This window comes from Oncorhynchus tshawytscha, linkage group LG29 (assembly GCF_018296145.1).
Source record: "Oncorhynchus tshawytscha isolate Ot180627B linkage group LG29, Otsh_v2.0, whole genome shotgun sequence".
Classification (NCBI taxonomy): domain Eukaryota; kingdom Metazoa; phylum Chordata; class Actinopteri; order Salmoniformes; family Salmonidae; genus Oncorhynchus; species Oncorhynchus tshawytscha.
In genome coordinates this window covers 25676085-25748173 of record NC_056457.1, presented here as the reverse complement: position 1 = coordinate 25748173, position 72089 = coordinate 25676085, and the positions used below count along the sequence as shown (strand labels likewise).

At 45.4% G+C, this 72089-nt stretch overlaps 1 protein-coding gene and 1 pseudogene across 1 annotated transcript in view; one reads left to right on the top strand and one right to left on the bottom strand.

Moving 5' to 3' along the window:
* LOC112227667 (SKI/DACH domain-containing protein 1) overlaps positions 1 to 802 on the top strand; it is a 6356-nt gene extending 5554 nt beyond the window's left edge. Inside the window, exon 1 of the mRNA XM_024392471.2 lies at positions 1 to 802. This exon is cut by the window's left edge and continues 5554 nt beyond it. The gene's annotated coding sequence lies outside the window, so the exon portion shown is untranslated.
* Positions 803 to 24667: 23865 nt separating this feature from the next.
* Positions 24668 to 66651, bottom strand: LOC112227476 (annotated as a pseudogene).
* Positions 66652 to 72089: the final 5438 nt, after the last annotated feature.

Here is a 72089-nt window from a genome sequence, read left to right as displayed (position 1 = left end):
AGAGACAAAAGCTTGGGTTAACTCAATGCTCAGATTTTGTATGGATTGATCTGTGTAAAATGCACCTCTACCACCCCAAACCATGCGTACTCCCCCTGTAGAGTAGGTATGTATAGAAGCAAACTTAAATAAATGTGCCTCTTAAACTAAACACAGCCATTTTATTCTCCATTTGAAAATGACGTGATCCCTCCAACCTAGAGGGAGTTGGGGGAAGGGGAAGATCTCCCTGGGAGGAGAGGGAGGGGGATTCATATGTTCTAGGAGGGAAACTTTCACCCTGTAATGCCCGTGTCAAAGTTTACTGGGCCAGAGGAGGGATATACAGCGCAGCGTTCAGCGAGGGCACACACACACACACGCACGCCACTCTGTAGGTACTTACCAATTCTCACGCCGATCACAGAGAGCATCACCCGGGCAAGGAGATGGTGGTAGAAGCGTTTACGGAGGGAACTACCACAGCAGAGCTCTGTCAGTGACGCTATCAATGTAAACAACTGCATGGTGTCGCAGCTCGAGGCATGGGGCCCACCCCTCTATCTCCTGCTTTGCCCCGCTTTCTCACTCATTCCCCTAGCTTTTTGATACAATGCTTGAGGTCAGGATTTTGACCTGAAATTTGAAGTCACTGGTTGTTTATATAAAATATATATATTTATTTTTGTGAATTACTGGGTTTTTGTATATCATTGTTGTGTAGGAGGATGCACTCGAAATGAAAAACTTGAATGGTGGATTTCTGAAGCACTTTCCCTTTCTTCTGAGTTATGAAGTGTTCATTAAATACGTCTGAGTGTGAGTGATGGCGCATTCTCTTTGTTGTGAGTTGAAGAAACACACACTTCATTCATCTTGATATTAGATACACTGTATGCCTATGTAAATTGAATCGTCACCAAGAGGATACCATGTTGACAGCGCGTTGGTTCTGTGGACAAATGCGTAATCAGCATGCATTTTGGGGTAGGATCTATTGGTGCAAGGTAACAGTTTTACTCTCCATGCATTGGGTTACTGAACTTTATTGACATGTAACCCACCCGTACTATGACCCACATATATATTACACTACCATGCATGATACATACTATAGGCCTACTTCTGAGTAATTACGTACGTATGTTAACATAGGCCCAGACAGTACAACCGTCTAGTTCTAAATACAAACCTGTAGTACACATGTGGGCCTCTGAGTTCCATCAAGTCCTTACCAAACCCTTCACCATTGACATCCACACAAATAAACGGCATGATCGACTCATAGTCCCTAGTACCCTTTCATATGCACTTCAGTCGACATCATCCGCCATGTTTGTTTCTCTGTTCCGGTTTTGAGTAATGGGATTTTATGGTATGGTAAACCCGGAGGTTGATGGGGGAGTCCTGTTGTCTAACCCTGGCCCGGCCCACAGTAGCATATGGGTGGAGGTTAGCAGGCCGCTCACTGAGACAGACGAGCATGTAAAGCTAAAGCATTCTAGAGGTAAATTCCAGTGCCGATTGCGAACCAATAGACTATAACTTCTATCGAATAACAGGAGCTAGGCAGAGAGGAATTTAACGAGTTAAAACACAAGCTGGATTAAGAGAAACCTCAGGCAATTTACTAAAGAGGTCGGCTACTCAATCTGGCGCCATCGCTGCGTGGACAGTTATCGCATCCGAGGCACTCAAATAGCCTACAGTATTCCCAGCTGCTGTCCTTGTTTAAAAAAACAGGTTATAGGAGTAACGCTGACAGACACAGCCTGAATCAGGTTCAGCACAACGCACCTAGCTATCAGACAATTAAATACAAGTGATCGATAAAAGTTGTCAGAATGCCTTTATATTATAGGCCTATAAAAAATATATATGAAAAAGATTGTTGCCTGTTGACAAGACTATTCAATATCACAGAACTCAAAATACTTTATGACTAAAGGAACAAATAATCATTTGAATGAATTAGGCTGATTAAATATATTTTAAATTGTGCAGGGAAATTGGAACACACACGCAGAAACACACACACACGCGCACACACAATAAATGATTAGCTTAAATACAATTAGTTTACATAAATACAATTTCATCTATATATCGTTTTCATTGGTCGCTTGAGGGAAACAATAGTTAATTATGCATCATCAAACAAAATGTCTGCACCTCGCTTTACCATATATATATTCTTTACACACTGTTAGTAAGTAACTCGACCTTCAAGTAAAATTCTGCATTGATATCAATGGGAGATTTCCGTGAGAGTTCGGGTTACGTGAGCATCTGTCACTTTGGAGCCCTCCACACTGGCTGTAATCAATAGGCAAATGCTGCCGGTGTTAACCCGTCCCATGCAGTCTGATATGGCCTGATCCTAAACAACACGAAGACCAGTAATCACATATCCTTTGGCCAAATTAATATATGTATTTTGTGTGCACTAAATTGTCCGAATTACCAATAGTCTTAATGGAATAATGATAGGTCTAGCCCTACTTTCAACCACTATTAGGCACTATGTAATGTATTAATTTCAATAGGCAAATGCAGCCAGACCAAAGTACTACTACTAGGCTATATGACCTCACAGAATGATGTGCCAAAGACCATGAACAGCAGAAATCCACACTGATTTGGCCACGATGTTGCACCAGCGCTTGAATCTAATGACCTGACTAAGTCATTCCATCCACGATTTTTAGTAGTTCAATAATTATATTAATGAAAGCAGAATTATTTTGAAATGAATAGATTTTGAAACCAGCCATATCATGTTCCTATAGCAAGACAGAAGTCATAAGAAACAGGCAGCACTCCTGCTTCAGTCACGACACATCCACCACCGTCACACATGATGCTGCTGTAGCCCGTACTTCAACTACTAACAGGCCTACACACTATAGGAGTGTGTAGGCCAGTGAAAATGCAATTATCCCCTTCACATCCATGGTTCTATAGGTGACCCATTACCCTGCATTTCAACCCTGCTACGATGTTTCCCTGGTTTGTGGGTATATGGTTTTGGAATTAGGTGGTAAAGCGGACTATGGAGAGTTGCCTGTGTGTGTGCGCCTGTGTGTGTGCGTGAGACCCATTTAAGCTACTCCATACGCCGAAGCTGTACCACACGATTTGTATGGTCCAGTCCCGTTGAAACGGAAGCTCATATAGGCTGAAACACTTCATGACGAACTATCAGCTCATCCGTAGAAACTCAAACTCTCAAAACAAAAGATTTCAGTTCAGTCCTTATGAGTCAAAGACCGTACAAATGAAACACCCATATGTTGTATTGTCTCACTGACAATGGTGGTTATTTACTTAACCGAAGAGCGTCTGTTTTACAACGCTGACTTCTGTAAACATGCTGGTTTGGCCTCCATTGGCAGAACAGCAGAGTTAGTAGTCATGATAACAAAGGTGTAATCATGCAACATAACAGCACATCTCCTCTTAGCTTCCATAATGTGACTGACTGCCTGAAGCAAAAAGGAGGAAGAAACAAGGGGATAGTCCCTTCTAATGTTTAGCCAACTCGTGATTCAAATCTAAAATTTAAGTCATTTTCCAATGTCTGTGTCATAAACTCATTTATACTTTCATTTCACTTTTTTGCAAAATGTGTGAATTTTTTCAGCAATTTTCTGTCATTAAGTCATTTGGTCGCGCGTAAATGAGCGCTGAAGACTACATCATCAGTATTCTAGAAGATAATGGTGGGTAAATGAGCGCTGAAGACTATATCATCAGTATTCTAGAAGATAATGGTGGGTAAATGAGCGCTGAAGACTATATCATCAGTATTCTAGAAGATAATGGTGGGTAAATGAGCGCTGAAGACTATATCATCAGTATTCTAGAAGATAATGGTGGGTAAATGAGCGCTGAAGACTATATCATCAGTATTCTAGAAGATAATGGTGGGTAAATGAGCGCTGAAGACTATATCATCAGTATTCTAGAAGATAATGGTGGGTAAATGTGTTTGTGGTTTATTATGCAGGACACAATGCGACCCAGACCGAAGCACGCTTCGTTCAGACATTTTGAGAATTCCTTTGATTCAAGTCCCATTATTCACACGAATTACCATAGTGTAACATTTTGTCTTTTGCCTCGCGTTTTAAAGTTCTTCGGTGGACTTTAGCTATGTTTGACATCAAGTAAAGGAGTTATTGAGTAGAGGAGATATCGAGTAGAGGAGATATTGAGTAGAGGAGATAGTGAGTAGAGGAGTTATTGAGTAGAGGAGATATTGAGTAGAGGAGATATTGAGTAGAGGAGATATCGAGTAGAGGAGATATCGAGTAGAGGATATATCGAGTAGAGGAGATATTAAATACATTGAGTATATCTATTCTTAGTGGTATACTATTTTTTTTATGTCATAGTGGCATGCTACCACACACAGTAGTAGTATTGTGTGATTCCACAGAGTTGTATCAGATTGTTCATCTGAGTCCAGAGAGATGCTCTGGCCTGCTTGCCTGCCTGCCTGCCTGCCCTGTACATGGTCCTGCTGTGGCAGCGAGGAAGGGTGCGCGAGAAGATAGATGGAGAGAAAGAGAGAGACAGAGAGCAGTGGAGTAAGTACTTAAGTAAACTACTTTAAAGTACTACTGAAGTCGTTTTTTGAAGGTATCTGTACTTTTACTTCACTACATTACATTCCTAAAGAAAAATATGTACTTTCTACTCCCACACATTTTTCCTGACACCAAAAACTACTCCTTACATTTAGAATGCTCAGGCAGGAAAGCATTGTGGTCCAATTCACGCACCTATCAATATAAGGCGTTGTCATCCCTACTGCCTCTGATCTGGCTGAATCACTAAACACAAATACTGTCTTTGTAAATTATGTCTGAGTGCTGGAGTGTGCCCCTCTCTGTCCATAAATGTGCTTAATATAATATATTTTTAATATATTTGTAGTTTTACTCAAGTATGACAATTGAGTACTTTTCCACCACTGTACTTAAGTAAATTTAAAACCAAATACTTTTTGACTCTTACTCAAGTAGTATTTTACTGGATGACTTTTACTTTTACTTGAGTCATTTTCTCTTAAGGTATCTTTACTTTTACTCAAGTGTAGCTTATTTCGTCCGGAGAAAGTTTGATAAATATCCATTAATGGGGTTAAGATGGGCCTTTAGAATATATTGACATATTGTTCTACAGTCAATCCCTTGTGAAGGCCGAAACGCATTTTATCAATAAAGAAGTAAGCTATTTTCCACATCTAACCATTGTACTGCAAGTGTTGCTGAATATTTTCCTAATTTTTCATTTTGTGCTCATGCACCTTTGTTGGAAAGTGAAGTAGCGACAGTATAGTATTTTCACATTAAATGTTAACACACACACACACACACACGTTAGTTTAATTATAACATATAAACGTGTGGAGGTAATATGCGTTTTCTTTTATAATCATAATATTTTCCAATATATATTCACAGTTATGTTGGTCAGCAATAACCTTACCTCGTAATTCAACAAAGGATTTTTAATTAGTTATTTCAGTCTAATACAAACAGGCCTAGAACAAAATCGGAGAGAATTACGTTATAAGGAGTAGTCCAAATTACATAACATGGTCCCAATTATATAACAACGCATGGATCCATGCATCCAACGACACAAAATACATTCAGCGTGAAGCTGAACGCCTTGCTTACATAGTGCAGCCAATGAGTTCATGAAGCCAACTCTACATATCGATAGGTTTTAAAGGCAAGGCGCCTGTGTACAACAGCGTTTGTGTCTGGTTAAAAATGACATGATCTAAAGACATTTGGAAATCGGGTGTAGCATCGACAGGTTGCACGGAGAGAGGTGAGAGGCTTTTCTGATCGCGATGGAGCAGGGCTACATATGGGGGTCGTGGGTCGAGGGGAAACAGTCTGGCAGAGGGCTTGCGCCTGGTCATGGAGCTCAGAGCGATTTAAAAGCTTCTTATGCGGTGAGGACAAGGAACATGTCGGAAAAATAGCGTAGACTGAGCTGCAGAGTCGCCCATTCCAGTTCTATTTTCTACATGTACAAGAACAGTGACATGCCCTTCCAAGCCCTACCCAAAAGTGCGGTATTCAATAGAAAAAGTATAACTAATAAGTACATTTAAAAAAAAAACACGGAAAATAAGAAATGAGAGGAAATATATACATGTACCATTGCCAAATGGACAATGTGCATGGATACTGGAGTATAGAGGTAGATATGTACATGTAGTCAGGGATACTGGAGTATAGAGGTAGATATGTACATGTTGCCAGGGATACTGGAGTATAGAGGTAGATATGTACATGTTGCCAGGGATACTGGAGGTATAGAGGTAGATATGTACATGTAGCCAGGGATACTGGAGTATAGAGGTAGACATGTACATGTTGCCAGGGATACTGGAGTATAGAGGTAGATATGTACATGTTGCCAGGGATACTGGAGTATAGAGGTAGATATGTACATGTTGCCAGGGATACTGGAGTATAGAGGTAGATATGTACTTGTTGCCAGGGATTAGGAGAAAGTGACATGGATAAACGTAAATAATAATAATAATATAAACAATAATAATTCCATTATTATAATAATAATAATAAACAGTATGGCAGCATCACAAGTGGTGGGTGTGTGTAGGTACGTGTGTGGGTGTGAACTGTGAATGTGTATGTGTGCAAGAGCGTTAGTGTATGCGTCATAGGCGGGTATAAGCCTACATGTAAACAAGCCTACATGTAAACAAGCCTACATGTAAACAAGCCTACATGTAAACAAGCCTACATGTAAACAGGGCTGAAAAGTGACTGTCGGCAGTAATATATAAATACTTATGGTAATATGCCAATGGTAATATATGCATGTAAACCGTAGTAATAGTGACCAGTAGCTGGATAAATAGATACTAATGGTAATTGTAATCAACAGTCAATGAACGGCAGTGGTAGTGGTAGTAATGCATGTCATTAATAATAATTTGAGCAGCATCGTAGGCGTGAGGGGAAGCAGAAGTTGTTAGCCATCTTATGGCCAGGGGATAAAAGCTGTTTAGGAGTCTGTTGGTCTGAGGCTTGATGCACAGGTACCGCCTGCCGGACTGGAGCATGAACAGCCCACTCCAGCTGGCTGGAGTCGTCATTGGAACATTTTCGGGCCATTCTCCGATTCAAGGCCTATAATTGAAGTGTAGACTACTTGATATAACTGTGGCTTTGTAAAATAATGATATGAAGAACATGTAAAATAAATGAAAATATGATTTCAAGTCGAGAAGCCACCGCTTTATTACAAATGCATGTTTATTTAGGACATGGAAATTTGAAGATGCAAATATGTTAGCCGGATCCAACTCCATGTCAAAAGCCAGCCTTATGATTCAGGCCAAAATCCGGATTGGAGTTCTACACGTAAATTTATGCAGTCTTATTCTTCATTGCACTAACCTCTTAAAGCTTCGGCTATACGCTATTTTAATCCCAGTGCTGAGAGATCCTATATCAGGATGTATGCCTATAGCCTAGGCTATTTTTAGATAAGCATACATACAAATGAGTTAGTTTATGAGGATCTGCTTAGAATCAAATTGTGCTTAACTATAGCTTCAGTAAATACATGCATTTACATTTGTTCATATTGCTTTTTATCACGATGTAACAGGTCATAATACATCATTCATACAGATACACGCGGAGTTGGAGAATAACAAAGAAAAACTGTAGGCCTAACTGTAATGACTTCTTTTACCAGCGAAAATATTGTAATCAGATTACAGATACTTTGAAAATGTAGATGATTGCTTACTGGACAACCTTTACATTCAGAAAGGACGTTAACGAAAAAAAAAAATCACACCTTTCTGTTGTACCAATGACATTCAATTCCTAATTGAAAAAAGGCGCAAATTTAAGTTTGTTCCACCTGAGTGAGTCTGACCACAAATCAGGGACCGCTATTTTGACACACCAAATGAGTTTGATCTATCATTTTTGTCTTCTTCCAACGCGTTTTAAGGAGAAAGTAATCAGATTACGATACCGAGTTTAGGCAATCCAAAAGTTACATTACTAATTACAATTTTGGACATGCAGGAAAATAACTGCTTACATTTAGAAAGTAATTGACCCATCCCTGGCTACGTTTAGACTATTTTTATATGGGTAATGAATAGAAGAACAAATGATAGGTCCATAAGCCTACTAATTTACAAACACTCATTTAAACTATAATCACTTACATCAGCAGACTTCGAGAAAAAGTGTCGCTTATGAATTTTAAAATAAAATAAAAGTGCTGCCTCGTGTCCTGACCGAACAATCCGTTTCTGAATCCATTAAGGCAGATTGACACCGGAGCCCCGAGTGACCTCCGGGGTTAAAGGACTCATTTCACAACGACCCCAAACAGGCACAAACTATACCACGCCAACTTAGTCCCAGTTCTTATTCTCATGATGTATTATTATTTATAACATAGGCAATTCGTTCTCCATGGTCCACATTTTACCATTGACAAGGCTAATATCTGACACATCTATAGTCCATTTCTAATCCTTTTGAACAAATGAGTAGACGTCCCTTATTTAAAAAGATCTTTCACAACAGCTGTTAGACGCAACTGACTTAAATATCCAACTATTGGAGCTGAAATTAGTAGAGCGATTTCTCCTCTCTTCAAGCGCAACGGCCGATGACTCCACCATGTCTAACGTGATTTAACTTAATAAAAAATAATAGGAAGTATATAACAGCGACTGCAATTGTAACCGTTTATCAGAAAAACGTTAACTTTATCCATGACAAACAGATATCGTAGGCCATAGGCTTCCGAATTGAGAGAAAAACATTCATGCACAGAGGGAGACATGGAATCACACTGGAATCCCTTATGCAGATGGTTTAATATGCCTATAGGATATTATATATAGACATATAGAGTTATTGAGGCGTTAATTGTATCAATATTTTAATTTCACATTTGCCTATGAAATATGTTTGATGTAAGCTAGGCTAAAACAATGACATATTATTCTATAAAGTGTTATGCAGGCCAACAGCAGCTACAGAAAATATTCCCACCAGAATCCAATAGGCTCATCATTGCCTCCTAATATCCCAGTGGTAGCCTAATGCATTGGTTTTACTGTGACTACCTACCGTTATTGCTTCTAACGACAAAACGTTAACATTTTAATTGTCAAGTAGCTTTATAGAAAAAAGTATGTCGCTCTATTCTGCATTCTAAAATGACAGCTCAAAAACGAGCATTCTCGTCATTGATAAACGCCATTGTTTGTCGAGAGGCTGTGGACGTGCCCGCGCCCGCGTACCCGCCTGCGGGTATTTAGAGACAATCACGTCCAGCGGTGACCTTTGGCCCCTCATACCATGAAATCAGGCTCCGCGACATGCGCTGAGTGAATGCCATGCACGAACACAACAACAAATTATAGCTACAAATAGTCTACTGCTCTACAATAGCCGAACAAATGATTAGCTCATATTTATTCATTCATTTTTTACCAACAAATAGGCTAGCCTATTTTCCATTAGGAAAAATGTCCAAGCAATGTCTAATTCATGGACACAACCTATACCCACAGTGCCTTCATTTTGAGATTAGTTAAATATTTATGCTTATTAGGACACATTTGTATCTTAATTATAATTCATCTTAATAAATAACTGATTAACTGAAACTTAAATGAAGTCAAGTCATCAACTTTGGAATTAGCATGCATATCAAGCCTGAAAATGAGTGCCATGGAAAAAAGAGTAGGCTGTTGAACACGAAATAAAGGGAGAAACGTGAAAATGTAATTTCGGTGAATAGCAGATTTGTGAGAACAGAGGGATGCTGTAATGCATAGAAGCCTACACAAGCACTTTTATTAGCCTAAATATGGACTAATGCAGCAGGCTGTTAAACACTACATGACCAAGAGTATGTGGACTTCTGCTCGTCAAACATCTCATTCCAAAATCATGGGCATTAATATGGAGTTGGTCCCCCCATTGCTGCTATAACAGCCTCTGCTCTTCTGGGAAGGCTTTCCACCAGTTGTTGGAACATTGTGAAGAAGGGCACTGATGTTGGGCAATGAGGCCTGGCTCGCAGTCGAAGTTCCAATTCAACCCAAAGATGTTCGATGGGGTTGAGGTCAGGGCTCTGTGCAGGCCAGTAAAGTTCTTCCACACCTATCTCGACAAACCATTTCTGTATGGACCTCGCTTTGTGCATGGACGCATTGTCATGCTGAAACAGAAAAGGGCCTTCCCCAAACTGTTGCCACAAAGTTGAAAGCACAGAATCGTCTAGAATGTCATCGTATGCTGTAGTGTTAAGATTTCCCTTCACTGGAACTAAGGAGCTTAGCCCGAACCATGAAAAACAGCCCCAGACAATTATTCTTCCTCCACCAAACTTTACAGCTGGCACTATGCATTGGGGCAGGTAGCATTGTCCTGGCATCCGCCAAACCCAGATTCATTGTGTCGGACTGCCAGATGGTGAAGTGTGATTAATCACTCCAGAGAACGCGTTTCCACTGCTCTGGAGTCCAATGGCGGCAAGCTTTACACCATTCCAGCCAACGCTTGGCATGGCGCATGGTGATCTTAGGCTTGTGTGCGGCTGCTCGGCCATGGAAACCCATTTCATGAAGCTCCCGAAGAACAGTTCTTGTGCTAACGTTGCTTCCAGAGGCAGTTTGGAACTCGGTAGTGAGTGTTCAGAGGACAGACAATTTTTACAAGCTATGTGCTTCAGCACTCGACAGTCCTGTTCTGTGAGCTTGTAATAGCTCCTAAAAGTTTCCACTTCACAATAACAGCACATACAGTTGACCAGGGCAGCTCTAGCAGGGCAGAAACGTGACAAACTGACTTGTTCGGAAGGTGGCATCCTATGAAGGTGCTACATTGAAAGTCACTGAGATCTTCAGTCAGGCCATTCCACTGACAATGTTTGTTTGTATCAAACAAGCTAGGCCTACACTTTTCATTGGAAATACACATTTTTTCCCCATTTAAAGTCATACAGTTTTTAAATTGCTGAATTTTGAAACACAATAGGAAACTTTGTCTGGCTCTCCTGCTTCCACTCAGGTTTCAGCCAACTTTTGGACCACTTCTTTAAATTGGGTATTCAGGGTCTGGAACAAAGGGGAAAAGCAGGGTATTCAGGCCACATTGTATTTAACCCTTAAGGGAACGCAGGAGCAACGGCCTTTCAACCCACCTCTTTTAGCTTCCCGAAATCAAACAGGATATATGAATGAATAATACAACGTGACGTGACCAACCCGGTGTTCCGGTTGTTCATGTCACGGTGGATCTCCGTTAATGGTTTGGTTGGATTGGGTTTTGTTTGGAGGGTAATCCGACCCGGACCTTAACCCCGGGGGAACCGCAGCGTCAACAGACGAAGTCGAACAGCTTATAGGCCCGATACATTGAATATGCGAAACTTCAAAATATGTAGTAAATTCAAATAGCTTTTGCTGGAATCCAATATGGCTAAGGAAATATTCCTGGTTTATAATGCATGCATGTTCAGCATGCTGAACGGATGTCAAGCTCTTTTGTGAACGCAGGCCTGCTTATATGATACTCACTTATATGGAAAACTATACAGCCTGTTCTTTGATGTGTTCGATAGTGAGAGTTGTCTGAAGCCAATCAAGCAATTATCAGATCAGAAAAAATACATGATGTCTATTCAGGAAATAGCTGGTGAAGAACGTGAACCTTTTGGATGTTGCATTGAACTTAAGTGACATATTTGTATTATCTAATAGTCTTAAACTGCGATTAGAAAGGAACAACACAGCATGTATAGGCAAAGCTATAGATGTAAGGACTGACCATCCACAATATCACAATTAATGTTTTTAGCCAATTATAGTTTGGTGGGCGCTTATTTTTGTCATTTTTTCACACATGTACAAGTCTGTATTAATAGCATTGCCCCTTTAGGTCAAAATGACCCCAATTCCCCTTAGGACCCCCTCAGAGTGGGGTCACAGCCAGGGTCGGCTATTATCAATGGTGATAATGAGCAATTAGGGGTAAGTGCCTTGCTCAAGGGCACATACGAATATCTTTCACATTGTCGGCTCGTGGATTCGAACCAGCGACCTTTCTTTCAGTTATTGGTTCAAACCTCTTACCACTAGGCTTCCTGCCACGCTTTAATTAGTTCACAAACATTGGATTAAAACAAGCTTATATTTGGAGCTCTGATGGGGTACGAGAGTTGAACTAAGCTCATACGGCATTGAAGACATTGAAGTTATATTCTTCAAGAATAAATGTGTACATACAATATAATGATTCATCAATGTGTACATACAATATAATTATTAATTTATAAGTCTAAAAAGGGATGTAGCAACTGCAGATTGGCCCTTTAGGTCAAAACGTAGGCCTCATTATTTCCCAATTCTATTGAAGCAATTGAATATTAGTAAGTAATATTTTGATGTAAAATATGAAATCGATCAGCAGTGAGGAATGTGATGTAAAATCAGGAAATAAAGGTCCATCCATAGAGATGATACGATGTTTTGCCTCTGAGAAATAATGACAATCTGATTAAGCAAGAAAACGCACCTTTGCTGACTATTTGAAATGTTGCAGTGTTTGTTGCCTTCACTTAGAAACCTCAACTGTCCCATAGGTACCTTTACTGGTATTTGGCCTAGGCTTATTCTATAGGCCTAAATAAATAGTTGACTGGTTCAGTAGGCAAGCCTATCCACAATACCGGCTTCTTCATTTCCCCAAGCTCTAAAATAGCATTAACAAACAAAAAATGATAGCAACATTTTTACAAGGCTTTAGCAAACTACTCTAGGATACATTTGGTTTCGTCTAGCATAGGCATATTCATACAACACGGCGTTACCTATTTATAAACAAGGCCTACAGTTTCCGTTTATTGCAATTCAATTATTGTTCTGTAGTGCATATATTTTACCTGCAGTCTAACCTGCTGGTTACCAACGTGATATATAGCATAGGCTACATACAGATCGGCTACGCAACTTGAAAGTGATGCCAGTTATTTTTTGTTTGTTAATTAAAACGTAATCCTCTCAAACCTAATTTGACATGAAAGTGCAAATCTCGAAAAATATTTTCAAATTGAACCAACAAACAAGAAAATGCAAACAGCCAGTCTGTGAAAAAACCAAGCCTAGATAATTGTTCATATGTATCCTGTATGAAAAACAAAATGGCTTTCTGAGTGGAAATTTTAAGGGAAAGTATTCAGTCTAAGTATGCTACAAGGCAGTGACGGTCTTTATAGTACCTTGTTGGAATACTATCGACCTACATCCTCAAGTTAATTATTCATTTGCACATCATTATATTGTTTGTTGGATCATATTATTTAAAACGTACTTTACTTCGAGTCCAGAGATTATTCGTGTTTCATAACGCTGGTATTCATACTGTTCCCTGCATGCTATATAGGGCGGGGTTCCCAAACTTTTTTTGGTTTTAATTTTTGGATAAAAATACTAAAAACTCCAGCAAATTAGCTCCAAGTGATTTGAATTGAAATCTGTTCCAAAGTATTCCCTCGCATAATAGAGAGATATATGTGACTGTATCCCACTGGGCACAGACGTCAATTCAGCATCAATTCCACGTTGGTTTAACATAATGTAATTGAAATGATGTAGAAACAACGTTGCTTTAACCAGTGTGTGCCCAGTGGGATACAAATGTAAGCCAGGTTTGAAGTGATTATATTTTAGTCAAACAGTATATCTGTTTAGGCTTCTTGCGGTCATTTTGCAGTCTACAAATTATTTGTAATTATGTTCGGCCCCTGACGATCCGCTCAAATCGGCCAGCGGCTGAATTTGGTTGATGATGCCTGCTATATGGGGTGTAACATTATGCAACTGGGTTCTAGAAAATACTCTGTCACGGGGTCAGTCATTTATATTTAAAAATTCGAAACAAAATGTTTAAGAAAATGATGGTTGACTGTAATAAGTATTGAAAATAATAAAACAGAATTGATCATTTTGAAAAATTGCTCAATGGACATGGGCTATTCATTCAGTTAATACTGAAAAAAGTTCATACAAATTCTAGTCAAACGTAGGAAATATGTTCCAATTCCAAATTTTTGTTAATATCCATTTGTCATGGATGTGATTCTTTGTATTCAGAAAAAAATATATAAAAACAAAGTCGTCATCATGCCCGGTTTGTCACCGAGGAAAGGGTGACAGTTGAATGACAATGCATCATTTTAACCTGACAATGACTGAGCAGATGTCACGCATTTAAACAGCCCTAAATTCTTGTTTTCAAAATATCAGCTGTTACGCGTTCTCCGTGCGACGTAAACAACGCTTACATACGCAGTAGTCTAACAAAATCTGTTTCTACCGCGGGAAGAACGAGACTGTTGTACTGTGCTCGGTGCGGTGGTGTTCTGTCACAGTAGCCTAGGCTACACAGAGAATATGCGTCTCGCTGCGTGTGTGCTGCGCTCTGCCGCAATAGATGGGTTATGTTTTGTGAGCCTTGGTGGGCTGATCATTAACTGATTATAGACCTAGAATTAAAAAAAAACAGCCAAGACAACGAATTACCTGTTAATAACTGTGAAATTATTTGGACTTTGTTCTGTCTGCAGTTAAGCTATTCGTTGGTTTTCTTAAGTGAACATTTATATAAATGGGGTGTTAATTATATATATAAAAAATAAAAAAATTTAACAGTGAGGAGAAAATTATGCTTCTTACTGGGGAGTAAGACACACACAGCTAAAATATATCCTGCCGCCCGTTGTAGGCGATGACACAATCTACAAGCGCCCCCTCCCGGCCACTGAAGGGTGTGACGCGCTCTCTTAAAGGGGATGTCAGGAATACCGGAAATAACATTTAAGGTGGGACGGGGGAGATACAGGCGCACCATCTGGGCGTTCTGCAAGGGATCCATAGAGCCCGCGAGAGAGTTGGTGTCAGGCAGGCTTTGGTGGTGTCATGTCTTTTGCTATTTAGTGTTTTATACCCAAACACATTCAATTACATTGATAATATTGCCGTGTTTGAGTAGGCAGTGCGAGTTAGCTGCTGGTGGATTTGAAACTATTCAAGCTTCAATCTTGGGTCTATAACTAACTGATAGGTGCCTGCCTGGATGGCAACAGATCAGATGTTGTTGCATGAAGCTAAATGATGAACAGCCGTGATGCCCTATGACCCTCAAACTCAACTCTGGACCACGAAGCCAGTTCCACTGCATTAAAAAAAAAAATCCTCTCGAAACAGGGATTGATTTAGACATGGGGCACCATGTGTGTAGAAATAAATAATTAGGTCGAAGAGAAAGGCAGAAGGCTCCGGACCTCGTAGCGTAAGAGTTGAATACCCCTGCATCGTCTGTGGTTTATACTCTGTGCCATAAACCTAATCTCAACCACCATTTCCTTTTTACCTTTGTTGATTTTTATTTTACATTTATTTAACTAGGCAAGTCAGTTAAGAACAAATTCTAATTTACAATGACGTCCTACCCCGGCCAAGCCCAAACCAGGACGACACTGGGCCACTTGTGCGCTGCTCTTTGAGACTCCCAATCTTGCCGGTTGTGATACAGCCTGGAATCAAACCAGGGTCTATAGTGACACCACTAGCACTGAGATGCAGTGCCTTAGACCACTGCGCTACTCGGGAGCCCTATAACCCAGGGCGTCTACTTGGCCAGCCTATACTCTCCACTAAAACGGTTACATAGCCTATATTACAAATAGCTTCCATAATAATCGAACAAAAAAGAACCGGGCCTATTCCAAACAAATTCTCAGTAAAATATCCAAGAAAGAACTGTGTAGTAAGAATAGAAGCAGAGGATGAATGGCAACTCTGAATATTTACTGAACAATAGCTAAAAGGAGCCATGGGCTTTGCATGGTAGGCCTCCACTTAGAAACAAAGTTATATCAATAACTTAAAAGGGTTCTTCATCTGTCCCAATAGGAGAACCCGTATTGATTCTATGTATAACCCTTTTTACATTGAACCAAAAGGGCTTCTAACTGGTACCAGAGGTTCTCATATGGGGACAGCCGATTAACCATTTTCGAACCTTTTTTTCCTAAGGCGGCATTATATATCGGCTACCTGAACAGCGTGCTGCTGGTGTTATTTCTGTGACAACTCAATCTCACCTCAGACGTTTTTACTCCGCTGCTCTGGGGTTGACTCTACCAGACCCGTGTTCCCGCCAGCTGAGCAATGCGCACTCCGAGACAGTTCCCTTGTATACTGACGCAATATTAAAACGTGTGTGATGCAGGATTTGAATGCGCGATGGGTTCAACTCAAGTCACAATCAATTCAGTTAGCTAAATGAAAGGAGACAGATCCAGTCTACCTCGATCAATGACTGCCTGTAGATTTGTATTTTCTGTTGGGGGCAATACATTTATAATAGCCAGTGAGATAAACACTAGACCTGGGCTATTTTATTTTAAGTAAATGAAAAACGTTTGACAAAACTAAGGAATCAATTATACTTTATTTCTAAATAAACAACTAAAAATGTTCAAAACGATAACCATTTTGTGAACATTAGCACATTGTTTCGTTTATTCATGTCCCTCATTGCTCTAAAACCAGAAAATTTATTTGATCCTATGAGATGCCACAATTTCTAGTTATAATTTATTAATCAAATAGTATCAAAAGGCCAACGCATAATTAAATTCAATAGGCACAATATTTGGTAAGATAATAGGCCTAAAACAACCGCATAAATTAGCTACTTCCATGGAATTCCATTTAACATGGAATTTAACACCCATTTCAGACGTAATGAACTGTAATATTTAACTTTACACAAAAATATTAGTCTAGTTAAATAAATAAATAAAAGGCCCATCTTTCATAAATGAACATGTTGTAAAAATCTGTAATCATTTACATGTTGAACATGACTCTAAACCAGACTATTCAACTCTTACCCTACGAGGTCCGGAGCCTGTTGGCTTTCTGTTCTACCAGATAATTAATTGCACCCACCTGGTGTCCCTGGTATAAATCAGTCCCTGATTAGAGAGGAATCACCCACCTGGTGTCCCAGGTTTAAATCAGTCCCCGATTAGAGAGGAATCACCCGCCTGGTGTCTCAGGTATAAATCAGTACCTGATTAGAGAGGAATCACCCACCTGGTGTCCCAGGTTTAAATCAGTCCCTGATTAGAGAGGAATCACCCACCTGGTGTCCCAGGTTTAAATCAGTCCCTGATTAGAGAGGAATCACCCACCTGGTGTCCCAGGTATAAATCAGTCCCTGATTAGAGAGGAATCACCCACCTGGTGTCCCAGGTTTAAATCAGTCCCCGGTTAGAGAGGAATCACCCACCTGGTGTCCCAGGTATAAATCAGTCCCTGATTAGAGGGGAATCACCCACCTGGTGTCCCAGGTATAAATCAGTCCCTCATTAGAGGGGAATCACCCACCTGGTGTCCCAGGTATAAATCAGTCCCTGATTAGAGAGGAACCACCCACCTGGTGTCCCAGATCTAAATCAGTCCCTGATTAGAGAGGAACCACCCACCTGGTGTCCCAGATCTAAATCAGTCCCTGATTAGAGAGGAACCACCCACCTGGTGTCCGAGGTATAAATCAGTCCCTCATTAGAGGGGAATCACCCACCTGGTGTCCCAGGTATAAATCAGTCCCTGATTAGAGAGGAATTACCCACCTGGTGTCCCAGGTATAAATCAGTCCCTGATTAGAGAGGAATCACCCACCTGGTGTCCCAGGTATAAATCAGTCCCTGATTAGAGAGGAATCACCCACCTGGTGTCCCAGGTATAAATCAGTCCCTGATTAGAGAGGAATCACCCACCTGGTGTCCCAGGTATAAATCAGTCCCTCATTAGAGAGGAACCACCCACCTGGTGTCCCAGGTATAAATCAGTCCCTGATTAGAGGGGAATCACCCACCTGGTGTCCCAGGTATAAATCAGTCCCTCATTAGAGGGGAACCACCCACCTGGTGTCCCAGGTATAAATCAGTCCCTGATTAGAGGGGAATCACCCACCTGGTGTCCCAGGTTTAAATCAGTCCCTCATTAGAGGGGAACCACCCACCTGGTGTCCCAGGTTTAAATCAGTCCCTCATTAGAGGGGAACCACCCACCTGGTGTCCCAGGTATAAATCAGTACCTGATTAGAGAGGAATCACCCACCTGGTGTCCCAGGTCTAAATCAGTACCTGATTAGAGAGGAATCACCCACCTGGTGTCCCAGGTTTAAATCAGTCCCTCATTAGAGGGGAACCACCCACCTGGTGTCCCAGGTATAAATCAGTACCTGATTAGAGAGGAATCACCCACCTGGTGTCCCAGGTCTAAATCAGTACCTGATTAGAGAGGAATCACCCACCTGGTGTCCCAGGTCTAAATCAGTACCTGATTAGAGAGGAATCACCCACCTGGTGTCCCAGGTTTAAATCAGTCCCTCATTAGAGGGGAATCACCCACCTGGTGTCCCAGGTATAAATCAGTCCCTCATTAGAGGGGAATCACCCACCTGGTGTCACAGGTATAAATCAATCCCTCATTAGAGAGGAATCACCCACCTGGTGTCCCAGGTTTAAATCAGTCCCTCATTAGAGGGGAATCACCCACCTGGTGTCCCAGGTATAAATCAGTCCCTCATTAGAGGGGAATCACCCACCTGGTGTCCCAGGTATAAATCAGTCCCTCATTAGAGGGGAATCACCCACCTGGTGTCCCAGGTATAAATCAGTCCCTCATTAGAGGGGAACCACCCACCTGGTGTCCCAGGTATAAATCAGTCCCTGAATAGAGGGGAATCACCCACCTGGTGCCCCAGGTATAAATCAGCCCCTGATTAGACAGGAACAATGAAAACACGCAGTGGAACTGGCTTCTAGGTCCATTGTTGAGTTTGATGGCCATATGTTTAGTCAAATACAATAGAGAAAACTTCATTAAAACGGCTTGCTGTCTGCAGTGACTATGCTTGTGTAATTGAATGATGTAATTAGTGAATCTATTTTAGTCTCCTTTATGTAGCCTGGTTTTAGTCGTGTGTGTGTGTGTGTGTGTCCTGTTTGTGCTGACTTAACGCTTCCTCTCCAAAGAAATAAATAAAAAAGACTCACTGGCACTACCTGGAAAAATAAAGGACTTATTAAATGTACAAAGCTCAAAAGACAGTAAGTGAAAATAATGACCATGTACAAAGTACTGAAAACAGACCTCGGTTTAGCAGACAGTGCTTTATTATAGTAAAGCGAATGACGATGGAATGGAGAGTATTAGAATTATCAGCATTATGTGTCAAACAATAAACATCACAAAACATGAGTTAACATTTCTCACAGGACCACCGGCAGACAGCAATACACACAATGCTTTAGCAATGTGTAGCAAGGACTCTGGGTCACCATTACATACCTCACAATTTTCACAGTTGAAACCCCATAAACCTCACCATCTGTCTGTCCTCATATCTGTAATCATTAACACCTAACCGTGTGACACAAACACACTTCATTCAGTCTTCCAGAATTCATACGTTAAAAAAATAAAACACTCAAACTGATACATTTACACCGTACAATATTTTCCAAGCTCATGTGTGGTCATTTTGAATGTAGGTGGATGCACGTGGAAAAGTTTATTTTCACAAAATGTTGGGTTTAGTACGGCCTTTACATAGAGGAGGTTGAAGGATCAGCCAACGATGGACAAAACCAGCCATCTACGTCCCAGTGGACTGGGGAGCAATGGAGAGGGTAGTCTATAGTAGGAGTCCAAGTCAGTGACATGGGAGCACCCTCTCTATGGATCGAGACACCATCTTCTCAGAGCAAAAACACATCTCTCGTGGGTGAAGGCAGGGAGAGCTGGCCAGTGGTTGAGGGCAGGGAGAGCTGGCCAGTGGTTGAGGGCAGGGAGAGCTGGCCAGTGGGTGAGGGCAGGGAGAGCTGGCCAGTGGTTGAGGGCAGGGAGAGCTGGCCAGTGGTTGAGGGCAGGGAGAGCTGGCCCGTGGGTGAGGGCAGGGAGAGCTGGCCAGTGGGTGAGGGCAGGGAGAGCTGGCCAGTGGGTGAGAGGTGGAGCAGGTAGACATTTCCTCTTCACCACTGATCCTGGGTCAGCTGTTTTAGGTTAATGTTAGGGCTTAGGGAACATGGAGCAGTGGTTAAGGTTAGGGCTTAGGGAACATGGAGCAGGCAGTGGTGATGCAGCAACGTTAACATAAAATGGTGGAAGGGGAGTCTTGACTGCATCTGTTCCCTAAACAGTGCACTAATTTTGACCAGAACCTGGCTTACCCTAATCCTAAACCTAACCCTAATCCTAAACCTTAATGCTAAACCTAACCCTAACCCTAAACCTTAATCCTAAACCTAACCCTAATCCTAAACCTAACCCTAATCCTAAACCTTAATGCTAAACCTAACCCTAACCCTTAATCCTAAACCTAACCCTAATCCTAAACCTTAATGCTAAACCTAACCCTAACCCTTAATCCTAAACCTAACCCTAATCCTAACCCTAAACCTAATCCTAAACCTAATCCTAAACCTTAATCCTAAACCTAAACGGGCTCTTGTCAAAATTATTTCACTGTTACAGGGAATAGGGTGCCATTTCATTCAGATGCATTCAAACTTCGGAGGAATTGGTCAGCGGACAAACACGACGAACATCATTATGACAGTCACACAAACCACAACACGCAGGTCCCTACTGAGCAGCGGGGAACGCAGGGTCAGATCAGCCCAGAGGCAGTCTCCACACCAAGAGGTAGACACACAGATCCAAGTTCAGATTTGTGTGTGCCTAATGTGTACATCTGTGCCTAATGACTAAGTTCTACCCATAACCTCAGCATCAGAGACGGCCATTTCAGTTTTTATGTTTGAAAACTGAACTAGTCAAAATAATAATACAACTGTATCAATTTGACTCAACAATAATATATTGAAAACACCTACTACACAGGCAGGGAAAACGCTGAAAATAAAACCCTATTAAAATAACATTTTAACTTTGTAAAAAAACAAAAAGACATTAAAAAAGACAAATGAAATCATTTGGAGTATAAAGGCACACCTCTTACACAGTGTATACGATGAAAACACAGTTTAAAGCTTGGTAAGGAGAGCCTGATGGGGTTAAGACTAGGAGAGTAACAATGGATCTAAACAGCCAAGACACAGGAGGGAGAAACTGTGTTCCTGCAACATGTATTGGTTTTGTTTTTACAGTACATACAAGCAGTAGCATTCTTCATATAACACAACACTGTCATTAACTCAAACGGTGGCGCTTTAAAATACAATTATATTTCATGACTAAAATGCAACGTAAAAATATATGTGAATAGAATCTATGCGTGTAAAACAAACCATAATATGGATTTTTTTTGCTTGGGTTAGAACAGTCGAGGAGGATGACGTCACTGGTTTAGTAGGTTACCCATCACAGGTACAACACCAGACAGATTCTTCTCTGGTACAAGTCAGAGCTATATAGAGATATATCTATCTATCTCTGGAACAGGTATAATGATATTATGTCACCCAGTCGTTTCCCCTGTTAAAACCAAGTCACCCAGTCGTTTCCCTTGTTAAAACCATTAAAACCACGTCACCCAGTCGTTTCCCTTGTTAAAACCAAGTCACCCAGTCGTTTCCCTTGTTAAAACCACAAAAACCAAGTCACCCAGTCGTTTCCCTTGTTAAAACCATTAAAACCACGTCACCCAGTCGTTTCCCTTGTTAAAACCAAGTCACCCAGTCGTTTCCCTTGTTAAAACCACGTCACCCAGTCGTTTCCCTTGTTAAAACCACGTCACCCAGTCGTTTCCCTTGTTAAAACCAAGTCACCCAGTCGTTTCCCTTGTTAAAACCAAGTCACCCAGTCGTTTCCCTTGTTAAAACCACGTCACCCAGTCGTTTCCCTTGTTAAAACCATTGAAACCACGTCACCCAGCCGCTTCCCTTGTTAAAACCATTAAAACCACGTCACCCAGCCGTTTCCCTTGTTAAAACCAAGTCACCCAGTCGTTTCCCTTGTTAAAACCACAAAACCAAGTCACCCAGTCGTTTCCCTTGTTAAAACCATTAAAACCACGTCACCCAGTCGTTTCCCTTGTTAAAACCAAGTCACCCAGTCGTTTCCCTTGTTAAAACCACGTCACCCAGTCGTTTCCCTTGTTAAAACCACGTCACCCAGTCGTTTCCCTTGTTAAAACCACGTCACCCAGTCGTTTCCCTTGTTAAAACCAAGTCACCCAGTCGTTTCCCTTGTTAAAACCACGTCACCCAGTCGTTTCCCTTGTTAAAACCACGTCACCCAGTCGTTTCCCTTGTTAAAACCATTGAAACCACGTCACCCAGCCGCTTCCCTTGTTAAAACCATTAAAACCACGTCACCCAGCCGTTTCCCTTGTTAAAACCACGTCACCCAGTCGTTTCTCTTGTTAAAACCACGTCACCCAGCCGCTTCCCTTGTTAAAACCACGTCACCCAGTCGTTTCTCTTGTTAAAACCATTAAAACCACGTCACCCAGCCGCTTCCCTTGTTAAAACCACGTCACCCAGTCGTTTCTCTTGTTAAAACCATTAAAACCACGTCACCCAGCCGCTTCCCTTGTTAAAATCATTAAAACCACGTCACCCAGCCGCTTCCCTTGTTAAAATCACGTCACCCAGTCGTTTCTCTTGTTAAAACCATTAAAACCACGTCACCCAGCCGCTTCCCTTGTTAAAACCACGTCACCCAGTCAGGATCGTATGTATAACATTTGGTTACTTTTAGTATCTGTGCAAAATATAAAAATGTACCACCTCAATTCAAACCCGGCGAAACTCAATCTGAGATAAAACAACCTTTCAACAACAACAACGCAACAAAAGTCTGAATAACAGGCAGACAACAAGGTTGAAAGGAGAGGCTGACCGGTTGGCATGACGTCACCACTTAAAAAACAAAAGTAGATTTTCCTACAACCCAGCTCCTTCCTTTTCTTTCCTCTCATGAAACACTGACACACAGCCGACTCAGGACTGAACCTTGTATAGAGATCTTTGACTGTCTCAGGGCTCTCCATCTCAGTCCTGGAACGCTAATAGTCGTGAAGGCTTTTGTTCCAGCCCTGCTGTAACACCGAATTCAAATAACTAATCAAGGTCTTGTCTGGACCACAATAAGCTGAATCAAATAACCAACTAATTAAGGTCTTCTGTCTGGACCATAACAAGCTGAATCAGGTATGTTAGTGCTGGACAGGAGTAAAAGCCTGCATACTCAGTACTTCTCCATGGCCGGGGTTGGAGACCCCTGACACAGACAGATGTGGGTAAGACTCTGGTTCAGGCTGGTTCGATACCAGAGGTAAACAATAGTCCGTCTGTATCTGTCCTGAAGGCACCACTCCTCTTTCTCTGCTGCGCACTACACTCAGGCCTGGTCCCAAATCCACCTCTAGTCCCTCCTACACCCCTATCAGACATGTTGGGGCTGAGTTGGATAACTTCAAACAGTGCTTTTGTTGTGGTGCATGTAACAGAACGAGAGATCATATCTCTAACATAAAAGTGCAACAATTTGTTTAAGGTGCTGATGGCAATTCAGGTTCAAAGGTCCATGAGGTATCATTACCATCGCCCTGCCCTGTCCCACAGGAAGTCAAATACCCTTTCCTGGTACCCCGCCAGAATGACATAAACCCGATCAGTCAATGATGTCGTACATCTCTAAAGCCTAATGGAACTGAATGAAACTGTTGGACGAGTCAGACCTCGTGTCATTTCTGGTCTCCTCTCTGGCCGTCCTTCCAGGTACCCTGCTATTCTCCTCTCTTCATCCTCGCTATTCTTAACTTGTACCCAGCCAGCGCTCTCACTACCACCAACACACACACACACACACACACACACACACACACACACACGCAGACACACACACACACGCACACACACACACACACACACACACACACACACACACACACACACACACACACACGCACACACACACACACACACACACTACTGACCAGCTCCCAGTCTTACTAGACGCAGCTTATCCTAACGTCTCTTGTATGGAGGGAGTGATGGAAGAAGGGACAGATAGGAAGGTAGCTTTGGCTTGGGCAGGGCTAAATGGCAATTGGATGGTCTGGCCGATGGCCTATTGGACTAATACTTCCTACTTCCTGAAGACGAGTGAATGGTTTGGACTAGCCTCAAGGTGCACTTCCTGTTTACTTCTACCTGTACTATTTACTCCGAGAGTGACCTCACTATTGTTATCCAATCACTGAGCCCCGTTCTTCCTCATTCTAACCCCACCCCCTCCCAAAGGGGAATACAGAACAACAAACAATGCAGGGTGAGGACATGGTGTAAAAAAAAACTAGATTCCCAAAGTACACAAAACAAACAAATACAAAAGTACTGACTAGAACACCGCGTAACAGAGATCAAGTCAAAAGAGAAGATACACCTATTCTCCTATCACACCTTATGGTCCCACGTAACAGAAATCAAGTCAAAAGAGAAGATGAATGTAAACAAATGATGGTTTTAGCTCAGAGGGACACCCCTGCTAAAGGAGAAATGGAGAGAGAGATAAAAACCACCTCCACTCTCAGCCAGCCCCCCTACTCCCGGGGGCTATGAGAGAATAGTGGTGATGAAGTCGTAGAACCTCTTGGAGTACTGCTCTGGGTTCACCGTGGAGATCTCCGCTCCCGCCTGCAGGGGAGACACATGGTGGAGGAGTCAGTCAATGGAAGACACACAATCACACAAAAATCACACCAAACGAGGTGCAGACTCACTCACTCACTCACTCACTCACTCACTCACTCACTCACTCACTCACTCACTCACTCACTCACTCACTCACTCACTCACTCACCACTCACTCACTCACTCACTCACTCACTCACTCACTCCACTCACTCACTCACTCACTCACTCACTCACCACTCACTCACTCACCACCACTCACTCACTCACTCACTCACTCACTCACTCACTCACTCACTCACTCACTCACTCACTCACTCACTCACTCACTCACTCACTCACTCCGTGTTTGACGGTCTTGGCACGTGACGGCACTTCACTGGCACGTAATGCTGCAGAATATCAATGACCGCCATGAAGTACACCTCCTTCCTAGGAGCACCTGGACACACAGACACACAGGATTATCCCTACACCTTCTTCCTAGGAGCACCTGGACACACAGACACACAGGATTATCCCTACACCTCCTTCCTAGGAGCACCTGGACACACAGACACACAGGATTATCCCTACACCTTCTTCCTAGGAGCACCTGGACACACAGACACACAGGACTATCCCTACACCTACTGCCTAGAAACACCTGAACACACAGGACTATCCCTACACCTACTGCCTAGAAACACCTGAACACACAGGACTATCCCTACACCTACTGCCTAGAAACACCTGAACACACAGGACTATCCCTACACCTACTGCCTAGAAACACCTGAACACACAGGACTATCCCTAGATCTGTAATGACATAACACAAGGGGCACCGGAGAGCTACAAGGACTGTCATCTATACTGTTGATCTAGTTGGTATTTCTCACCATCTCCTGAACACCTCCCTCTCCACTCACCGTCGTTGCTCTTGATGGCATAGACGTCTATGGTGGGGTCAAACTCCCCGGGGGACAGGGGCTTGGTGCTGTCCAGGGTGTTACTGGGGGAGTCAGGGGGAGTGCCAATCCCTCCGTCACTCTCCCCCTCATCGTCCCCCTCGTTATCCTCACTCTCCACCTCCTCCTGCTCAGCCCGCTCCACATCATGGATCCCCACCAGCAGACTGTAGTCCATCAGCTTCAACTGGGCCAGGAACTGGAGGTCGGGAGGGAAATAAAATGTGTTGAGGGAGACCGGATTAATCCAGACCCAAGTATTAATTCACTCACATCAGAAGAAATAACAGAACCACACACACACACACACACACCTCCACGTCTTTACGTAGCTTCTCCAGGAACATCTTCTTGTTGTCGTCGTCGATGCAGATCTTCTGTCCATCGTTGATGAAGTCGTTGTCCTTGTAGGTGGGCAGCTCCTTGGCCTGACGCCCCACACAGAAACACAGTCAGGACAGCAGAGGACACACCTGGACTCTACAGCTATTCACACTAATAAGGAAAAGTACCAGGGTTTACACTCTTTAAAATGACCCTCTGACTCATTGAATAAATTGATATGAATCCTGTTTTTCTGTGACACCCTCAGTTTGAAACAGACAGTGGGAGCTCTATGGGGTTTGTGAGTTTCCATTGGGCCATCTGGCTGCAATACCATGTGTGACATGGGGTCTGGGGGCACTTGTGTTTAAAGTGAAGCATTATTCTGTGGAACTGAGGAAGGAGTGAGTAGGAAATGAGGTCACAGCAGCAGCTCAGCTCAGGGAGCTGACAGAAGCAATTCTACAGCAGCACCAGGAAATGAGGTCACAGCAGCAGCTCAGCTCAGGGAGCTGACAGAAGCAATACTACAGCAGCACCAGGAAATGAGGTCACAGCAGCAGCTCAGCTCAGGGAGCTGACAGAAGCAATACTACAGCAGCACCAGGAAATGAGGTCACAGCAGCAGCTCAGCTCAGGGAGCTGACAGAAGCAATTCTACAGCAGCACCAGGAAATGAGCCACACACACACACACACACACACTGAGCCAAGACCTGACACACAGAAATGGATACACACATAGAATAGTATCAGATGGACACAAATACACACACAGACCACAAACACTCAAATGGATGAACGTTGTAATAATGTGGAGTCAGAAGGAAGAGACACTACTACCGGCTACAGATATCATCCTGTGTATGACATCCATTCCATATATCCATCCACCCATTCTGTCCATGCATCCTTAATCTCTCCCACCTTCCTGATCAACCTTTTAATAGGGCAATGATCAGTTCAGGTCAGTACAGACAACCCCATACAAGCATCACGTACTGGGGTGACATGGTAGAGAAGCAGAACAGATGAAGTAGGATGAAAACAGCCAAGAAAGAGAGAGAGGAGGGTGGGGGGGAAACAATAGAGAGGGGGGAGGGAGAGAGGGGGTGGAGAGAGTGAGCGAGAAAGAGAGAGACAGACAGCGATAGATTATTGGCCCAGTGCACAAGGTCTTCAGTCAGGTGACCGGAGTTAGTTTTTGAATTCTATTATCATATAACTACAGGAAGTTTGTGACACATCGAATGTGACTGACGTCTCTCGACAGTGAATCAGCCTCAGCTTGGGGAGAGAGAGAACAGGAGAACTGCACCAGATCACCAACTGGACTATCACAAAATACACAGCACAACCTCCAGGTAAATAAAACCAGCCCGTGTGGCTCAGCTGTGGGTATGATTCCCATGGGGGAAAATGGATGCACTCAAGTCGCTCTGTATGTCGCTCTGGATAAGAGTGTCTGCTAAATGACAACTGGAGTGTGATTAGTAGTCAGGAAGGAGAGGCCTGGTGGTGCTCTGGTCTGGGCATGCTCAGACAACAGCTGTCCCAACCAGCCTCTCAGCCAGTCAATGCTGAATGGTCCTCCGTGTCAGCTACACACAGACCGAATGGTCCTCCGTGTCAGCTACACACAGACCGAATGGTCCTCCGTGTCAGCTACACACAGACCGAATGGTCCTCCGTGTCAGCTACACACAGACCGAATGGTCCTCCGTGTCAGCTACACACAGACCGAATGGTCCTCCGTGTCAGCTACACACAGACCGAATGGTCCTCCGTGTCAGCTACACACAGACCGAATGGTCCTCCGTGTCAGCTACACACAGACCGAATGGTCCTCCGTGTCAGCTACACACAGACCGAATGGTCCTCCGTGTCAGCTACACACAGACCGAATGGTCCTCCGTGTCAGCTACACACAGACCGTGTCTGAAAATACTTTAAGCCAGTGGGTGTAGTGCACTACGTAGGGAATAGGGTGCCACTTCAGATGCACACACACACACACACAGAGGTACAGCATTTCAGTTTATTTAACCTTTATTTAACTAGGCAAGTCAATTAAGAACAAATTCTTATTTACAATGACAGCCTAGGAACAGTGGGTTAACTGCCTGTTCAGGGGCCTAATGACAGAATTATTACCTTGTCAGCTCAGGGATTCAAACCAGCAACCTTTTGGTTACTGGCCCAACGTTCAAACCACTAAACTACCAGCCTCTAACCACTAGGCTACCTGCCGCCCCAAAATATGTCATAAGTGTGTTTATGAGAGGAATGGGAAGTGAAAGTGATTGGTTGAGAGTCAATAAGCCATAAAGGAAAAGGGCAGCAGTATGAAAACGTTCCAGAATAAACCAGGTCCATGGCTCTTTACTAGGAATCCTGTAGCCGCCATTACATGAATCTGAAGAAAGTTATGAAAATAAAATGAGATACGACTGATCTGATATATTGAGTATGACTGGCCTTGGTTCTACAATACGATTGATCAGAGACAGAGAGAGAGAGAGACAGAGAGACAGAGAGAGAGAGCGAGAGACCGACAGAGCGAGTGAGAGAAAGACAGAGAGACAAAGAGAGCGAGAGACACGGACAGAGAGACCGACAGAGAGCGAGCGACAGACAGACAGAGCGAGAGAGAGCGCGAGAGAGAGACAAAGAGAGCGAGAGACACGGACAGAGAGACCGACAGAGAGCGAGCGACAGACAGAGCGAGAGAGAGCGCGAGAGAGAGACACAGAGAGAGAGAGAGAGAGAGAGAGAGAGAGACATGGACAGAGAGAGCGAGAGAGAGACACAGACAGAGAGAGTGAGAGAGAGAGAGAGAGAGACAGACAGACAGAGCGACAGACAGAGCGAGAGAGTGACAGACAGAGAAACAGACAGAGAGCGACACAGACAGAGATATAGAGAGAGAGACAGACGAGAGCGAGAGCGACAGAGCGAGAGATAGCTACTGTTGAAGTTGGAAGTTTACATACACTTTAGCCGAATATATTTAAACTCAGATTTTCACAATCCCTGACATTTATTCCTAGTAAAAATTCCCTGTCAATTAGGATCACCACTTTATTTTAAGAATGTGAAATGTTAGAATAATAGTAGAGAAGAATGATTGAGAATGAGAATGATTTATTTCAGCTTTTATTTCTTTCATCACATTCCCAGTGGGTCAGAAGTTTACATGCACTCAATTAGTATTTGGTAGCATTGCCTTGAAATTGTTTAACTTGAGTCAAATGTTTCGGGTAACCTTCCACAAGCTTCCCGCAATAAGTTAGGTGAGTTTTGGCCCATTCCTCCTGACAAAGCAAGTGTAACTGAGTCAGGTTTCTAGGCCTCGTTGCTCGCACATGCTTTTTCAGTTCTGCCCACACATTTTCTATGGGCTTTGTGATGGCCACTCCAATACCTTGACTTTGTTGTCTTTAAGCCATTTTGCCACAACTTTGGAAGTATGCTTGGGGTCATTGTCCATTTGGAAGACCCATTTGCGACCAAGCTTTAACTTCCTGACTGATTGTTCCTGACTGATTGACTGTTGCCATCTATTTTGTGAAGTGAACCAGTCCCTCCTGCAGCAAAGCAGCCCCACAACATGAGGTAGGAACCCCCGTGCTTCATGATTAGGACGGTGTTCTTCGGCTTGCAAGCCTCCCCCCTTTTCCTCCAAACATAATGATGGTCAAGTATGATCTTTGTCCCCATGTGCAGTTGCAAACCGTAGCTTTTTTATGGCAGTTTTGGAGCAGTGGCTTCTTCCTTGCTGAACGGCCTTTCGGGTTATGTCGATATAGGACTCGTTTTACTGTGGATATAGATACTTTTGTACCTGTTTCCTCCAGCATCTTCACAAGGTCCTTTGCTGTTGTTCTGGGACTGATTTGCACATTTCGCACCAAAGTACATTCATCTCTAGGAGACAGAGCTTGTCTCCTTCTTGAGCGGTATGACGGCTGTGTGGTCCCATGGTGTTTATACTTGCATACTATTGTTTGTACAGATGAACTTGGTACCTTCAGGCATTTGGAAATTGCTTCCAAGGATGAACCAGACTTGTGGAGGTCTTGGCTGATTTCTTTTGATTTTCCCATGATGTCAAGCAAAGAGGCACTGAGGCCGAAGGTAGGCCTTGAAATACATCCACAGGTCACCTCCAATTGACTCAAATGATGTCAATTAGCCTATCAGAAGCTTCTAAAGCCATGACATCATTTTCCAAGCTGTTTAAAGGCACAGTCAACTTAGTGTATGTAAACTTCTGACCCACTGGAATTGTGATATAGTGAATTTAAAGTGAAATAATCTGTCCGTAAACAATAGTTGGAAAAATGACTTGTGTCATGCACAAAGTAGATGTCCTAACCGACTTGCCAAAACTACAGTTTGTAAACAAGACATTGGGGAGTTGTTGAAAAACAAGTTTTAATGACTCCAACCTAAGTGTATGTATGTAAACTTCCGACTTCAACCTGTATATAGATAGGATATAGATATAGCATGCCTGGCCTTGTTCCTTACGTCTCTTACGTGTTTCATGGCGCAGTAAAAGCGCGTGGCGATCCGCAGCGTTTGCAGCCTTTGCTGAACATTAGATTTGGGCCGCGGGGGTGCATCCTCAGGAGGGCGTGGCTGCTGGAAGAGGGGAGCGAGGGGGGGATGGAGGAGGAGAGAGCCGGGGAAAGGAAGAAAGGAAGTTGAAAGGAAAGTGTTTAAGAAATACAAACTGTATTAGTATAAAGCGCGGCAAGGAGAGAGAGCTTCTGAAAGAGTGCACAGCCTGGCAAGTGCTGGTGGAAAAGCCACGGTCGCAGTTTAAATTCCCACAGGGACCACATACAAACTAAATTGTCTTCTCTCACTGAACCGCAAGTGGCTTTGGATCAGAGCGTCTGCTAAGTGGAATATATTTGAAGTGACATATCTCACCATTCTAGCTGGAATGGCAGAGTATTCAACACATGAAGCTGTGTCAATCACATCTGTCAAATAGAAATCCAGGTTGGATGTGAGGACAGCAGCACGATGAAGTTGTCCGGGCTGTTGGAGAAACACGCCTGGAGATGCAGGGACATGCAGAAAACATGCATGAGAGAGCGAGAGAAGGAGCATGCAGCCAGCCAAGAGTGCTTGTTGTTTGTGTGTGAAACATCACACACACCGTACCGCCGTTACACACACACACACACACACACCGTACCGCCGTTACACACACACCGTACCGCCGTTACACACACACCGTACCGCCGTTACACACACACCGTACCGCCGTTACACACACACCGTACCGCCGTTACACACACACCGTACCGCCGTTACACACACCGTGCCGTACCGCCCGCGTTACACACACACCGTACCGCCGTTACACACACACACACACACCGTACCGCCGTCACACACACACACCGTACCGCCGTTACACACACACACACACACCGTACGCCGTTACACACACACACACACACCGTACCGCCGTTACACACACACACACACACCGTACCGCCGTTACACACACACACACACACACCGTACCGCCGTTACACACACACACACACCGTACCGCCGTTACACACACACACCGTACCGCCGTTACACACACACACACACCGTACCGCCGTTACACACACACACACACACACCGTACCGCCGTTACACACACACACACACCGTACCGCCGTTACACACACACACACCGTACCGCCGTTACACACACACACACCGTACTGCCGTTACACACACACACACACACCGTACCGCCGTTACACACACACACACCTTACCGCCGTTACACACACACACACCTTACCGCCGTTACACACACACACACCGTACCGCCGTTACACACACACACACCGTACCGCCGTTACACACACACACACCGTACCGCCGTTACACACACACACCGTACCGCCGTTACACACACACACCGTACCGCCGTCACACACACACACCGTACCGCCGTTACACACACACACACACACACCGTACCGCCGTTACACACACACACCGTACCGCCGTTACACACACACACACCGTACCGCCGTTACACACACACACCGTACCGCCGTTACACACACACCGTACCGCCGTTACACACACACACACCGTACCGCCATTACACACACACACCGTACCGCCGTTACACACACACCGTACCGCCGTTACACACACACACACCGTACCGCCGTTACACACACACACACCGTACCGCCGTTACACACACACACACACACACCGTACCGCCGTTACACACACACACACACACCGTACCGCCGTTACACACACACACATTACGCAGGCTAACAGACACCAGCTCCACCGTACCTTCATTCACCCCTCCAGTATTCTGAATACACAGCAGTCTATGAATACATCAGTCACAACTTATCCAGACTGGAATCACACAACCTCAAAATGTAGAAAATGTGTGTTTCTAAAGTCAGTCTGAATATGAGTGAACATACACACGCGTGACCCCACTCAACATACACACGCGTGACCCCACTCAACATGCACAAACACGCGTGACCCCACTCAACATGCACAAACACACACAAGCGTGACCCCACTCAACATGCACAAACACACGCGCGCGCACACACACACACACACACACACACACACACACACACACGATCCCGCTCAAAACACAACATACACACGGGGTCGCGTGTATGTTGAGCAGGGTCGCGCACACATGCGTGACCCCCACTCAAAACACACACAACTCTGCTCAACGCGCGCACACACACACACGACTCAACACACACGTGAGCGCGACCCCGCTCAACATACGCACATGCAATCCCGCTCAACACACGCACGCATGACCCCACTCAACAACAGCACACACACACACACACACACACACACACGACCCCGCTCAACGTGCGCGCGTGACCACACCCACAGTTATTGTGGTCGTAGTTGCTGTAGTAAAATGAACAAGTCCTTCCATATCTTGGCTAGTGTTATCACTGATCTGGCAGTAGTAAGCATCTGCTTCTCCATAGAACTCTGTTCTCTTCCTCAGAGAACCCTGCTGGTTCTCCCGGCCCAGATTCTACTGTCGCCAGGGGAGTCTCTCACACACCTACAACAGAAAAACACACAACTCTCTCTTCTCCACACACACACACAGAGTCCGAATACAGTATGCCGCAAAGTTCACAGTCTCACACGCCAGGTCACATCACACTCAGGTGACACTCAGAATCTTTTCCACACTGCAGGTTAAGTTCCTGACGACAGGGAAGGTTGCAGAATCACAAAGCCTGTGGTCCGTTTGTACAACTACCATTGGCTGAATCAGAGCCATGCACTTCAAATGTATGACTATGGGCTGAATCATTCATTCACTCCCACTCAGAGAAAGTCTGCTCTCATTACCAGAAAACCGCCTCATACAACTAACAGCATCTGATCAAATAATCCAGCAATGTAAACACACACACACCAAGCAGGGGACGCAATGGTACTGCTGTAACGGTAGTAAAGTGATGGAGCACACGGAACTGAACACACAGAGCATGCAACAGTATGGGGGAAGGTAACGGGCAGGTAGGGACAAGTAGGGAGGAGTGTAACGGGCAGGTAGGGACAAGTAGGGAGGAGTGTAACGGGCAGGTAGGGACAAGTAGGGGGGAGTGTAACGGGCAGGTAGGGACAAGTAGGGGGAGTGTAACGGGCAGGTAGGGACAAGTAGGGAGGAGTGTAACGGGCAGGTAGGGGGAGGAGTGTAACAGGCAGGGGGTAACGGGCAGGTAGGGGTGGGAGTGTAACGGGCAGGTAGGGGGAGTGTAACGGGCAGGTAGGGGGAGTGTAACGGGCAGGTAGGGGGTAACGGGCAGGTCGGGGGGGAGTGTAACGGGCAGGTGGGGGGGAGTGTAACGGGCAGGTCGAGGGGGGAGTGTAACGGGCAGGTAGAGGGGGAGTGTAACGGGCAGGTAGAGGGGGGAGTGTAACGGGCAGGTGGGGGGAGTGTAACGGGCAGGTGGGGGGAGTGTAACGGGCAGGTGGGGGGGGTGTAACGGGCAGGTGGGGGGAGTGTAACGGGCAGGTAGGGGGGGAGTGTAACGGGCAGGTAGGGGGATGTAATGGGCAGGTAGGGGGAGTGTAACGGGCAGGTAGAGGGGGAGTGTAACGGGCAGGTGTGGGGGGTGTAACGGTCAGGTAGGGGGAGTGTAACGGGCAGGTAGGGGGTGTAACGGGCAGGTGGGTGGGGGGGTGTAACGGGCAGGTGGGGGGTGTAACGGGCAAGTAGGGGGTGTAACGGGCAGGTAGGGGGGGCTGTAACGGGCAGGTAGGGGGTGTAACGGGCAGGTAGGGGGAGTGTAACGGGCAGGTCTTAACAGAAAAGGGTAGATGGTTTGAATACCCCCCCATGTAGTTGAAGACAGAATGGCAGGTCAGGTAGGTAATGGACAGAAGCTGTGTTGGTTTAAATCACCAGGTCTGAACACACAGCTCCCTCCCGCCCTCCACATGGTTGTATAGGACAGGGAGTGGCCAGGAATCAGAATCCATACTCAGTGTCTATATAAATACATTAAACACACCATGTATAGGTCCAGAGCTGGTTGTGTGTGTGTGTGTGTGTGTAAATGACTGTACCTTCTCCTTGTCGCTGGCCTCCCTGGCCACAGTGGAGCCCTGACAGACAGAAAGATGTCAGACATTTTATCATTGATTTCCTTTTGTAAGCCTGTAACCCCTCCCTCCCTCCCTCCCTGCACCTACCTACCTTCAGATCATATTTTTTGTAGACGGGGAGGCGGTGGGAGAAGATGTTCCTGGTGACGATCATGTAGGTCTCGTCTCCGTCCACCGTGAGGCGGTACATCCCCAGGAACTGAGGCAGCAGCGTGTTGCCATGACACTCCACTATGAACTAGGAGGGGGAGGCACTCACTTTGGTACTTCTTTAGGCTTGTGTGTGTGTGTGTGTGTGTGCGCATGTGTTTGTGTGCCTCTACCTGGTGGTACTTTTTGAGGATGTTGTGTGTAATGTGTGTGTGTGTGTGTGTGTGTGTGTGCCTCTACCTGGTGGTACTTCTTGAGGATGTTGTGCATCTCAGCCACATCCTCGCTGGTGATGGTTTTGATGACGTAGTGTTTGTCGTAGGTGGTGTGAAAGCGAGCGCCAGTCCGACCCTGAGCATCACTGTTCAACGGAGCCGCACGGGTCAGGGAATTCTACAGTAAGAGAAGAGTCAATCACTCATTTATGGAAACATATGAAACAGTGTTTGAATCTACAGAGAATGAGGGAGAGCGACAGAAAGAGAGAGAGGGAAGAGAGAGCGACAGAAAGAGAGAGGGGGAAGAGAGAGCGACAGAAAGAGAGAGAGGGAAGAGAGAGCGACAGAAAGAGAGAGGGGGAAGAGAGAGCGACAGAAAGAGAGAGAGGGAAGAGAGAGCGACAGAAAGAGAGAGAGGGAAGAGAGAGCGACAGAAAGAGAGAGAGGGAAGAGAGAGCGACAGAAAGAGAGAGAGGGAAGAGAGAGCGACAGAAAGAGAGAGAGGGAAGAGAGAGCGACAGAAAGAGAGAGAGGGAAGAGAGAGCGACAGAAAGAGAGAGCGGGAAGAGAGAGCGACAGAAAGAGAGAGCGGGAAGAGAGAGCGACAGAAAGAGAGAGAGGGAAGAGAGCGACAGAAAGAGAGAGGGAAGAGAGAGAGGGAAGAGAGAGAGGAAGAGAGAGCGACAGAAAGAGAGAGAGGGAAGAGAGAGCGACAGAAAGAGAGAGAGGAAGAGAGAGCGACAGAAAGAGAGAGCGGGAAGAGAGAGTGACAGAAAGAGAGAGCGACAGAAAGAGAGAGAGGGAAGAGAGAGCGACAGAAAGAGAGAGAGGGAAGAGAGAGCGACAGAAAGAGAGAGAGGGAAGAGAGAGCGACAGAAAGAGAGAGAGGGAAGAGAGAGCGACAGAAAGAGAGAGAGGGAAGAGAGAGCGACAGAAAGAGAGAGAGGGAAGAGAGAGAGGGAAGAGAGAGAGGGAAGAGAGAGAGGGAAGAGAGAGAGGGAAGAGAGAGCGACAGGAAAGAGAGAGAGGGAAGAGAGAGCGACAGGAAAGAGAGAGAGGGAAGAGAGAGCGACAGGGAAGAGAGAGAGGGAAGAGAGAGCGACAGGGAAGAGAGAGAGGGAAGAGAGAGCGACAGGGAAGAGAGAGAGGGAAGAGAGAGCGACAGAGAAGAGAGAGGGACAGAAAGAGAGAGGGAAGAGAGAGAGGAAGAGAGAGCGACAGAAAGAGAGAGAGGGAAGAGAGAGCGACAGAAAGAGAGAGAGGGAAGAGAGAGCGACAGAAAGAGAGAGAGGGAAGAGAGAGCGACAGAAAGAGAGAGAGGGAAGAGAGAGCGACAGAAAGAGAGAGAGGGAAGAGAGAGCGACAGAAAGAGAGAGAGGGAAGAGAGAGCGACAGAAAGAGAGAGAGGGAAGAGAGAGCGACAGAAAGAGAGAGAGGGAAGAGAGAGCGACAGAAAGAGAGAGGGGAAGAGAGAGCGACAGAAAGAGAGAGGGGGAAGAGAGAGCGACAGAAAGAGAGAGGGAAGAGAGAGCGACAGAAAGAGAGAGAGGGAAGAGAGAGCGACAGAAAGAGAGAGAGGGAAGAGAGAGCGACAGAAAGAGAGAGAGGGAAGAGAGAGCGACAGAAAGAGAGGGAAGAGAGAGCGACAGAAAGAGAAAGGGAAGAGAGAGCGACAGAAAGAGAAAGGGAAGAGAGAGAGACAGAAAGAGAGAGGGAAGAGAGAGAGACAGAAAGAGAAAGGGAAGAGAGAGAGACAGAAAGAGAGAGGGAAGAGAGAGAGACAGAAACAGAGAGGGAAGAGAGAGCGACAGAAAGAGAGGGAAGAGATAGCGACAGAAAGAGAGGGAAGAGAGAGCGACAGAAAGAGAAAGGGAAGAGAGAGAGACAGAAAGAGAGAGGGAAGAGAGAGAGACAGAAACAGAAAGAGGGAAGAGAGAGACAGAAACAGAAAGAGGGAAGAGAGAGAGACAGAAAGAGGGAAGAGAGAGCGACAGAAAGAGAGAGAGGGAAGAGAGAGCGACAGAAAGAGAGAGAGGGAAGAGAGAGCGACAGAAAGAGAGAGAGGGAAGAGAGAGCGACAGAAAGAGAGAGAGGGAAGAGAGAGCGACAGAAACAGAAAGAGGGAAGAGAGAGAGACAGAAACAGAAAGAGGGAAGAGAGAGAGACAGAAACAGAAAGAGGGAAGAGAGAGAGACAGAAAGAGAGAGAGGTGGACTCTGTGACTATCAGAGACAGCTGAAGTCAGGTAGGCCTCCAATCCCTCTACTGCACCCTCCAATTGCCTAGCCCTACACCAGCGCCACGGTGTGTGATGACAAACACCCCTCCTTCCCCTGAGGTTGTGGCCCCACACCCCCTGAACCCCCCTGCCCCTGGCACACAGCTGATGCCCTCCAGAACTACCCCAGATCCAGAACCACCCCACCCTTCCTAGCCCCCTCCATGTCTGGTTGTCTTTCCACCTCCACTGAAATATAAACATGACACAGAGACAGCTGCAGAGGAACAGAATCAATGACCTATCATGCCAACACAGAACACACACAGTGAGAGAGACAGAGACAGCTGCAGAGGACCAGAATCAATGACCTATCATGCAAACACAGAACACACACAGCGAGAGAGACAGAGACAGCTGCAGAGGACCAGAATCAATGACCTATCATGCAAACACAGAACACACACAGTGAGAGAGACAGAGACAGCTGCAGAGGACCAGAATCAATGGCCTATCATGCAAACACAGAACACACACAGTGAGAGAGACAGAGACAGCTGCAGAGGAACAGAATCAATGACCTATCATGCCAACACAGAACACACACAGTGAGAGAGACAGAGACAGCTGCAGAGGACCAGAATCAATGACCTATCATGCCAACACAGAACACACACAGTGAGAGAGACAGAGACAGCTGCAGAGGACCAGAATCAATGGCCTATCATGCAAACACAGAACACACACAGCGAGAGAGACAGAGACAGAAACCGAGAGAGAGAAACAAGACAGAAAGGAGAGAAAGTTGCTGGTAAGATATGAAAGAAAGGGAAAGATTTGGGAGAAAAACAGAGTGGGAGTGAGATGTTCACTCTGTGTGTACCTGGAAATCCTGGTCATCGATGCCAAACCTCTCTCTGAGGTTGCGGAACACCAGAGGACAGTACTCCTTAAACTTGAAATGGCTCGGCATGTTCTCCCTGCACACACATACATTTAACATTAGATAGCATTTACCTTAGGACCAGGGGTTCTGGTGTGGCCCAGTATGGTTGGAAGTGAAATCAGAAAGGTATTTTGTATGATCTTCTGTTTAGAGAAGAACATCATGGATTGTTATTCCCCCCCCGATTCAGTGCCTGGTCTTGTGGTCATTGTAGAAGGAAACAGACATACGTGTTCCTGAGAATCTCATCTTCCAGTGTTGGGGTCATAATATGTTGTAGTTTAAACCGTTGAAAAGATACAGTCACATTTGTATGAATGGAAACAGAAACTGACGTTTCTCTCGCAAAACTATTTTTAAATCACGGGCGTGACACCTAATTTGGGAAATTGCTGGATTAGTGTGTGTGTATGTGTGTGTGTGTATGTATGTGTGTATGTCTGTGTGTGTATGTGTATGTGTGTATGTGTGTGTCTGTGTGTGTGTATGTGTGTGTGTATGTGTGTGTGTGTATGTCTGTGTGTGTATGTATGTGTATGTGTATGTGTATGTGTATGTGTATGTGTGTGTGTGTGTGTGTGTGTGTGTGTGTGTGTGTGTGTGTGTGTGTGTGTGTATACACACTTACTTGTTGAAGAGGTGATTGTCCACCTTAATCTTGGAGTAGGCCTTGAAGTCATCAGGCATCAACATGATAGGGATCTGAACATGGCTCAACTCATTGATCTGAGACAGAGCCGGAGAGACAGAATCATGTATTTGTAGAATAGTGACTAAACATAAAATCCCATCAGTTTGGACTGTTAGACCAGAGACCTTTTCCTTGAATCTAGATGAGCATACAGCACCTCTGACCTCCATCCTCATCACATCACCTTCATCTGCCTCGTTAGCTCAGTGATCAACATCCTGGTTGTGCAGGCTTTGGTTCCAGCCCAGTACCAATGCCTAAAGGCTAAGAACCCATCTACTGCGGCCAACAATCACCTTGACTAGACATTCTGCATTTCTACTGCAGAGAACTGTGAAACACATGATTTTTAGAATCTAACACAGAGTGTCGGAGGACGAGGCAGGGACAGAGTTGTAGTCTAGCGAGCCTCCAGATAGCAGGATTTTAGAGCTACCTAATTATATTTACATTCATTTTGGAGTAGAAAGTAAGTCCTTTAAAAAAAGTGTCACCAGATCTGAGCTTCTCAGTTTATCTACATCCAAATGATCCAGAAACACTGATGAGGTAAACTAGACCACCACACACACACACACACACACACACACACACACGAGAGACCATTGTAAATACAACCCATATTTATGTTGATTTATTTTACCTTTTGTCCGTTAACTATTTGCACATTGTTACAACACTGTATGTATATGTATATATATATATATATATATATATATATATATAATATGACATTTGAAATGTCTCTATTCTTTTGGACCTTTTGTGACTAATGTTTACTCTTCATTGTTTACTTCACTTTTGTCTATTATCTATTAACATATGCTTCCCATGCCAATAAAGCACTTTGAATTGAGATAGCAAGACCAAGCAACCTGCACATTTTTATTTTTTAAATCTTTATTTAATTAGGCAAGTCAGTTAAGAACAAATTCTTATTTTCAATGACGGCCTAGGAACAGTGGGTTAACTGCCTTGTTCAGGGCAGAACGACAGATTTTTACCTTGTCAGCTCGGGGATTCGATCTTCAACCATTCGATTACTAGTCCAACACTCTAACCGCCAGGCCACCCGCCTCTAACCGCCAGGCCACCCGCCTCTAACCGCCAGGCCACCCGCCTCTAACCGCCAGGCCACCCGCCTCTAACCGCTAAGCCAACCGTCACCCCAATGTCCTCTATGCTATTGTATGGTTATTTTTACCCTAAACATATGTTTCCCATGCCAATAAAGCCCTTAAGTAGGACAGACACAGACAGAGAAAATGGCCCAAAAGTGGCAGCTAAATTCAACCATTCGACCACAAATAACTAAATTCAAACAAATAGAAACCTCAAACCAAAATACATACACTATTTACTGGCAAAACGAAATTCTAAAATTCTAAATAGAGATAATCAAATTAGCACAACACCTTGTCAAAAATCTAAGAACTCAAAGGAATACATAAACAATTTAGAGTCAGTGACCATATCCCGGCAATAGAGACAGGACGCCACAGAAAAACATGAGGATCAGAGAAGACGAAGCACTGCGGGTCAGGTAAACAAGAGAATGAGCAGCACTTCCTACACCACATATGACTCAGAGGTATTTACCTCGTGAAATTTAAAGAAAGAATTGCAGGATTTCTTTAACTGCCTGTTGAGGGGAACATTTGCGTTTTGTTAGGGAAAAGGTAGAGACAGCAGATCTTGTTGCAGATGATGTCCTGGCCTGTCATAATAAACAGACGATAGATCCTGCCATGTCATACACATGTCATACACATATTCAAATGATTTACATTGTTGGTGTATTACTTCCCATACATAATTGTTTATGTTGAAATATACAGTACCAGTCAAAAGTTCTGACATATACTCATTCAAGGGTTTGTTTTATTTATACTATTTTCTACATTGTAGAATAATAACTCATCCCAAACCATCTCAATTGGGTTGAGGTCGGGTGATTGTGAAGGTCAGGTCATTTGATGCAGCACTCCATCACTCTCCTTCTTGGTCAAATAGCCCTTACACAGCCTGGAGGTGTATTTTGAGTCATTGTCCTGTTGAAGAACAAATGATAATCCCACTAAACCCAAACCAGATGGGATGGTGTATCCCTGCAGAATGCCGTGGTAGTCATGCTGGTTAAGTCTGCCTTGAATTCTAAAGAAATCACTGACAGTGTCACCAGCAAAGCACCCCCACACCATCACACCTCCTCCTCCATGCTTCACGGTGGGAACCACACATGCAGAGATCATCCGTTCACCTACAGTGCAATGCGTCTCACAAACACACGGTGGTTGGAACCAAAAATATCAAATTTGGAACCATCAGACCAAAGGACTGATTTCCCCCGGTCTAATGTCCATTGCCCGTGTTTCGTGGCCAAAGCAAGTATCTTATTATTGGTGTCCTTTAGTGGTTTCTTTGCAGCAATTCGACCATGAAGGCCTGATTCACACACTCTGAACAGTTGATGTTGAGTTGTGTCTGTTACTTGAACTCTGAAGCATTTATTTGGGTGACAATTTCTGAGGCTGGTATCTCTAATGAACATATCCTCTGGGTCTTCCTGTGGCGGTCCTCATGAGAGCCAGGTAACTCTAATGTACTTATCCTCTGCAGCAGAGGTAACTCTGGGTCTTCCTTTCCTGTGGCGGTCCTCATGAGAGCCAGGTAACTCTAATGTACTTATCCTCTGCACAGAGGTAACTCTGGGTCTTCCTTTCCTGTGGCGGTCCTCATGAGAGCCAGGTAACTCTAATGTACTTATCCTCTGCAGCAGAGGTAACTCTGGGTCTTCCTTTCCTGTGGCGGTCCTCATGAGAGCCAGGTAACTCTAATGAACTGATCCTCTGGGTCTTCCTGTGGCGGTCCTCAGAGCCAGGTAACTCTGGGTCTTCCTGTGGCGCTCCTCAGAGCCAGTTTCATCATGGCACCTGATGGTTTTAGAGACTCCAAAATGTTCCGTATTGACTGACCTTCATGTCATACAGTAATGATGGAATGTTGTTTCTCTTCACTTATTTGAGTGATTCTTGCCATAATATGGACTTGGTATTTTACAAATGAAGGCTATCTTCTGTAAACCACCCCTACCTTGTCACAACACAACTGATTGGTTCAAACAAATTAAGAAATTCCACAACTTTTAACAAGGCACACCTGTTAACTGAAATGCATTCCAGGTGACTACCTCATGAAGCTGGTTGAGAGAATGTGAAGAGTGTGCAAAGCTGTCATCAAGGCAAAGGGTGGCTACTTTGAAGAATCTCAAATATTAAATATGTTTTGATATGACTCCATACGTATTATTTCATAGTTTTGATGTCTTCACTATTATTCTACAACGTAGAAAATAGTCAAACTAAAGAAAAATGCTTGAATGAGTAGGTGTGTCCAGTCTTCTGACTGAGAATACACAGTACCATTATTGCTCAAACATATTGTTAATTTACATTATACTTCATATACATTGCTTTGGCAACAGTGGCAAAGAGGATTGACACCACCATCTCAGATTGTTCTGAAATTGTTTCTGTTGTTAGAAACATAATATTAGCATTAAAAATTCTATTTATAGAGGATTTGGATATGCTAACATTGCTACCATTGACTTGCATTGGATTTGTGCCATAAATGCTAAAAAGTTAGCATTTGAAACAGTGGACAGGGAAACTAAACCAAAGCATGGATTTTATTTATTTAACCAGGTAAGTTGACTGAGAACACATTCTCCTTTACGGCAACGACCTGTGGAATAGTTACAGTGGAGAGGGGGATGAATTAGCTAATTGTAAACTGGGGATGATTAGGTGTCCATGATGGTATCAGAATTTAGCCAGGACACCAGGGTTAACACCCCTACACTTACAAAAAGTGCAATGGGATCTTTAGTGACCACAGAGAGTCAGGTCACCCGTTTAACGTCCCATCCAAAAGACGGCACCCTACACAGGGCAGTGTCCTGGGGCATAGGGCTATTTTTTTTTTAGACCAGAGGAAAGAGTGCCTCCTACTGGCCCTCCAACACCACTTCCAGCAGCATCTGGTCTCCTATCTAGTGACCGACCAGGACCAACCCTGCTTAGCTTCAGAAGCAAGCCAGCAGTGGGATGCAGGGTGGTATGCTGTCATACATTGTCCATAGACTACTTACAGGGTAAGGAAACCAATGTGTTATTTTGTAATTTGGGTGAACTATCCCTTTAATTCTGAGGTTGGGGGGTTTCTTAAAACGTAAAAAAACAAACATGTTATCCACATAGTAGGAACAGCACCATCTAGTGGTCAGAACATGGTAATAACAGGAAGGGACATAAACCTAAGAATTTCAATGACTATTGTCAGAAGAGGGGAAAAACATCCCCAAATTCACTGGGAATACATTATATAGGATGAAGAAACGATATGCTCTGAGACACAGCTCCATACTACTGGTCAGACAGGACTGATGCTATATACATGTTGTCGGGTGGGATTGGCCTGGGGACTAGAGGGTTCATCGGTGGGTTTTGAGAGTTTCTTTGGATTAATCAGGAAAAACAGTTTGTTGAAATTGGATGTTAGGTACTATATTCATTAAATATAATATGAATCGTATAAATTAAAATGATTAACTTGGGTGCAATCAACCAGCTTAATTTCTCAGAGATAAAATGATATTTCAACAAAATAATGTTGCAGGAATGGTAATCTCAGCTGTTTCTACAGAACTACAGGAATGATTTTAGAACAATCTGAGATAGTCATGGTTTGCTGAAATGACATGAACGACCAAACTACCCATTCATTAGAATAAAGCATTTATTGAATTGAATTAAGAGAGAGGGACAGAGAGATAGCCATCGAGGCTGCAGCTTAACCAGTATCTGGTACAGGACGAAAGGAGACAAGGAAAGGAAGCAAGTGGACTTCAGAAGGGGGCAGAAACTTGATGGAACTTGGATGTTAAGGAGAGAGACTACTGACAGAGAGAGACAGACATTCAGTGATGTGGGGTGCCAGGCAACAACGTCACGCAGAGACTGATGCATCCTGAGTACTTCAGGAGACGTCACCACATCACAAAGCTCTGTTTCACACACAGTACAGAGGCAGGAGAGAAGACAATGCCCCTGCACACACACACATGGCACTGGGCCAACCTTCAGGAGGACAGCACAGTGGCAGGAAGCAGCAGCGATGTATTCTGGGGGCTGACGGTGACAGACTACAAATCTCTCCCCTTAAGGAAGCAGGATTACTAAACTCTCTGTAGAATTATATCATCATGACGCATTCATCTGTTCAGTCAGACAGGATTTAGCTCAGAATGAAGAGAACCACAGAGAACAGCATTCTCCAGACCTCAAGGATGAGTAGCCCGACCGGGACAGTCTATGGCTGTGTCCCTAATGGCACCCTACCCCCTTTACAGTGCCCTATGGGCCCTAGCAAAGTCAAAAGAAGTGAAATATAAAGGGAATAGAGGGCTGTTTGGGACGCATCATAGTCACTGTATTCCTTGGCTTGTTCAAATCAACTCTGAGTGAAGCAAAGTGGTGACGACTGCAGGCCTCATGTTCATGTTGCATTTAATCTCCTCCTCTGATGATGGCTCCAAACGTCAGTCTCTTATCTCTCTCTCTTTCACTCGCTCAGCCCGGCCAACTTTCACAGTGCCACTTCCTGTTCGTCGTCGCCTTGGTGACAGAGTCTGGTGTTTCCGTCACAGAGCGGAGAGAGCAAGCTCCGTGCCCCGGTGGACAGGAAGTGGGAGAGGAACTCAGTCAGCACACGGAGGCTTCGCTCTCTCTCGCTCTCACTCATAACACCCTCTGACAGACAGAACCACAGCTCTCTGAACGACACACAGCTCTCTGAACGACCGACACACCGCTACCCCGACCGACCGGCACGCAGCTCTCCGACTGACCGACCGGCACGCAGCTCTCCGACTGACCGACCGGCACGCAGCTCTCCGACTGACCGACCGGCACGCAGCTCTCCGACTGACCGACCGGCACGCAGCTCTCCGACTGACCGACCGGCACGCAGCTCTCTGACTGACCGACCGGCACGCAGCTCTCCGACTGACCGACCGGCACGCAGCTCTCTGACTGACCGACCGGCACGCAGCTCTCCGACCGACCGGCACGCAGCTCTCCGACCGACCGGCACGCAGCTCTCCAAACAACCAGCACACAGTGATGTGTAAAGCAACGATGTAATTTAAACCCCAGGTTTGCTGATGATATGTATTGGCCAAGAAGCTGATTAAACTGCATGCTGGGGACAATAAAAGGCCACTCTAAAATGTGCAGTTTTGTCACACAATGCCACAGATGTTTCAAGTTTCGAGGGAGCGTCCAACTGGCCTGCTGACAGCAGGAATGTCCACCAGAGCAGTTGCATGTTCTTTTCTCAACCATAAGCCGCCTCCAATATTATTTTAGAGAATTTGGTAGTACGCCCAACTGGCCTCACAACATCAGACCATGTGTATGGCGTCGAGTGGGCGAGTGGTTTGCTGATGTCAACGTTGTGAACAGAGTGCTCCTTGGTGTCGGTGGGGTTATGGTATGGGCAGGCACAAGCTACAGACCACAAACACAATTGCATTTTATAGATGGCAATTTGAATGTACAGACATACCGTGACGAGATCCAGAGGCCCATTGTGGTGCCATCACCTCATGTTTCAGCATGATAATGCACGTCCCCATGTCACAAGGATCTGTACACAACTCCTGGAAGCTGAAAATGTCCCAGTTCTTCCATGACCTGCATACTCACCAGACATGTCACCCATTAAGCATGTTTGGGATGCTCTGGATCGATGCGTACGACAGCGTGTTCCAGTTCCCACCAATATCCAGCAACTTCACACAGCCATTGAAGAGGAGTGGGACAACATTCCACAATCAACAGCCTGATCAACTCTATGTGAAGGAGATGTGTCACTCTGCAAGAGTAAAATGGTGGTCACACCAGATACTGTCTGGTTTTCTGATCCATGATCCTAACTTTTTAAATAACGGTTAAATAAAATAACATGAACTGTAACTCAGTAAAATCTTTGAAGATTAAAACATGTATGAAGGTGTCTAATAGAATATACTTGCAAAAATGATTGTAGACATTAATAAATGCATTTCTATAACTTCCTAAATACTTTTTACAATGGAGAAGGAATGCTAAGATGGAGGCACATTGGCTTGAACACAGCAACCCTTATCAGTCATCTAGTGTTAACAAATCATTGGTTTAAATGTTGCGTGCGTTTGTGCGCGTGTCAGTCAACAGATCTCAACACCATTGACGGATTCCGAGACAGCGTTTTCCACCGGCCATCAACAAAAACGTACAGAATTTATTGTGGAATAAGGGTGTCGCATCCCTACAATAGAGTTCCAGACACTTGAAGAATCTATGCCACGGTCCATTAAAACGGTTCTGGCCCGTGGTGACCCAACGCCCTATTAAGACACTGTGTCAGTATACCTTTCATTTTGGCAGTCGGTAGGCTAGACATTTCCATACAGTCACAGTCCTACTAGAGCAGCTAGTGCTTAGTGACTCATCTGATTTGCGACTAGAAAAAGGGACAGATTCAGAAAGTTGACCAGTTATGCAATCTATCCTAGCAGCAGTGACATAGATATTCTGCTCTAAACCGGATGACACCTCAATGGTTCAGGCTAGTAAGCACACCCAGATCCAGCACATTTCATTGGTGGAACTACGTACAAATCAGGGCAATCCCATGAAAGGACGCAGAATGCACAGTTAGTGGTAATAAAAAACGGCTAACTAACCTGTCTTGGAACAACTACATGTGATGAATCAAATAGTGTAAACACTTTGAAATCTGTCTGAGTACCTTACGTCTTCTGCACCCCGATAGTAACAGTAACATTCCTTTCACAAGACGACAGCCCAGCCTATGGTGGTGGTGGTGGTGAATAATTCAGTCTAATTTCAGTGATTACCATGTTAAGAGAAACACGGATCACCCCATTATTAGTGTAGAGTTCAATTATCTGGCTCCCAAACCCAATTATCTGGCTCCCCAACTACTACTACCACCACCAGGTACTACTACCACCACCACCTGGTACTACTACCACCACCACCACCAGGTACTACTACTACCACTACCACCAGGTACTACTACCCACCCACCAGGTACTACTACCACCACCACCAGGTACTACTACCACCACCACCAGGTACTACTACCACTACCACCACCACCAGGTACTACTACTACCACCAGGTACCACCACCACCACCAGGTACTACTACCACCACCACCACCAGGTACTACTACCACCACCACCACCAGGTACTACTACCACCACCAGGTACTACTACCACCACCAGGTACTACTACTACTACTACTACTACCAACACCAGGTACTACTACTACCACCACCACCAGGTACTACTACTACACCACCACCAGGTACTACTACCACCACCACCAGGTACTACTACCACTACCACCAGGTACTACTACCACCACCAGGTACTACTACTACCACCACCACCAGGTACTACTACTACCACTACCACCACCACCAGGTACTACTACTACCACTACCACCACCACCAGGTACTACTACCACCACCAGGTACAACTACCACCACCACCACCAGGTACTACTACCACCACCACCACCACCAGGTACTACTACCACCACCAGGTACTACTACCACCACCACCAGGTACTACTACCACCACTACCACCACCACCAGGTACTACTACTACCACCAGGTACTACTACCACCACCACCAGGTACTACTACTACCACCACCACCACCAGGTACTACCAGGTACCACCACCACCAGGTACTACTACCACCACCACCACCAGGTACTACTACTACCACCACCACCAGGTACTACTACTACCACCACCACCAGGTACTACTACCACCACCACCACCACCAGGTACTACTACTACCACCACCACCACCAGGTACTACTACTACCACCACCACCACCAGGTACTACTACTACCACCACCACCAGGTACTACTACACCACCACCACCACCAGGTACTACTACTACCACCACCACCACCACCACCAGGTACTACTACTACCACCACCACCTGGTACTACTACTACCACCACCACCTGGTACTACTACTACCACCACCACCTGGTACTACTACTACCACCACCACCTGGTACTACTACTACCACCACCACCTGGTACTACTACTACCACCACCACCTGGTACTACTACTACCACCACCACCACCAGGTACTACTACTACCACCACCACCACCAGGTACTACTACTACCACCACCACCACCACCAGGTACTACTACTACCACCACCACCACCAGGTACTACTACTACCACCACCACCACCAGGTACTACTACTACCACCACCACCACCTGGTACTACTACTACCACCACCACCACCAGGTACTACTACCCACCACCACCTGGTACTACTACTACCACCACCACCAGGTACTACTACTACCACCACCACCAGGTACTACTACTACCACCACCACCTGGTACTACTACTACTACCACCACCACCAGGTACTACTACTACCACCACCAGGTACTACTACTACCACCCACCAGGTACTACTACTACCTGGTACTACTACCACCACCACCACCACCACCACCACCACCACCACCACCACCAGGTACTACTACCACCACCACCACCAGGTACTACTACTACCACCACCACCAGGTACTACTACCACCACCACCACCACCAGGTACTACTACCACCACCACCACCTGGTACTACTACCACCACCACCACCTGGTACTACTACCACCACCACCACCACCTACTACCACCACCTGGTACCACCACTACCAGGTACTACTACAACCTGGTACCCACCACCACCAGGTACTACTACTACCACCACCACCAGGTACTACTACTACCACCACCACCACCAGGTACTACTACTACCACCAGGTACTACTACTACCACCACCACCTGGTACTACTACTACCACCACCAGGTACTACTACTACCACCACCACCACCAGGTACTACTACTACCACCACCACCAGGTACTACTACCACCACCACCACCAGGTACTACTACCACCACCACCACCACCACCACCACCACCACCACCACCACCAGGTACTACTACTACCACCACCACCTGGTACTACTACTACCACCACCACCAGGTACTACTACACCACCACCACCTGGTACTCCTACCACCACCACCACCTGGTACTACTACCACCACCACCAGGTACTACTACTACTACCACCTGGTACTACCACCACTACCAGGTACTACTACACCTGGTACTACCACCACCACCAGGTACTACTACCACCACCACCACCACCAGGTACTACTACTACCACCACCACCACCAGGTACTACTACTACCACCACCACCACCACCACTACTACTACTACCACCAGGTACTACTACTACCACCACCACCACCTGGTACTACTACTACCACCACCACCAGGTACTACTACTACCACCACCACCACCAGGTACTACTACTACACCACCACCACCTGGTACTACTACCACCACCACCTGGTACTACCACCACCACCACCTGGTACTACTACTACCACCACCACCAGGTACTACTACTACCACCCACCACCAGGTACTACCACCACTACCACCAGGTACTACTACTACCACCACCACCAGGTACTACTACTACCACCACCACCAGGTACTACTACTACTACCACCACCAGGTACCACCACCACCAGGTACTACTACTACCACCACCACCAGGTACTACTACTACCACCACCACCACCAGGTACTACTACTACCACCACCAGGTACTACTACTACTACCACCACCAGGTACTACTACCACCACCACCAGGTACTACCACCACCACCAGGTACTACTACCACCACCACCAGGTACTACTACTACCACCACCACCAGGTACTACCACCACCACCAGGTAATACTACCACCAGGTACTACCCACCACCACCAGGTACTACCGCCACCAGGTACTACTACTACCACCACCAGGTACTACTACTACCACCACCAGGTACTACTACTACTACCACCAGGTACTACTACTACTACCACCACCAGGTACTACTACTACCGCCACCAGGTACTACTACTACCACCACCAGGTACTACTACTACCACCACCAGGTACTACTACCACCTGGTACCACCACCACCACCAGGTACTACTACTACTACTACACCACCAGGTACTACTACCACCACCACCACCAGGTACTACCACCACCACCAGGTACTACTACTACCACCACCACCACCAGGTACTACTACTACCACCACCACCAGGTACTACTACTACTACCACCACCAGGTACTACTACTACTACCACCACCACCAGGTACTACTACTACTACTACCACCACAGGTACTACTACTACCACCACCACCACCAGGTACTACCACCACCACCAGGTACTACTACTACCCACCACCACCACCAGGTACTACTACTACCACCACCACCAGGTACTACTACCACCACCACCAGGTACTACTACCACCACCAGGTACTACTACCACCACCAGGTACTACTACCACCACCAGGTACTACTACTACCACCACCACCACCAGGTACTACTACTACCACCACCACCACCACCGGTACTACTACTACCACCACCACCACCAGGTACTACTACTACCACCACCACCACCAGGTACTACTACTACCACCACCACCAGGTACTACTACTACTACCACCACCACCAGGTACTACTACCACCACCACCAGGTACTACTACTACCACCACCACCACCACCACCACCACCACCAGGTACTACTACTACTACCACCAGGTACTACTACTACTACCACCAGGTACCACTACTACTACCACCAGGTACTACTACCACCACCACCAGGTACTACTACTACTACCACCACCACCACCACCACCAGGTACTACTATTACCACCACCACCACCAGGTACTACTATTACCACCACCACCACCACCACCAGGTACTACTATTACCACCACCACCACCAGGTACTACTATTACCACCACCACCACCAGGTACTACTACTACTACCACCACCACCAGGTACTACTACTACCACCACCACCAGGTACTACTACTACTACCACCAGGTACTACTACCTACCACCACCTGGTACTACTACTACTACCACCACCACCAGGTACTACTACTACTACCACCACCAGGTACTACTACTACTACCACCACCACCAGGTACTACTACTACTACCACCACCACCACCAGGTACTACTACTACCACCACCACCAGGTACTACTACTACCACCACCACCACCAGGTACTACTACTACCACCACCACCACCAGGTACTACTACTACTACCACCACCACCAGGTACTACTACTACCACCACCAGGTACTACTACTACCACCACCACCAGGTACTACTACTACCACCACCACCACCAGGTACTACTACTACCACCACCACCACCACTAGGTACTACCACCAGGTACTACTACTACTACCACCACCACCAGGTACTACTACTACCACCACCACCTGGTACTACTATTACTACACCACCACCACCAGGTACTACTACTACTACCACCACCACCAGGTACTACTATTACCACCACCACCACCAGGTACTACTATTACCACACCACCACCAGGTACTACTATTACCACCACCACCACCAGGTACTACTACTACCACCACCACCACCAGGTACTACTACTACTACCACCAGGTACTACTACTACTACCACCAGGTACTACTACTACTACCACCACCACCAGGTACTACTACTACCACCACCACCAGGTACTACTACTACCACCACCACCACCACCTGGTACTACTACCACCACCACCACCTGGTACTACTACCACCACCACCAGGTACTACTACTACCACCACCTGGTACTACACCACCCAGGTACTACTACTACCACCACCACCAGGTACTACTACTACCACCACCACCAGGTACTACTACTACTACCACCACCACCAGGTACTACTACTACTACTACCACCACCACCAGGTACTACTACTACTACCACCACCACCAGGTACTACTATTACCACCACCACCACCAGGTACTACTACCACCACCACCACCAGGTACTACTACCACCACCACCACCAGGTACTACTACTACCACCACCACCAGGTACTACTACTACTACACCACCACCAGGTACTACTACTACCACCACCACCAGGTACTACTACCACCACCAGGTACTACTACTACTACCACCACCACCAGGTACTACTACTACCACCACCACCACCACCTGGTACTACTACCACCACCACCACCTGGTACTACTACCACCACCACCAGGTACTACTACTACCACCACCACCACCTGGTACTACCACCACTACCAGGTACTACTACCACCTGGTACTACCACCACCACCAGGTACTACTACTACCACCACCACCACCAGGTACTACTACCACCACTACTACTACCACCACCAGGTACTACTACTACCACCACCACCAGGTACTACTACTACCACCACCACCAGGTACTACTACTACTACCACCACCACCAGGTACTACTACTACCACCACCACCTGGTACTACTACTACCACCACCACCTGGTACTACTACCACCACCACCACCTGGTACTACTACCACCACCACCACCTGGTACTACTACCACCACCACCACCTGGTACTACTACCACCACCACCAGGTACTACTACTACCACCTGGTACTACCACCACTACCAGGTACTACTACCACCTGGTACTACCACCACCACCAGGTACTACTACTACCACCACCACCAGGTACTACTACTACTACCACCACCACCACCTGGTACTACTACCACCACCACCAGGTACTACCACCACTACCACCTGGTACTACCACCACTACCACCACCACCACCAGGTACTACTACTACAACCACCACCAGGTACTACCACCACCAGGTACTACTACTACAACCACCACCAGGTACTACTACTACCACCACCACCAGGTACTACCTACCACCACCACCAGGTACTACTACTACCACCACCACCACCACCAGGTACCACCACCACCAGGTACTACTACTACCACCACCACCAGGTACTACTACTACTACCACCAGGTACTACTACTACTACCACCAGGTACTACTACTACTACCACCACCAGGTACTACCACTACTACCGCCACCAGGTACTACCGCCACCAGGTACTACTACCCACCAGGTACTACCGCCACCAGGTACTACTACTACCACCAGGTACTACTACTACCGCCACCAGGTACTACCGCCACCAGGTACTACTGCCACCACCACCAGGTACTACTACTACCGCCACCAGGTACCACCACCAGGTACTACTACCACCAGGTACTACCACCACCAGGTACTACTACTACCACCACCAGGTACCAGGTACTACTACCAGGTACTACCACCACCACCAGGTACTACTACTACCGCCACCAGGTACTACTACTACCACCACCAGGTACTACTACTACCACCACCACCAGGTACCACGACCACCAGGTACTACTACCACCAGGTACTACTACCACCTGGTACCACCACCACCACCAGGTACTACTACCACCACCAGGTACTACTACTACTACCACCACCACCACCAGGTACTACTACCACCACCACCACCACCACCACCAGGTACTACTACTACCACCACCACCACCAGGTACTACTACTACTACCACCACCACCACCAGGTACTACTACTACTACCACCACCACCACCAGGTACTACTACTACCACCACCACCACCAGGTACTACTACTACCACCACCACCACCAGGTACTACTACTACTACCACCACCACCACCACCAGGTACTACTACTACTACCACCACCACCAGGTACTACTACTACTACCACCACCACCAGGTACTACTACTACCACCACCACCAGGTACTACTACTACCACCACCACCAGGTACTACTACTACTACCACCAGGTACTACTACCACCACCACCAGGTACTACTACTACCACCACCACCACCAGGTACTACTATTACCACCACCACCACCAGGTACTACTACTACCACCACCACCACCAGGTACTACTACTACCACCACCACCACCAGGTACTACTACTACCACCACCACCAGGTACTACTACTACCACCACCAGGTACTACTACTACTACCACCAGGTACTACCACCACCACCACCAGGTACTACTACTACTACCACCAGGTACCACCACCACCACCACCAGGTACTACTACTACTACCACCACCACCACCACCACCACCAGGTACTACTACTACTACCACCACCACCACCAGGTACTACTACTACTACCACCACCACCACCAGGTACTACTACTACTACACCACCACCAGGTACTACTACTACCACCACCACCACCAGGTACTACTACCACCACCACCAGGTACTACTACCACCACCACCAGGTACTACTACTACCACCACCAGGTACTACTACTACTACCACCACCACCAGGTACTACTACCACCACCACCACCACCACCAGGTACTACTACTACCACCACCACCAGGTACTACTACCACCACCACCACCACCAGGTACTACTACCACCACCAGGTACTACTACTACCACCACCACCAGGTACTACTACTACCACCACCACCAGGTACTACTACTACCACCACCACCAGGTACTACTACTACTACCACCACCAGGTACTACTACTACCACCACCACCACCACCAGGTACTACTACTACCACCACCACCACCAGGTACTACTACTACTACCACCACCACCACCAGGTACTACTACTACTACCACCACCACCACCACCAGGTACTACTACTACCACCACCACCAGGTACTACTACTACCACCACCACCACCAGGTACTACTACTACCACCACCACCAGGTACTACTACTACCACCACCACGGGTACTACTACTACCACCACCACCAGGTACTACTACTACCACCACCACCAGGTACTACTTCTACCACCACCACCAGGTACTACTTCTACCACCACCACCAGGTACTACTACTACCAACACCACCACCTGGTACTACTACTACCAACACCACCTTGTTTTGGGATGAGTTGGACCACAGAGTGAAGGAAAAGCAGTCAAATGCTCAGCATATGTGGGAACTCCTTCAAGATTTTTGGAAATGCATTACAGGCAAGCTGGTTGAGAAAATGCCAAGAGTGTGCAAAGTTGTCAAGAGAAAGTGTCTACTTTGAAGAATCTAAAATGTATTTTGATTTGTTTAACACTTTTTTGGTTACTACATGATTCCATATGTGTTATTTCATAGTTTTGTCTTCACTATTATTCTACAATGTAGAAAATAGTAAAAAATAAGAAAAACCCTTGAATGAGTAGGTGTGTCCAAACTTTTGACTGGTACTGTATAGATGGTACTGGTACTGTGTATAGATGGTGCTGTGTATAGATGGTACTGGTACTGTGTATATAGATGGTACTGGTACTGTGTATATAGATGGTACTGGTACTGTGTATATAGATGGTACTGGTACTGTGTATATAGATGGTACTGGTACTGTGTATATAGATGGTACTGGTACTGTGTATATAGATGTTACTGGTACTGTGTATATAGATGGTACTGTGTATATAGATGGTACTGGTACTGTGTATATAGATGGTACTGGTACTGTGTATATAGATTTTTAGCAAATATTGTCTTACTTTTAAAATAATTCTGCAGTGTAGCTTCAGGGCTTGTAAGAAAGAATTTCACAGTAAGGTCTACACCTTTTGCATTCGGTGCATGTGACAAATAAAATGTGATTTTACACACACCATTCACTTCTGGTGGGGCCTACTGTACACACATTGGTAGCCATGCAGGGCAACGAGGGCACTAGGATATCTACTGCTGGTGACTAAAGCTATATTTTAAATCAATGTCCTTGTCTCCTCTGGCATAACATTATTTCTCTCTGCTCTACGCCATGCTACAGTGGACACCTCTCTCACACACACACACACACACACACACACACACACACACACACACACACACACACACACACACACACACACACACACACACACACACACACACACACAGAGTAGAGGGCGCAACAGAGGTCCTGACCCCCAACTGTGCACAAAAGACGCCCTCTCCTGGTTCATCAAGTTGCCCCTCTCCAACCCGACCACCCAGACATAAGAAGTGTGACAGACCATGTGGAAAGACAGGCACGTACACCACACACTCTGAATGTGCTCGGCTGGTCCCTGGGGAATCCAGGTCCTTTGTGATATCCCATCTATTCTGTTCTTCATCCATATTCACCACATAATAGTTGTAGGTCAATCCTGTGGCTATTAATAGGAACAGCCTTTACGTCACACACAGACCCAGACATAGTCCCTGGCTCAGAAAGACAGGGGGAGAGAGAGCAAGGGGGAGAGGGACGGAGGAATAGGCAGCAGGAGAGAGAGCAAGGGGGAGAGGGACAGAGGAATAGGCAGCAGGAGTGAGAGAGAGGGGTAGAGGGACAGAGGAATAGGCAGCAGGAGAGAGAGAGGGGGTAGAGGGACAGAGGAATAGGCAGCAGGAGAGAGAGAGGGGGTAGAGGGACAGAGGAATAGGCAGCAGGAGAGAGAGAGGGGTAGAGGGACAGAGGAATAGGCAGCAGGAGAGAGAGAGGGGGTAGAGGGACAGAGGAATAGGCAGCAGGAGAGAGAGAGAGGGGGTAGAGGGACAGAGGAATAGGCAGCAGGAGAGAGAGAGAGGGGTAGAGGGACAGAGGAATAGGCAGCAGGGGAGAGAGAGAGGGGTAGAGGGACAGAGGAATAGGCAGCAGGAGAGAGAGAGGGGGTAGAGGGACGGAGGAATAGGCAGCAGGAGAGAGAGAGGGGGGAGAGGGACGGAGGAATAGGCAGCAGGAGAGAGAGAGAGGGGTAGAGGGACGGAGGAATAGGCAGCAGGAGAGAGAGAGAGGGGGAGGGGACAGAGGAATAGGCAGCAGGGAGAGAGCGAGGGGTAGAGGGACGGAGGAATAGGCAGCAGGAGAGAGAGAGAGGGGTAGAGGGACAGAGGAATAGGCAGCAGGAGAGAGAGAGAGGGGTAGAGGGACAGAGGAATAGGCAGCAGGAGAGAGAGAGAGGGGAGAGGGACGGAGGAATAGGCAGCAGGGGAGAGAGAGAGGGGGAGAGGGACAGAGGAATAGGCAGCAGGAGAGAGAGCGAGGGGGTAGAGGGACGGAGGAATAGGCAGCAGGGGAGAGAGAGAGGGGGAGAGGGACAGAGGAATAGGCAGCAGGAGAGAGAGAGGGGGGTAGAGGGACAGAGGAATAGGCAGAGGGACAGGGGTAGAGGGACGGAGGAATAGGCAGCAGGGGAGAGAGAGCGAGGGGGAGAGGGACAGAGGAATAGGCAGCAGGAGAGAGAGAGAGGGGGAGAGGGACAGAGGAATAGGCAGCAGGAGAGAGAGAGAGGGGTAGAGGGACAGAGGAATAGGCAGCAGGAGAGAGAGAGAGGGGTAGAGGGACGGAGGAATAGGCAGCAGGAGAGAGAGAGAGGGGTAGAGGGACAGAGGAATAGGCAGCAGGAGAGAGAGAGAGGGGTAGAGGGACGGAGGAATAGGCAGCAGGAGAGAGAGAGAGGGGGAGAGGGACAGAGGAATAGGCAGCAGGGAGAGAGAGAGGGGGAGAGGGACAGAGGAATAGGCAGCAGGAGAGAGAGAGAGGGGGTAGAGGGACAGAGGAATAGGCAGCAGGAGAGAGAGAGAGGGGTAGAGGGACGGAGGAATAGGCAGCAGGAGAGAGAGCAAGGGGTAGAGGGACAGAGGAATAGGCAGCAGGAGAGAGAGAGAGGGGTAGAGGGACGGAGGAATAGGCAGCAGGGGAGAGAGCGAGGGGTAGAGGGACGGAGGAATAGGCAGCAGGAGAGAGAGAGGGGGAGAGGGACAGAGGAATAGGCAGCAGGGGAGAGAGAGGGGTAGAGGGACGGAGGAATAGGCAGCAGGGAGAGAGCGAGGGGTAGAGGGACAGAGGAATAGGCAGCAGGAGAGAGAGAGAGGGGTAGAGGGACGAGGAATAGGCAGCAGGGAGAGAGCAGGGGTAGAGGGACGGAGGAATAGGCAGCAGGAGAGAGAGAGAGGGGTAGAGGGACAGAGGAATAGGCAGCAGGAGAGAGAGCGAGGGGTAGAGGGACGGAGGAATAGGCAGCAGGAGAGAGAGAGAGGGGAGAGGGACAGAGGAATAGGCAGCAGGAGAGAGAGAGGGGGGAGAGGGACAGAGGAATAGGCAGCAGGAGAGAGAGAGAGGGGTAGAGGGACGGAGGAATAGGCAGCAGGAGAGAGAGAGAGAGAGGGACAGAGGAATAGGCAGCAGGAGAGAGCGAGGGGTAGAGGGACAGAGGAATAGGCAGCAGGAGAGAGAGAGAGGGGTAGAGGGACGGAGGAATAGGCAGGGAGAGAGGGGGGGAGAGGAATAGGCAGCAGGAGAGAGAGCGAGGGGTAGAGGGACAGAGGAATAGGCAGCAGGAGAGAGAGAGAGGGGTAGAGGGACAGAGGAATAGGCAGCAGGAGAGAGAGCGAGGGGTAGAGGGACAGAGGAATAGGCAGCAGGAGAGAGAGAGAGGGGTAGAGGGACGGAGGAATAGGCAGCAGGAGAGAGAGAGAGGGGGAGAGGGACAGAGGAATAGGCAGCAGGAGAGAGAGAGAGGGGTAGAGGGACGGAGGAATAGGCAGCAGGGAGAGAGAGAGGGGGTAGAGGGACAGAGGAATAGGCAGGAGAGAGAGAGAGAGGGGTAGAGGGACGGAGGAATAGGCAGCAGGACAGAGGGGGTAGAGGGACGGAGGAATAGGCAGCAGGAGAGAGAGAGAGGGGTAGAGGGACAGAGGAATAGGCAGCAGGGGAGAGAGCGAGGGGTAGAGGGACGGAGGAATAGGCAGCAGGAGAGAGAGAGAGGGGTAGAGGGACAGAGGAATAGGCAGCAGGGGAGAGAGCGAGGGGTAGAGGGACGGAGGAATAGGCAGCAGGAGAGAGCGAGGGGGAGAGGGACGGAGGAATAGGCAGCAGGGGAGAGAGCATGGTTTTTAACTGTCCAATGCACTGAATATTTTTATTTTATTACACCTTTATTTAACCAGGTAGGCCAGTTGAGAACAAGTTCTCATTTACAACTGCGACCTGGCCAAGAAAGCAAAGCAGTGCGACACAAACAGAGTTACACATGGAATAAACAAAACATACAGTCCATAACACATTAGAAAAAAATCTATATACAGTGTATGTAAATGAGGTAAGATAAGGGAGGTAAGGCAATAAATAGGCCATAGTGGTGAAATAATTACAATTTAGCAATTAAACACTGGCGTGATAAATGTGCAGAAGATGACTAACTGTTGTAGACTTGCGTACGAGGCTTTCCCAACGATACAGAGTTTAAAAATAATAAAGAAATAGCAGCACGAGGAATAAAATAAAATACACAAGCGTCGGGCTATATACAAGGAGTACCAGATCATGAGGTACGTACACGAAGGCAGGGTAAAGTCACTAGGATAGATACCATTGGCTAGAAATCCAGTCAACGCTTGTTAGCATTGGCTCGCGAAACTACCTCTAACTTCCTTGATACTGGACACAGACATAACAATGGTAGCATCAGTTCATCTGACTCTGGAAGTAGATTAAAAAAAGCCTCATTGCCAAAATCCCCAACGGACCTTTGTCAAGCCCTGCTATGCATTCACCTGTATTGTGAATGGACCTCGATCTTCATTTATCCAGTTCGTCAGGAGATGTACCTTTCAAATAAATGATTATCATTGTTGTTTTGTAGTTATATTGTTTTTTTTGACCAAAGTCAAATGAATGCATACATGGCTGTGTCAAAACAATGTACATAACATTTTTATCATGTAATGACATTGAACTCAAAAGACGTCCAACGATTAAACAGAGCAAATAATGAGTTAATCTGTCTGGACCAAGTGCCATTCTGTGACTGTCTCATACGCCATCTTTTTTGTTGTTGTGGTATTGCTTTGGAATACTTAATTATAACATAATAACACACAGAAATACGAGCCTTTGGTCATTAATATGATCGAATCCGGAAACTATCATTTCGAAAACAAAACGTTTATTATTTCAGTGAAATACGGAGCTGTTCAGTATTTTATCTAACTGGTGGCATCCCTAAGTCTAAATATTCTTGTTACATTGCACAACCTTCAATGTTATGTCATAATTATGTAAAATTCTGGCAAATTAGTTCACAATGAGCCAGGCGGCCCAAACTGTTGCATATACCCTAACTCTGCGTGCAATCAACGCAAGAGAAATTACAATTTCACCTGGTTAATATTGCCTGCTAAACTGGATCAGTAGTTATAACTAGTGATTATGATTGATTGTTTTTTTTATAAGATAAGTTTAATGCTAGCTAGCAATTTACCTTGGCTTCTACTACATTCGTGTTACAGGCAGGCTACTCATGGAGTGCAATGGTTAGAGCGTTGGACTAGTTAACTGTGCGGTTGCAAGATTGGAACCCCTGAGCTGACAAGGTGAAAATCTCTCTTTCTGCCCCTGAACAAGACAGTTAACCCACCGTTCCTAAGTCTTCATTGAAAATAAGAATGTGTTCTTAACTGACTTGCCTAGTTAAATAAAAGGTATAAAAATAATAATCGGAAATCGGCGCCCAAAAATACCGGTTTCCGATTGTTATGAAAACTTGAAATCGGCCCTAATTAATCGGCCATTCCGATTAATCGGTCGACCTCTAGTTGTGGATGGGTATTACAGCATGACAATGACCCAAAACACACAGCCAAGGCAAAAAAGGAGTGGCTCAAGAAGAAGCACATTAAGGTCCTGGAGTGGCCTAGCCAGTCTCCAGACCTTAATCCCATAGAGAATTTGTGGAGGGAGCTGAAGGTTCGAGTTGCTGAAGGTTCGAGTTGCTGAAAGTTCGAGTTGCTGAAGGTTCGAGTTGCTGAAAGTTCGAGTTGCCGAAGGGTCGAGTTGCCAAACGTCAGCCTCAACCTTAATGACTTGGTGAAGATCTGCAAAGAGGAGTGGGCCAAAATTGCTCCTGAGATGTGTGCAAACCTGGTGGCCAACTACAAGAAACGTCTGACCTCTGTGATTGCCAACAAGGGTTTTGCCACCAAGTACTAAGTCATGTTTTGCAGAGGGGTGAAATACTTATTTCCCTCATTAAAATGCAAATCAATTTATAACATTTTTGACATGCGTTTTTCTAGATTTTTGTTGTTGTTATTCTGTCTCTCAATGTTCAAATAAACCTACCAGTAAAATTATAGACTGATCATTTCTTTGTCAGTGGGCAAACATACAAAATCAGCAGGGGATCAAATACTTCTTTCCCTCACTATGTATGATGATGATTCAGCAGAGGTGTACAGACATTCTAGAAAACAGTATTTCTCAACCGCCTGTCCGTGGATGGAGTGCCACAGGTTCCTGCCTGGGATGTTGCTGGACGGCAAAACGGCTGGGCTGCATGTCAACAGTCAGGGTGTCTCTCTCTAAACTAAGTCCTATATCCTCAGGGTGTTAAGACAGAGTAGGAATGTCTGAGGCTTTGGGTGTCAGACGGGGGGGGATTAACAAACTCCGTGTGGAGAGGGAACCATCATAGACAGACATTTCTGTCTGCTGTCACTCACTACCACCAATCAAACAGCCGAGGCTTTAAAATCACAAACGCAATTTGTGATTTGAATGACCTACGGTAGAGGTGCTGCATCAAATCAAGTAATATAGTGACTCCCCTGTTCTCTCTACCATGGCCATCTAGTGACTCCCCTGTTCTCTCTACCGTGGCCATCTAGTGACTCCCCTGTTCTCTCTACCGTGGCCATCTAGTGACTCCCCTGTTCTCTCTACCATGGCCATCTAGTGACTCCCCTGTTCTCTCTACCATGGCCATCTAGTGACTCCCCTGTTCTCTCCACCATGGCCATCTAGTGACTCCCCTGTTCTCTCTACCACGGCCATCTAGTGACTCCCCTGTTCTCTCTACCACGGCCATCTAGTGACTCCCCTGTTCTCTCTACCATGGCCATCTAGTGACTCCCCTGTTCTCTCTACCATGGCCATCTAGTGACTCCCCTGTTCTCTCTACCATGGCCATCTAGTGACTACCAGTTGAGTTGTCTACGTCAGTCCTGATGTTCCAGCAACAGGAATGCAGAGTACTGGCGAGTTTCCAGAAAGCACTGGGTTTAATTGATGGGTCTCTCAGGAGATAAGGAGGGTTCTGTTTCTTTGCCAGCCTCAGAGTGTGTGTGTGTGTGTACACATTGTCAGGCCTCCCCCTCTCTCCATTCCAGTGTTGTCGCTAGCAGACATCCCATCTAACCCCTACTCAAACTTGGGGAAAGACAACAGCTCTCACACAATCAGCAGGCTTTTTCCAACCAGAATTCTACAAGAACCTCAACTATCACCCTCAATACAGTATTTCCCCTAGGATTTATTTTATTTTATAGCAGAGGTGGCAAAGTTAGCGTTGGAGGGGTAGTGGTAGTGAGCGTGGCCAATGGAGTGGTCTCCGACTGAACGTTTTACAGACCCTCCTCTTGGCCACAGAGGCAGGATTTGGCTGTTTTAAAGCAAATTTACTGAAAATCTACACATTTTGTCATGGGGCTGAGAGATTGTTCTCTTATGCTATCTGAGGGACTCAAATTATAACTAAATTAAATGGGGGCTCCATGCCATGACATTATTTACATTTTAGATTCTGCCTGTCTAGTTTGTATTTTGGTGGTTGTTAGTTCTTAAAGATGATGTAAACAACATACTTTACATGTGGTTTTAGTTGTTTAAGTTCACACTGAAAACATTTTATAGTCACAAATAAAATAACTAGTGGTTAAGCAGTACGGAAAGAAATAAGCTCTAAACTGATCAGTTAGTGCAGTGTTGCAAAGTCCACAAGAAAGAGACTGGTGATCAGGAGGTGGGTACCTGGAAAACAAGCAGCTTCTGGCATAAAACTATTCTATCCATCACCCTGTCGAGTGTTAGGCAATGCAACAACACAAAAGGTTTGGACATGTTGGCTAGGGCTAGCTGGCTGGGAATCAAACCCAGATACTGTCTGAGACTAAAGAGGACCACATAAGCCCACTGAGCCAGCCCTCTCTGGAGCTAACATAAGTATTCCAGTCCAAGGTGTGGTCACGACAAGCCTGGCGAAGGAAACTACCACTGGGATATAATTTCATGTAGGGCTAAACTGTTGTGGTAGTGACACGCTGGTTGAGATACAAGTCGGAAGTTTAGATACACTTAGGTTGGAGTCATTCAAACTCGTTTTTCAACCACTCCACAAATGTCTTGTTTACAAACTATAGTTTTGGCAAGTCGGTTAGGACATCTACTTTGTGTATGACAAGTCATTTTTCCAACAATTGTTTACAGACAGATTATTCCACTTATAATTCACTGTATCACAATTCCAGTGGATCAGAAGTTTACATACACTAAGTTGACTGTGCCTTTAAACAGCTTGGAAAATTCCAGAAAATGATGTCATGGCTTTAGAAGCTTCTGATAGGCTAATTGACATAATTTGAGTGAATTGGGTGTATTTCAAGGCCTACCATCAAACTCAGTGCCTCATTACTTGACATCATGGGAAAATCAAAAGAAATCAGCCAAGGCCTCAGAAAAAAAAAGAACTATAGACCTCCACAAGTCTGGTTCATCCTTGGGAGCAATTTCCAAACGCCTGAAGGTACCACGTTCATCTGTACAAACAATAGTATGCAAGTATAAACACCATGGGACCACACAGCCGTCATACCGCTCAGGAAGGAGACGCGTTCTGTCTCCTAGAGATGAACATACTTTGGTGCGAAAAGTGCAAATCAATCACAGAACAGAAAAGGACCTTGTGAAGATGCTGGAGGAAACAGGTACAAAAGTATCTATATCCACAGTAAAATGAGTTCTATAATCAACATAACCTGAAAGGCCGCTCAGCAAGGAAGAAGCCACTGCTCCAAAACTGCCATAAAAAAGCCAAACTATGGTTTGCAACTGCACATGGGGACAAGATAGTACTTTTTGGAGAAATGTCCTCTGGTCTGATTAAACAAAAATACAACTGTGCCTCAAGGTATTGGAGTGGTCTTCACAAAGCCCTGACCTCAATTGGGATATTGAAGTTCTAAACCTCAGTTTGCTGAATTCTTTAGCCGACATCTGAGTGTCTCTTCAAAATATATATATTCACCATTCAATTCTCTCTGCAATGCTACACTGGCCTTTTTTAAAGGAAGAGATGTTTACTGTACGTGTTATATCTGGCATGCTAAATTGGAGGCTACAGACAAACTGAGGGGTTTTAAAAAGTGAGCAGAGGTTATTTATTAGCTGTGCCTGAAAGGATTACCCCAGCCTAGCCAGCAGAGGAAACCAGAGTTTGCTTTAAACAGAAAGTTTGTCCAAGAATAAACCGTGGCTGTGTGTCTAAGAGTGAAGTGTTGGCCAGACGGTGGTGGTCTCTCGCCCCACCCCCCACAAAAGCTTGTGGAAGGCTCCCCGAAACATTTGACTCAAGTTAAACAATTTAAAGGCAATGCTACCAACTACTAATTGAGTGTATGTAAACTTCTGACCCACTGGGAATGTGATGAAAGAAATAAAAGCTGAAATAAATCATTCTCTCTACAATTATTCTGACATTTCACATTCTTAAATTTAAGTGGTGATCATAACTGACCTGAGACAGGGAATTTTTACTTGGATTAAATGTCAGGAATTGTGAAAAACAGAGTTTAAATGTTTTTGGCTAAGGTGTATGTAAACTTACGACTTCAACTGTACCTCCCTTGGATCCTCTTCCTGACTTACACAGATGTGACTGGGACTAGAAACCTCCTGTGGCTCGTGACATGCTAGTCTTTGCTTAGTTAGGCCCTGAGCAGATCACAATCAACACTGTTTCCATATAGTGTGCCCCCCTCTTGTCATACACACTAGTAACCCTGCACCCTAAGAGACCGTTTTCATGTAGAATTTTGAGGTGGACTGACCAGCCTCTGATGCAGCGTGACTGAGGGAGAACACCACTGTCTGGCCAACACTTCACTCTTAGACACACAGCCACGGTTTATTCTTGGACCAACTTTCTGTTTAAAGCAAACTCTGGTTTCCTCTGCTGGCTAGGCTGGGGTAATCCTTTCAGGCACAGCTAATAAATAACCTCTGCTCACTTTTTAAAACCCCTCAGTTTGTCTGTAGCCTCCAATTTAGCATGCCAGATATAACACGTACAGTAAACATCTCTTCCTTTAAAAAAGGCCAGTGTAGCATTGCAGAGAGAATTGAATGGTGAATATATATATTTTGAAGAGACACTCAGATGTCGGCTAAAGAATTCAGCAAACTGAGGTTTGGAACTTCAATATCCCAAACAATCGCAACATTCTAGTTCCAATGCAAATGAGTATGTTATGTCATGAAACATTGGGACAGTGAGCCTGTTAGGCTATATGGCTCTAACTGTGCCTTCTGTGCAGTCACAGTGACTGAAAGAGACATTGAGGAAGGGATCGATGATAAGCTCTCTGACATGGGAATATCTGTTCTCTCAAGATACTGGACCCTGAGAGCTCGGAGAGTTTATACCACCGACCCACCCACACACTAAGCTACTTGTAGTATGTCACATCAAGAGTGCAGAGTTGACTATTATTATTACAACTGTTCTATCAGCAATTCACATTGACCAAAGTCAGTGTGGCAAGTAATGGAGAATCGAGACACGACAGACAATCTATCCAACACCCTCTGAAAGGCTAATTAGTTAACTAGTTAGAAGTGAATTGTTGCCAAGTGGAATTTAAAATCAAGCCTGTTGCGATAAGGTGCACATTTGCATTGCCAGGAGGATAACTACTGCTAGCCGTCACCCCTGATTTGCGCCTGAGTCTCGAGTCTGTCAACTCAAATCACACTTTGACACATATCTGACACTATTTCTAGCTAGTTTAACGTTATGTTTAGTAGTACAGGGTCATGAAAACATCGATTTGACCACCACTAACCAACCCCAATGGACAGACTCACCGAATGGTTGACTCCCCACATGAGGACGCTGAGCAGAGGGTCGCTGGCTCGGAAAAGCTTCACTTTTTGAGCCACGAAGTGTTTTTTCTTCGTCTTGCTCGCAATAGATGCGGCAATGCTGCTCGCTGTAGCCATCTTTAGTGGCAATTGGCTGGATATCACCCAGTCAGTGACAGTTCGTTATGGAGCTGGGAGAGTAGCCTCTCAATGACCACCTACACTCTGCATTTAGCTAGCGAGCAATCAAAAACAACTGTAGTCTTTTCTGTATTAGCTAGATACTCTAATTTGCCTTAGGTTTTAGATTCCAACGGAGCTCGCCTGCCTACTACACACTCCGTCCTTAGCTAGCTGTTGCAGAGCAGCGGCTGCACTGGCCAAAGCTAACGATATAGCTTGCTAAACTAGAAAGCTAGTCAGTCCTTTTAGATTTTCTGTTTCTTACGCGTTCGTTGGTCACCCTCAAAATATGCTAGTGTCCCAACCGTTATTGCAGTGACAAAGAGGAGAAATCTAAAAATCTACGGTTTATCAAATCTGTGTTATTTCCTACGATGCTTCCGGCTCGGTGTTGCGCTGTCAACTGACAGCTCAAAGGAGGGAGGTGATAGCGTTTCATCTCCGCCTTCCTCAGTCAGTGGGTGTGTGGCACATCAGCGGCTCGTCAGCAACACTAAAACATTATTTCCGGGTCGCGGAATTTCGGCAATTAACTACACCTTTCTAATAGTAGAAAGGTGTAGTTAACCTATATTTATTCATGATATACAAATGCCCACAATGCAATACACGGTATATTAAATACATATTCATTTATAGAGAGAAAACTATTATAGGTGCCGAGGTAAAGTGGGTCTGGGAATATTCTGCGTTCAAAACAACTGGGAACTCGAAAAAGAACGAGCTCCGACTGGGAAAAAATCGATTTGAACGGTCATCCAACTCTGAATTCGAAACTTTGGAAATCGGGTCTCTTTCTATAGCTCCAAATTTTCTGACCTGAAGTTCACTGGCGTCATGATTTAACCAAATCATTTTCAGAGTTCAGAGCTGTTTTGAACGCAGCATTACTCACTAGGGTCTGTAGAATCTAGTGTCCTCCGTAATTATTGGGACAGTGACATTGTTGTTGTTGTTTTGGCTCTGTAATCCAACATTTTGGATTTGAAATTATACACCATGACTGTGACGTTAAAGTGCAGACTGTCAGCTTTAATTTGAGGGAATTTGTGTCCATATTGGGTGAACCGTTTAGAAATTACAGCACTTTTTGTACATAGTCCAACCATTTTAGAGGACCCAAAGTATTGGTACAAATTCACTTATGTGTATTAAAGTAGTCAACCGTTTAGTGTTTGGTTCCAAATTCCTAGCACGCAATGATTATAACAATCGTGTGACTCTACAAACATGTTGGATGCAATTTGCAGTTTGTTTTGGTTGTGTTTTGTATTATTTTGTGACCAATAGAAATTAATGGTAAATAATGTATTGTGTAAATTTGGATTCACTTTTATTGTAAATAAGAATATAATATGTTTCTTATTAACACTTCTACTGTAATGTGGATGCTACCATGATTACGGATAGTCCTGAATTAATCGTGAATAATGATGAGTGAACAAGTTACAGAAGCACAAATATCATACCCCCAAGATAATGCTAACCTCTCACCATTACAATAGCAGGGGAGGTTAGCATTTTATATCATACCCCCAAGATAATGCTAACCTCTCACCATTACAATAGCAGGGGAGGTTAGCATTTTGGGGTGGTATGATATTTGTGCGTCTGTAAATTTCTCACTCATCATTATTGATGATTCATTCAGGACTATACGTAAATTGTAGGCCTACTATAGTTCGGTGCCGTTGTACTCTGGAATATATGTACAAAACAGGATAACAGTACTACAAGAACCAGAGCGCTGCCTAACCTAAGTACACTGATCTCTTTCCTCCTTTGGAAAAGCCTATTCAACTGTTCCACTTGAGATAACTATGGTCGGTAAAGCGGGACAACTAAAACAATGACTGAATTACAAAATTGAAAGATAATATTGGCAACTTTTTACATTTTATTTTGATGCGCCAGTACATACAAATCATTCAAATCCAGACAGAAAATATTTACACAAGAAGCAATCTAATATCACACAGTCAAAACTCTCCGTCGTTTAGTTAAGTTCACCATTCTGCGATTTTCACTGTTAATAAACATCAGGCGTTTAGTTAAGTTCAAGTATAAACATTTAAATCACAATTTGGCACAATGCATTATTTATGACAGTTTTATAACCTTAACATCGAAACATAAAAAGCTACGTCACTGATCTTACTATGATCTTCCTAATTGAAGCTTGCTTTGTCCTGTTTTATGACCTCACATAGATGAAGTGATGTGATTTAGATCATGTGATTTCTCTGCAACGGTTGAGTAACACTAGTTTTGATTTACACTTGTCAGACCATTAAATAAAAGCATCAGGATTAAGCAGTCCCAGTTTGTATGATGTCCCACTTTCTCTGAATTCACCCTATGTAATGTATAGGCCTACAATGTATTGCATTTGGGACCAATGGATTGTGTGGAGTAGAACGTGTTGCTGGGTATTTAAACCTCAGTCCCTCATGAAATAACACCATATATATATTATACAGACCCTACTGAGTAATCCCAACCTCACTTTTACATCAGCACATAGCATTGCTTTTTCTCTAAAAGGCAATATGTAATTTATAGGCCTACAGTGGATTGCATTGGTACCAATGGAATGGGTGGAGTAAAACGTGCTGCTGGGTATTTAGACCACAGTCCCCCAAGAAATAACACCATATATAGACTTTAGTGCGGGATCAGTGTGTTCTTACCATTCATTTACTTTAGCTCCAACAATTTCTCAATGTGCTCCAGTTTATAAAATAATTTATCTTATATAAATTAGTAATCATCTTTAGTTATAATTTTGTAACATAATTGTAACATTATGCACTATGCAAAGCTGCAAAATGATTGACTTCATATCATCCTCATAGCTTATTATTGCTGAGTTTTATTTTGAAGGCTAAATATAAAAACGGAAGTCTTAACGTTGCTGCCTGGATGCTAATGTTGCTGCGGTGACGTTAACAGGTGACGGACAGAACGACCATCCCTCGCGCAGACAGATTGGATAGTGCACCAGGCACATATACGCTTCTGGTCAAGGGTTTTAGAACACCTACTTATTCAAGGGTTTTTATTTTTTTTTACAATTTTCCGAATTGGAGAATAGTGGTGAAGACTTTAAAATCGGATTGGATAATGGTAGCGTTCCAGGTAGCCTAATTTGGAAGACACGTTGCGCAGATGACCAAATTGTTAAATCCAGTTCAGCATTTATATAGATTTTAGAGCTATCAGATCTGTATTAGATCTCTATAAATACGGAAGTAGTGTTTACTATTACTAGAACCCCAGAAATATGACATAATGATGCGATAATATGCATAATGTAGGCGGCCTGGAACACTCCCATTCTGTTTTGGTTTGCCCTCTAATATATACACTGCAATCCAACCTCCCCCAAGGGGTCTCTCTCTGTCTCACTCACTCTTGCTCTCTCTCTGCTGTAATTCCCTTCTCTCAAATACTGTATTGATATGATGTGACATGATGTGGCATTTATGAGGTTATGTGACATAACCTCATAAATGCTGGTGACTTTTTATTTTAAAGGAATATTATCAGCCGTGTGTATGCATGTCCTTTTGCAACCCCTAATAATGCATTAGTTAAAATCCATACAATATCCACACACCCCCATCCCCTAACCTTGGATGCTTTATTGAGATGAATCTGTATCACTCAGGGCAGGCAGGCCACTGACAGTGTCCCGCATGGCCAGAGGTGCTGTAATGCTTTTAGAGGGCATTTGGGTGTTTTGGTGCAGAGCAGTGCAGAGTGTGCTTTTTCCAGCTGTGGTTGTGGTGGAGGAAGTCCTGTTCTGTCTGTTCTCTCTGTTCTGTATTTTACCTTTATTTAACTAAGCAAGTCAGTTAAGAACAAATTCTTATTTTCAATGACGGCCTAGGAACAGTGGGTTAACTGCCTGTTCAGGGGCAGAACGACAGATTTTGTACCTTGTCAGCTCGGGGGTTTGAACTTGCAACCTTCCAGTTACTAGTCCAACGCTCTAACCACTAGGCTACGCTGCCGCCCCTTAGTTTGTCTGTTCTGTCCGCTCTGTCTGTACTCTCTGTTCTGTCTGCTCTGTCTGTTCTGTCTGTACTCTCTGTTCTGTCTGTTCTGTCCGTTCTGTCCGTTCTGTCCGCTCTGTCCGTTCTCTCTGCTCTGTCTGTTCTGTCTATTCTGTCCGCTCTGTCCGTTCTGTCTGTTCTGTCCGTTCTGTCCGTTCTCTCTGCTCTGTCTGTTCTGTCTGTTCTGTCTGCTCTGTCTGTTCTGTCCGTTCTCTCTGTTCTGTCTGTTCTGTCTGCTCTGTCTGTTCTGTCCGTTCTGTCCGTTCTCTCTGTTCTGTCTGCTCTGTCTGTTCTGTCTGTTCTGTCCGTTCTCTCTGTTCTGTCTGTTCTGTCTGTTCTGTCTGCTCTGTCTGTTCTGTCCGTTCTCTCTGTTCTGTCTGTTCTGTCCGTTCTCTCGGTTCTGTCTGTTCTGTCCGTTCTGTCCGTTCTGTCTGTTCTGTCCGTTCTCTCTGTTCTGTCTGTTCTGTCCATTCTGTCTGCTCTGTCTGTTCTGTCTGTTCTCTCTCTTCTGTCTGTTCTGTCTGTTCTGTCTGCTCTGTCTGTTCTGTCTGTTCTGTCCGCTCTGTCTGTTCTGTCCATTCTGTCTGCTCTGTCTGTTCTGTCTGTTCTGTCTGTTCTGTCTGCTCTGTCTGTTCTGTCTGTTCTGTCTGTTCTGTCTGTTCTGTCCATTCTGTCTGCTCTGTCTGTTCTGTCTGTTCTGTCTGTTCTCTCTCTTCTGTCTGTTCTCTCTGTTCTGTCTGTTCTCTCTGTTCTGTCTGTTCTCTCTGTTCTCTCTCTTCTGTCTGTTCTCTCTCTTCTGTCTGTTCTCTCTCTTCTGTCTGTTCTGTCTGTTCTCTCTGTTCTGTCTGTTCTCTCTGTTCTCTCTCTTCTGTCTGTTCTCTCTGTTTTCTCTCTTCTCTCTGTTCTGTCTGTTCTCTCTCTTCTGTCTGTTCTCTCTGCTCTGTCTGCTCTGTCTGTTCTGTCTTCTCTGTCTGCTCTGTCCATTCTGTCTGCTCTGTCCATTCTGTCTGCTCTGTCCATTCTGTCTGCTCTGTCCATTCTGTCTGTTCTGTCCGTTGATATGGAGCTAATTTGGTTGATGACTCACTCTCCTCTTGCCAGTAGCCTCTGCTGCTGTGGGAGACGGGCAGGCCACCTCTTAAAGGCACAGCCACAACAATGCTTAATAGAATAGAATAGTGGGTGTGGGTGACATTCAGAGGAGCAGAGAGTACAGTACACACATAACAGCACAATTACACACATTCATATTGCCCTATATAAATAAGGTAAACCAATAAGCCCTAACCAAACAGTTAGTAAAATGTTCAGGTTGTTCTTTTAATACAAACGTTTTCTAAAATCTAGTTTATTCAACTGCTGTGTGAAATGTAAGTGTCAAGGCTTACAAAGCTATTGCTGAGGACGTTGGAAAGTGACTAGAACAACCAGTGGATAGAAAACCACAGTGTGTGATTTCCAGAAATAAATGAGGAAATAGACCTTAATTTTGTGCTGTCATCATCAACCAAATAAAGGACCGACCTACTTCATTGTTTATGTTGCATTAGGCAGTCATTCCCTGAGCACCACTTTAACTGCTACATGCATGTGAAATGTGATGGGATGCACTCCACTGTTTGTTTTTGTTGATGGTCCAATCTTTGTTATTCACATCATGTTAAAGAGTGTGGCCCAATGTAAACCAGCAACGGCTTTCCATCATTTCAGGTAAATCCACTGGTGTAAACTAAGTAAAAATACTTAGAAGTAAGTCGTTTTTTGGCGTATAAGTACTTCACTTTACTATTTATATATATATTTTTACAACTTTTACATTCC